Source organism: Myotis nattereri (genome assembly GCF_964212035.1).
Source record: "Myotis nattereri genome assembly, chromosome: 5".
In the NCBI taxonomy this organism is placed as follows: domain Eukaryota; kingdom Metazoa; phylum Chordata; class Mammalia; order Chiroptera; family Vespertilionidae; genus Myotis; species Myotis nattereri.
The window spans coordinates 21,637,952-21,710,040 of NC_138080.1; the positions used below are offsets into that span (position 1 = coordinate 21,637,952).

At 40.7% G+C, this 72,089-nt stretch overlaps 4 protein-coding genes across 4 annotated transcripts; 2 read left to right on the top strand and 2 right to left on the bottom strand.

Moving 5' to 3' along the window:
• Positions 1 to 3,860: 3,860 nt before the first annotated feature.
• Positions 3,861 to 4,814, bottom strand: LOC308519380 (olfactory receptor 7A17-like; the record flags this gene model as incomplete). Its single annotated transcript, XM_081091341.1, has 1 exon — positions 3,861 to 4,814. One exon carries the CDS (start codon positions 4,812 to 4,814, stop codon positions 3,861 to 3,863), a length of 954 nt encoding a protein of 317 aa, XP_080947467.1.
• An 18,795-nt stretch (positions 4,815 to 23,609) lies between these two features.
• On the top strand, positions 23,610 to 42,989 carry LOC308519381 (uncharacterized protein; the record flags this gene model as incomplete). Its single annotated transcript, XM_081091342.1, is given in 6 exon segments — positions 23,610 to 24,237; positions 24,240 to 24,557; positions 35,529 to 35,625; positions 42,012 to 42,072; positions 42,074 to 42,549; positions 42,551 to 42,989. Coding segments are annotated over 6 exon segments (2,019 nt in total).
• On the bottom strand, positions 30,524 to 31,477 carry LOC308519446 (olfactory receptor 7A5-like; the record flags this gene model as incomplete). The annotated part of the gene is made up of 1 exon (XM_081091432.1): positions 30,524 to 31,477. The coding sequence occupies one exon, from the start codon at positions 31,475 to 31,477 to the stop codon at positions 30,524 to 30,526; it is 954 nt and encodes a 317-aa protein (XP_080947558.1).
• Positions 42,990 to 53,455: 10,466 nt separating the features above from the next.
• Positions 53,456 to 54,409, top strand: LOC308519449 (olfactory receptor 7A10-like; the record flags this gene model as incomplete). Its single annotated transcript, XM_081091434.1, has 1 exon — positions 53,456 to 54,409. One exon carries the CDS (start codon positions 53,456 to 53,458, stop codon positions 54,407 to 54,409), a length of 954 nt encoding a protein of 317 aa, XP_080947560.1.
• Positions 54,410 to 72,089: the final 17,680 nt, after the last annotated feature.

Here is a 72,089-nt window from a genome sequence, read left to right on the forward strand (position 1 = left end):
ATAAGCCTCCAGCCCCAGTGTTCCAGCTGAAGCCACTAGACAAGCCTCAAGCCTACCACCAGTCAATCCAAAATCTGTGTGAGAGACTCATCCAAGGTCAGCAGAGCCACTGCCCTGACCAGAAGTGTAAGAGATACCAGATCTACCCAGTCATCCCTACTTACACGCTTTACGTTATGGAGTACTGAGGAAATTTGATACACGAAAATCACTAACAGACACAATAACTTTATTAAGTAAAATTGACAAAATTGAGGAAGCAGAAAGTTAAGAAAATTGCCAAAGGTCACACAGCAGGTAAGTGCTGAAACTGGGGCACAAACACAGGCTACTTAGCTCCAGAGTCTGCTCTCCTAATCGGTATCTATCTTTTTCTACCGCTAAAGCAGCGCAGGAACAACTGTTCTTACTAGTATTTCTAAGAAACTGTTCAACCAAGTATGCAACCACATTCAGAGGCAGATACCAACCTGGGGCAACTGATTGGCCCCTAGTATGGCCACCTTGACCAGCTATGAGACCAGCAAGATCTCAACCTGGCTGGATGTGAGGCCTTCATATGTACAAGTCAGTAGCATTTAGAAGTAGAATTCCACTGTCTTACACCTGAGAGCTGAGGAGTCATTTTTTCACAAAAATAGAACAAACCTAAAATTTGTGTGAAACCACAAAACCCATTAACCAAAGCAATTCTGAGAAAGCAAAACAAAGCTGAAGGCAATCCATTCCATGATTTCAAACTATATTATAAAGCTACAGTAATAAAAACCAACACATAGATCAATGGAAAAGAATAGAGAGCCAAGAGGTAAATACACACACACATAAAGTCATTAATTTAGAAGAAAGAACCAAGAATGCTAAATGAGGAAAGGACAGTATCTCCAATAAACTGTGCTGGGAAAACTGGACAACCACGGGCAAAAGAATGAAACTGGGTCACTATTGTAAGGGTTCAGAATGAGTCACCCCAAGACATGACCTTGGGTTATTTTTGAGCTGAAGGCACCTGAGACCCTGGGAGTCCAAAAGAAACTTTTACCTCTCCCTTAAAGAATTTAAAATTTAGGTCTTGCCAATAATAAGAGTTATCATCAGAGATAACATTTATGGCCTATATTGAGGGCAGGGCAAATTTCTAATTACTGAACATCTGCTCTTCTCATTGTCCTGTAATGTCCTCCTCCCTTCTGAAGCCTCAGGAGCTTTACCTCATCTTTAGCTCAGAATGTCATATATACATTAGCTCACTGCTCCTCCTGTCCCTGAAACTCTCACGTATGTTTCCAAGTAGACTCCACTGGAAGAGAGATACTTAATAATCTATTTTTGCCAGTAACTATGGTATCTTTTCTGGATGCTCAGCTAAATACAACATTGAAACCTTGAAATTAGGTATAAAATACAGTAGCGTGTCTGACTAAGCTTTTGTTTCAAATACCTCCATCACAAATAATCATTTTGCCAGATGCATGACACAGCTACTACATAAGCACTCATGTTGCCTTCACCCATGAAGTTCCCCTTTTATTTTAAATTTAATGATTTTGTTTTGAAATAATTAATATATGCAATTTTATTTTTAATTAGAAGCATTTTCAAAACAAGCAAAGGGAGAAACTTCACATTAGATGTGAAGGGAGCAAAGTTCATTTGGAATTACACACAGGCACAGACACAGAATTTTGTGATATTTACTGTGATATTTTGTAATATTTTGTGATAAAAAATACTGTAACATGTTATAAAATTCCCATTTCGAAAACCCTGAGTAACCTAGACAACTGACCACATTAATGACCTGCTTTTTCTTCCTCTGCCTTAATTCCTGCTCTTAGGTTTCAAATAACAAGCAAACCCAAAACATATAAAGTACTCATACAACTAGAACAAAGGAAGACAAGCAGCCCAATCAGAAAATGGACAGAAGACCTAAATAGACACTTCTCCAAAGAAGGACACACAAACAGTCAAGAGTCATATGAAAAAATCCTCAATGTCACTAATCATCAGAGAGATGCAAATTAAAACACAGTGAGGTGCCTCCTCACATCGGCCATAATGGCTACTATCAATAAATCAACTAACAACAAGTGCTTGTAAGGACGTGGAGAAAAGAGAACCCTAGGACACTGCTGGGGGGAATGCAAACTGGTACAGCCACTGTGGAAAACAGTGTGGAGTTTCCTCAAAAAAAATAAAAATGGAACTGCCATTTGGCCCAGTCATCCCACTTCTAGGAATATAACCTAAGAAGTCTGAAACACTAATCAGAAAGAATACATGTACCTCTATGTTCATAGCAGCATTATTTACAATAGCTAAGATCTGGAGACAGCCCAGGTGCCCATCCACTGAAGAATGGATAAAAAAAAAAAAGTGGTACATTTACACAATGGAATACTATGCAGTTGTGGGAAAGAATGATCTCTTACCTTTGAAATAGCATGGAGGGGCCTGGGAAGTATTATGCTAAGTGAAATAAGTCACTAAGAGAAAGACAAGTATCACACGATCTCACTTAATTGTGAAATCCATGAACAAAATAAAGTGACAAACAAAATAGATCCAGAGACATGGAAGCATGCAACAGAGTGTGAATCTTCAGAGGGAAGGGGTGGGAGGGAAAAATTAACCAAAGAACTTATATGCATATATGAATAACCCATGGACACAGATAATAGTGGGGTGAAGGCCTGGGGAGAGGACAGATGAGGGGAAGAGTGGGGTCAATGGAGAGAGAAAAGAAGAACATCTGTAATACTTTCAATAAAAAGATACATTTTAAAAAAGCAAACCCACAAAACCATAGCCATCATACCCTTGGTCCCCAATAGAGGCAGAGTCCTTCAGCCCAAGCCCATTTCTCTCTCTCTTTCACACACACATGCATACACACAGCTTTATGTGTGGCTTTAGGGGTACAGGACTGTGAGTAATAAACCTTACCTTTTCATAGTTCCATGATGGTTGTTGTTATTATAAGAAGGACCACAAGAGTCCATCCACTCAGGAAATTGTCTCTGGTCTGAGGAACAAGAAGTAGGAACCAGGCCAGTGCCCAGGCATCCCTATCCTATTGCATCGCTGTCAATAGACTGAGACTTACAGGGAACAATGACAAAATCTATAATATCAGGAAGAGCAGTTAAGGTACCAATGTACAGAGAATGAGGGACACATGGTGAAAACAGGTTACAGATTTTATGGAATGAAATTATACCATGGATTAGGTAGCCAAGTGCAGTTTTTCTACATGAGTAACTCCACGTATTACTATTCTACCTACAAAACAAGAACAAATTACTTACAATGATATATGTCATTTGAGAAGGAATTAATCGTAAGACATCAATGTTTCTAGTAAAATAAATGGAAACCTCACAATTTCTGATCAAGGATGAAAAAAACTTTGTGAAGGTTAAAAAAGGATAAAGGGAAAAATTGACCATATAACAGACAAAGCAGAAAGCTTAATAAAATGGTTGCTTAAATTGTATAGAGAACTTTAAACAAACAAAGGAAATTCAAGGGCAGAATAAAAGGACAAATTGTGGCCCGGCCAGTATTTCTCAATGGTTGAGAATTAACCTATGAACCAGGAGGTCTCCATTGGATTTCTGCTCGGGGCACATGCCCAGGTCGTGGGTTCAATCACCAGGAGTGGGTATGCAGGAGGCAGGTGATCAATACTATTCTCTCATCATTCATGTTTCTCTCTCTCCCTCTCCCTTCCTCTCTGAAATCAATAAAAATATGTTTTTAAAACAATAAAAGGAGCAAGTCTAAAAAAACACAATGTGATTAAAGAATCACTATTTCTGGTTTTAGGTTCTGTAGCCCAAAACCAAGGGCACTTTTTACCCCGGATTGATTGTCCCCTTTGTACCTGCCATCCCAAAGAATCTCTTCAGAGCCCTCTTTATGTCCTTGTTCCTGAGACTGTAGATGAAGGGGTTCAGCATGGGTGTGACCACAGTGTACATCACTGAGGCTGCTGCACTTGAGTGTGAGCTTTGGGTAGCAGTAGAGCTGAGATGCACTCCAATGCTTGTACAATAAAATAAGGAGACAACTGAGAGGTGAGACACACACATAGAAAATGCCTTATATTTCCCCTGAGCTGATGAGATTCCTCGTATGGAGGACACTATCTTAGAGTAAGAGTAAATGATACCAGCAAGGGGACCACCACCCAGTAGCACAGATACAGAATACATCACCATGTTATTAAGAAAAGTGTCAGAACAGGCAAGCTGGACTACCTCTTTAAGTTCACAGAAAAAGTGGGGGATTTCCAAGTCTGTACAGAAGGACAATCGCAACACTATTAAACTTTGTGCCAAGGAATTCAGGACACCCATAATCCAGCACATCAGAACCAGCAGTCCACAGAGACGGGGGTTCATGATGACCATATAGTGCAGGGGGTGGCAGATGGCCACATACCTGTCATAGGCCATGACGGCGAGAAGGAAGTCATCCAGTCCTCCAAAGAGTAAGAAAAAATACAACTGTGTGATGCAGCCTTCATAGGTGATGGCTTTGCTTTGTGTCCGGATGTTCCACAGCATCTTTGGGACGGTGTTGGAGGTGAAACAGATGTCTATCAAGGACAGGTTGGAGAGGAAGAAGTACATGGGCGTGTGGAGGTGGGAATCTGAGCTGACCGCCAGGATGATGAGCAGGTTTCCCAACACAGTGATCAGGTACATGAAGAGGAAAAGCCCAAATATGAGGGGCTGCAGTGCTGGTTCCTCTGAAAGTCCCAGAAGAAGAAATTCTGAAATCACAGTATCATTCTCAGGTCCCATGGGGTAGAAGTGACTAGTAGGAAAGAAAAAAATAGCATGATTACTTTTTACACAAATGGCCATTACAAGCACAGTTGAAATGCTACAATTATATTTTGTAACAAAGCAACAATATTTATTTTTTGGATGTATCATCCCCCATTACATCTCTGATTAGGAATTGCTGTCTTCCTCAACCTTTTTTTCCAAGGTGGTCATGGATTACACTGTCTTAATGAGAAATGCTTTCATGCACTTGAGGAATATTTATTGACAATTCCCATCTCCAGGGAAAGGGTACAGGATACTCAGAAACAAAATTTCTAGAATATAATGATAGTGAAAGAATATATACAACAAATATGTCATAGACCAAGTTAGATGGTGTCATGTGAAGAAAAAGAAGGTAAGTATAAAAGAGAGTGGATGGGGCGTTATTTTATACTGGGAGTTCAGGCAGCCCTTCAAACAAGGTGGCAATTGAACAGAGACCTCAAGGAAGACAGAGGGGGTAACACAGGGTTACTTGGGGAAGGAGGATTATGTAAGAGGCAGTGCCAAAGCCCTAAGATGACACTTGTTTTAGGTACTCAAGGCTCAGAAAGGACACTGAATGGTGAAATAGAGTCAAGAAGGCACAAAATAAAATATTACATTGCAACATACATAGTCAGTGTTTATGACTCTCTCTGTTCAGAGGGGGGGGTGTGTGTGTGTGTGTGTGTGTGCGCGCGCGCGCGCGCGCGGCACACATGCAAAAATTGCTGGATCACAAGGTAAAGGCATGTCTTATTTTGGGACACAGTAAAAATAATATGGAATTCAATACAATAAATGTGAGAACAGTTTAAAAGGCCAGTTTCTTTGGGTAGAAGCAGAGCAGAGATACAGGGAAAAATAGACCCATGCTACCTGTTCTTCCGTGAGCATTCTCTGAGATCTCCTTCATACTCAACCTTGTGCTGATGAGAGAAAGACCCACAGAATGTAGAGAAAGAGTTCCCCGGTCTATCGGGCACCAGCTGTAGAAGAGTAAATTAGAACTCACACCTCCCTAACCCTTAGTCATTGCTTTTCTGCTCTGCAAGGCTGCTCACGCTGTCAATGCTTCACACAGAAAAGGAAATGCTAAGGTTGAAATAAAGCAGAATCCTGAGAGCTAAGCAGAGAGAAGGGAGGGCCTGTTCCTGCTGTGGGAGGAGAGAGGCCATGAAATTGTGCTCTGAGATGGAGAGAAGAAAGGGGCTGAGAAGGAATAAGTTGCAAGAAACCACTTCAGAACAAAGGACATGAAATGTACGGGATCTTGAGTACATCCCTTTCACTATTTCATCAGCCTGACTGTTCCCCCAGAAGACACGGTTATTAAAAGCTTTACTTCTCCCCACAGCGCTCACTCTGGCACCCCCAATGGCATCACTCACTGGATTTGGTTCTACCGGTCCTTCCTTCCTTCGACAACTGATGTGGAAAGAGCAAGAAATGCAGGTCAGGTGCGGGTTTCCCAGAGCAGATGAGCATCTTAGAGAGGCACAGAGAGGATGCTCTTAGCCTGTGGCTGAGGAGCTGCAGGTGAGTCTGCAGAGGGAGGTCCACAGGCTGAATTCTCAGGGCTCCTCATTAAATGGACTGTTTTACTGTTGCTCAGTTCTCTAAGCAACTCAGCTCCCTTGAAACCAAGGGACCATAAATAAAAGGCAACTTTTCTGCCAGTGTTGGTTTCCATGGGTTCACCTTGGGGGCCAGATGAATATTCCCTTCCTACTGATGGGTTCACCTCCCCTGGAATAAACATCTCCCCAGGGTATGTAAGCGCTCATGCAGGACACATGGACAGGATAACATCATGAGCTTCTGAGCTGCTGTGAGTCACATGGAGTGTCTGACCCAGAGGTTTAGTGATGTCCCTGACCACACCCATCCCAAACAGGAACCTCCCAGAAACTTCCCATAGACCTCAGTTACGAGAACCAGGGATCAATTATGAATATGCACTTGATGGGGCGTAAACTTCAGGTACAGAGGTAGGGTGTCCTTTGTACAAGTTCCCCAGATCCAATTGTTCAATTTTTTCATCTGGGGGTAAATGCATTCACATCTTTAAACTCCCATCAGTACATCTCTTTTTCTGGCCAGCGAGGCTATTCAGAGCATTTCTTTACAGAAAGAATACTTTGAATATAAAACCAGTACCTGTTAGTGACTTAAGACAGTCACTGCCAAACATAGTTTTAAAGAACTAGATAAAGATTATTATTGGACCATCAGTGCTCTGTTGCAGCTACTTAACTCTGCCATTGTAGTGTGAAAGCACTTGTAGGCAATACCCACACAGATGGGCTTGGATGTAAGTATTTATTTTCTGTGGATTCTGAAACAACTAAGTCCAAACAGGGTGGCTTAAAACAACCAAAATTTATTGCAACAAGTTCTTTTTTTATTGTCTAAAGTTTTACATATGTCTCCTTTTTCCAATTGACCCACTCCCCCATCCATTCAAACCCTAGGCAAGCCTCCACCGCCCCAGTGTCTGTGTCCATTGGTCATGCTAATATGCATGCATACATGTCCTTTGTTTGTTCTCTAACCCCACCGTGTCCTACCAATTGTTGCCAGGGTTCTTGTTCCAGCATCAAGAAGGGTTCAGGAATCTGGAGGAGGCTGTGGGTAGATGTTAAATAGGAATCTGGGGACTAAGAAAGAGTCCGGAGAGGAGATATAATTTTGAAAGGCATTTGGGGGTCAGAGGAGCTTAGCTAAAGAAGCTAAGATCCAAGATCTTAAGTCTAAGATCTTAGGTTCTCACCTTCCCCAGGACCCCATGCTTTTTATTAACACAATTTGTCCTGAGGCGAGGCAGAGATATATATTTCAAAGGGTCAGGGTTTGGTACAGAGTCCATTGTCAGAATGGGGGAATTAGCCTACGGCTGTTCAGGTATTTGACCAGTAGGAGGCAATAACATGTAGATTAAGATGCCTTTTAGCTGTCTGGCAGCCAAGAATCAATTTAACGTATCCTATTCAGATTTGGGGAAATGCCTTCAGCCATTCCCAGAAGCAACCCTGCTGTACATGCTGGAACTGGTCTCCAGCAATTTGTCTCTAGATCAATCTATTCTTGTTCATCAAATTATTTTGAACATTACATCCCACATATTAGTGAGATCATGTGATATTTATCTTTCTCCAACTGGCTTATTTCACTTAGCATAATGCTCTCCAGTTCCATCCATGCTGTTGCAAATGGTAAAAGTTCCTTCTTTTTTATAGCGGTGTAGTATTCCATTATGTAGATGTACCACAGTTTTTTAATTTACTCATCTGCTGATGAGCAGTTAAGCTGTTTCCAAATCTTAGCTATTGTAAATTGTGCTTCAATGAACATAGGGGTGCATATATCCTTTCTGATTGTTGTTTCTGTTTTCTTGGGATATATTCCTAGAAGTGGGACTACTAGATCAAATGGGAGTTTAATTTTTAACTTTTTCAGGAAACGCCATACACTTTTCCTCAGTGGCTGCACCAGTCTGCATTCCTACCAGCAGTGCAGGAGGGTTCCAATTTCTCCACATCCTCGCCAGCACTTGTTGTTTGCTGATTTGTTGATTATAGCCATTCTTATAGGTGTGAGAGGATAGCTCATTGTTGTTTTGATTTGCATCTCTAGATGATTAGTGACTTTGAGCATGTTTTCATATGTCTCAGGGCCTTCTGTATGTCCTCTTTCAAAACGTGTCTATTTAGATCCTTTGACCATTTTTGATTGGATCATTTATCTTCCTTTTGTTAAGTTGAATGAGTTCTCTGTAAATTTTGGAGATTAAACCCTTATCAGAAATATCATTGGCAAATACATTCTTGCTCCTGTTGTTAGGGGAAATGAGTTTAGTTTTTGCCCATTGAGTATGATGTTGGCTGTGGGCCTGTCATATATGGCTTTTATTATGTTGAGGTATGATCCCTCTATTCCCACTTTGCTGAGAGTTTTTTTTATTTGTTCTTTTTTTAATTTAATTTTTATTTTATTTATTTTATTGCTTAAAGTATTACAAAGGGTATTACATATGTGTCCTTTTATTTCCCCCGTCCTTGACAATCCCCTGGCCTCCCCTACCACCCAGTGTCTTATGTCCATTGGTTATGCTTATATGCATACATACAATTCCTTCGGTTAATCTCTTACCCCCCTCCCTCCTGCCTCCCAACCCTCCCCGGCCTTCCTGCTGCAGTTTGACAATCTGTTTGAGGCAGCTCTGCCTCTGTATCTATTATTGTTCAAAAGTTTATAATGGTCTCTATTATCCATGAATGAGTGAGATCATGTGGTATTTTTCCTTCATTGACTGGCTTATTTCACTTAGCATAATGCTCTCCAGTTCCATACATGCCATTGCAAATGGTAAGAGTTCCTTCTTTTTTACAGCAGCATAGTATTCCATCCTGTAGATGTACCACCGTTTTCTAATCCATTCATCTGCTGATGGGCACTTAGACTGTTTCCAGATCTTAGCTATGGTGAATTGTACTGCTATGAACATAGGGGTGCATATATCCTTTCTGATTGGTGTTTCTGGTTTCTTGGGATATAGTCCTAGAAGTGGGATCACTGGGACAAATGGGAGTTCCATTTCTAGTTTTTTGAGGAAACTCCATACTGTCTTCCATAGTGGCTGCACCAGTCTGCATTCCCACCAGCAGTGCACGAGTGTTCCTTTTTCTCCACGTGCTCTCCAGCACTTGTCGTTTGTTGATTTGTTGATGTTAGCCATTCTGAAAGGTGTGAGATGGTACCTCATTGTTGTTTTGATTTGCATCTCTCGGATGATTAGTGACTTTGAGCATGTTTTCATATGTCTCTTGTCTTTCTGAATGTCCTCTTTTAAAAGGTGACTATTTAGGTCCTTTGCCCATTTTTTGATTGGATTGTTTATCTTCCTTTTGTTGAGTTGTATGAGTTCCCTATAAATGTTGGAGGTTACACCCTTATCAGTGATAGCATTGGCAAATATGTTCTCCCATGTAGTGGGCTTTCTTGTTGTTTTGTTGATGGTTTCTTTTGCTGTGCAGAAACTTTTTATTTTGATGTAGTCCCACTTGTTTATTTTCTCTTTAGTTTCCAATGCCCTAGGATCTGTATCGGTGAAGAAATTGCTTCGGCATATGTCTGAGATTTTGTTGCCTTTGGATTCTTCTAGTATTTTTATGGTTTCCCATCGTACATTTAAGTCCTTTATCCATTTTGAGTTTATTTTTGTGTATGGTGTAAGTTGATGGTCTAGTTTCATTTTCTTGCATATATCTGTTCAATTTTCCCAACACCATTTATTGAAGAGACTATCTTGATTCCATTGAATGTTCTTGACTCCTTTGTCAAATATTAATTGAGCATATTGGTTGGGGCTGATTTCTGGGCTCTCTATTCTATTCCATTGATTTATATGTCTGTTCTTGTGCCAGTGCCAGGCAGTTTTTAGAACAATGGCTTTGAAATACAACTTGATATCTGGTACTGAGATCCCACCTACTTTGTTCTTTCTCAGGATTGCTGCAGCTATTTGGGGTCTTTTTTTATTCCAGATGAATATTTGAAGAGTTCGTTCTAGATCTGTGAAGTATGCCATTGGGATTTTAATGGGAAGTGCATTGAATTTATAGATTGCTTTGGGTAGTATGGACATTTTAATGATGTTGATTCTACCAATCCATGAACACGGTATGTTCTTCCATCTATTTATGTCTTCCTCTATCTCTTTATTCAATGTCCTGTAGCTTTCTGAGTAGAGGTCTTTTACCTCTTTAGTTAAGTTTATTCATAGGTAGCTCAATTTTTTTGGTGTGATGGTAAATGGGATTGTCTTTTTAGTCTCTCTTTCTGAAAGTTCACTATTGGTGTATAGAAATGCCTCAGATTTCCTTGGGTTAAATTTGTATCCTGCTACATTGCCAAATTCATGTATTAAGTCTAGTAGTTTTTTGATGGAGTCTCTAGGGTTTTCTATGTATAATATCATGTCGTCTGCAAATAAGGAGATTTTTACTTCCTCTTTTCCAATTTGGATGCCTTTTATTTCTTCTTGTTGTCTAATTGCAATGGCTAATACTTCCAGTACTATGTTGAACAGGAGTGGTGAGAGTGGGCATCCCTGTCTTGTTCCTGTCCTTAGGGGAAATGGTGTTAGTTTTTGTCCATTGAGTATGATGTTGGCTGTGGGCCTGTCATATATGGCTTTTATTATGTTGAGTTATGATCCTTCTACTCCCACCTAGCTGAGAGTTTTTATCAAAAATGGGTGTTGGATTTTTGTCAAATGCTTTTTCTGCATCAATTGACATGACCATGTGTGTTTTTTCTTTCAATTTGTTTATGTGATATATCATGTTTATTGATTTGAGGATATTGTGCCATCCTTGCATCCCTGGGATAAATCCTACTTGGTCATGGTGTATGATCTTTCTGATGTACTGCTGGATCCGATTTGCTAAGATTTTGTTGAGGATTTTGGCATCTATGTTCATGAGGGATATTGGCCTGTAATTCTCTTTCATTGTGCTGTCTTTACCTGGTTTTCGTATTAGGGTGATGCTGGCCTCATAGAATGAGCTTGGAAGTGCTCCTTCCTCTTGAATTTTTTGTAGTAGTCTGAGTAGGATAGGTTGTAGCTCTTCCTTGAATGTTTGGTAAAACTCCCCTGTGAAGCCATCTGGTCCTGGGCTTTTGTTTGCTGGAAGCTTTTTGATGACTGCTTCAATTTCTTCCATAGTTATTGGCCTATTGAGATTTTTAGATTCTTCCTGATTGAGTGTTGTAATGTTGTATTTTTCTAGGAATTTGTCCATTTCCTCCAGGTTGTCTAGTTTGTTGGAGTAGAGCTGTCCATAGTATTTTTTAACAATCATTTGTATTTCTGTGGGGTCTGTTGTTATTTCGCCTCTATCGTTTCTGATTTTGTTTATTTGGGTCCTCTCTCTTTGCTTCTTGGTGAGCCTGGCTAGAAGTTTGTCAATCTTGTTTATCCTTTCAAAGAACCAGCTCTTGGTTTCATTGATTTTCTGTATTGTGTTTTTGGTCTCTATGTCATTTATTTCTGCTCTAATCTTTATTATCTCCTTCCTTCTGCTCACTCTGGGGTTTTCTTGTTGCTCTCTTTCTAATTCTTTGAGTTGTAGAGTTAGATGACTTACTACCATTTTTTTCTTGTTTTTTGAGATAGGCCTGTAGAGCTATAAACTTCCCTCTCAGGACTGCTTTCATTGCGTCCCATAGGTTTTGGATTGTTGTGTTTTCATTGTCATTAGTTTCCAGGATGCTTTTAATTTCTTCTTTGATCTCTTTGGTAACCCAATCAATATTTAATAACATGCTATTCAGCTTCCAAGTGTTTGAGTATTTTGGGTTGTTTTTATTGTAGTTTATTTCTAATATTATGCTATCGTGGTCTGAGATGATGCTTGGTATGATTTCAATCTTCTTGAATTTGGAGAGACTTTGTTTGTGACCCAATATGTGGTCTATTTTTGAATGTGTCTTATGAGCACTTGAGTAGAATGTATATTCCGTGGCTTTCGGGTGAAGCGTTCTGAAGATGTCAATTAAGTTTATCTGATCTAGTGAGTCATTTAGAATTGCTGTTTCTTTGCTGATTGTTTGTCTAGAGGATTTATCCAGTGATGTCTGTGGTGTATTAAAGTCTCCTACTATGATTGTATTGTTGTCGATCTCTCCTTTGGTATCATCCAGGAGTATTTTTATGTATTTGGGTGCTCCTGCATTGGGTGCATTTATGTTTTCCAGGGTTATATCTTCTTGTTGTACTGATCCCTTTAGTATTATGAAGTGGCCTTCCTTATCTCTTGTTATGGCCTTCACTTTGAGGTCTATTTTGTCTGATATAAGTATTGCTACCCCAGCTTTCTTTTCCTTTCCATTTGTCTGAAAAATATTTTTCCATCCCTTCACTTTCAGTCTGTGTGAGTCCCTTCTTCTGAGGTGGGTCTCTTGTAGACAGCAAATGTATGGGTCATGTTTAATTATCCATTCAGCCACTCGATGTCTTTTGGTTGGAGCATTTAGTACTTTTATGTTTAAAGTTATTATTGAAAGTTACTTGTTTGTAGCCATTTCTTTTGTGTGTGTGTGGCTGTTTTCTTTCTGAGCTTTTTATTTCTTCTTTTTACACCAGTCCCTTTAGCATTTCTTGCATTGGTGGCTTGGTGGTGATAAACTCCCTTAGCCTTTTTTTGTCTGTAAAGCTTCTTATTTCCCCTTCAATTTTGAATGATAGCCTTGCTGGATAGAGTATTCTTGGATTCAGTCCTTTGCTTTGCATCACATTGTCAATTTACATCCATTCTTTTCTGGCCTGATGTGTTTCTGTTGAGAAATCATTTGATAATCTAATGGGAGATCCCTTGTATGTAACTTTCCGTCTGTCTCTTGCAGCCTGTAAGATTCTCTCTTTGTCCTGAACATTTGCCATGGCAATTATGATGTGTCTTGGTGTGGGTCTTTTCGGGTTCACCTTGTTTGGGACTCTCTGTGCTTGTGTGACTTTTTTCTTCCCCACCTCAGGGAAGTTTTCTGATATTATTTCTTCGAATTGGTTTTCTAATCCTTGTTCCTCTTTCTGTTGTCCTGGCACCCCTATTATTTGTATGTTGTTTCGTTTCATGTTGTCCCAAAGCTCCCTTAGTCTCTCCTCCTGTCTTTTAATTTTTTTCTCCAATTGCAGTACAGTTTGGGTGTGTTTTGCTTCCTTGTCTTCTAATTCACTAATTCGGTCCTCCGCTTCTCCTAGTCTACTGTTGATACCTTCAATGGTGTTTTTATTGCAGCTATATCGCTCTTCATTTCTTCTTTGGTCTTACTTAAGTTGTTGATTTTTTCATCTGTTTCTTCTTGCTTCTTGCATAAGTAGTTGATTTTTTCATCTGTTTCTTCTTGCTCCTTATATATGTTGTTGATTATTTCCTCCATCCGGTTTATGCACTCTAGGACCCTTATTCTGAATTCTTTTTTCTGTCATGCTGAATGTCTCTGTATCACTTAACTGCTTTTCTGGTGATTCCTCCTTTTCTTTCCTTTGGGGATTTCTTTGTCTACCCATGTTTGATCTCACTGACATATCTAGATGTTGAGTCACTCAGTGGCTGCTCCCTGGGTGGCAGTGGCTCCTTGGGCTGTGGTTGCTCCTCGGGTGGTTACAGTAGCAGCTGCTCCTCAGTTGGCAGCAGCTCCTCCGGTGGGTGCTGTTCACAGCTTTGGTGGCTCTTCTGGCTGGTGGAAGGAGGCTTCACGTAGAGCTGCTGTTCCTCAGAGGGTGTGGTGATCAGGAGGCTGCTGTTGCTTGGATCTGCATTCCAGGGGAGCTCTGCCCTTCCCAGCTGCAAACCGTCTTACCAGCTGAGTAATTTCGCCAATTCGAGGTGGGTGTTATTAGTTTCAGCTGCTTACTCCATCTGCTCTGGGACACGACCGGGGACGCGTCTGCCTATATCGCCACCATCTTGTCGAGCTTCTATTTGTTCTTTATCTATCTTCTCTAGGCAGAGATCTTGCTTTCCAGCACACTGCTGTATTTTAATACCTAGACTCAGAGGAGGCGCAGTGCGGAAGTAAAATACTAAGGTGTGGAGGTGCATGTGGAGCAGGCTGGCGGCTGAAGGCGCAGTTGTCGTTTTCAATCGGGAGGGAGTCTCAGGCTCTGAGCTCCAGTTCCCAGCAAGTCTCTAGCGACCCAGACTCATACGGGAGAAGAGGGACTGTCTGACAGCGGTTGGAACTCGAGGGCACCTTTCTCTCGGAGGGGCTTGCAGCAATTACCGGGACATTGAGAAGCAAAGCCTCTGCGGGCAGGACTCTGCTGAGAGTTTGTATCAAGAAAGGGTGTTGGATACTGTCAAATGCTTTTTCTGCATCGATTGATATGATTATGTGATAATTTGTCTCTCAGTTTGTTTATGTGATGTATCACATTTATTGATTTGAGGATATTGTTTCATCTTTAGATCCCTGGAATAAATCCCACTTGGTCATGGTGTATGATCTTTTTAATGTATTGCTGAATCCAATTTCCTAGAATTTTGTTGAGAATTTTAGCAACTATGTTCATCAAGGATATTGGCCTATAGTCCTCTTTTTTTTGTGGTGTCTTTATCCAGTTTTGGGATTAGGGTGATGCTGGCTTCATAGAAAGAGCTTGGAAGTGTGCCTTTCTCTTGAATTTTTTGGAATAGTCTGAGGAGGATAGGTTTTAGTTCTTCTTTGAATGCTTTGTATAACTCCCCTGTAAAACCGTCTGGACCAGGGGTTTTGCATGCCAGAAGATGTTTGATCACTGCTTCAATTTCTTCAGTAGTTCTTGCCTATTCAGGTTTTTTGATTCTTCTTGATTGAGTTTTGGGAGCTTGTATTTTTCTAAGAATATGTCCATTTCATCTAGGTTGTCCATTTTGTTGGAATAGAGTTGTTCATACTATTTTTTCATAATCATTTGTATTTCTGTGGGATCGGTTGTTACTTCACCTCTTTCATTTCTGATTTTGTTTATTTGGGTCCTCTCTCTTTGCTTCTTGGTGAGCCTGGCTAGAGGTTCATCAATCTTGTTTATCCTTTCAAAGAACCAGCTCTTGGTTTTGTTGATCTTTTCTATTGTTTTTGTTTGTTTGTTTGTTTGTTTGGTCTCTATGTTGTTTATCTCTGCTCTGATCTTTATTATTTCCTTCCTTCTGCTTATGCTGGGCTTTTCTTGTTGCTCTCTTTCTAACTCTTTGAGTTGTAGGGTTAGATAATTCATTACCATTGTTTCTCGTTTTTTGAGGTAGGCCTGCAAAGCTATGAACTTCCCTCTCAAGACTGCTTTCACTATGTCCCATAGATTTTGGATTGCTGTGTTTTCATTGTCATTTGTTGCCCTGATGCTTTTTATTTCTTCTTTTATTTCTTTGGTGACCCAATCATTGTTTAATAGCATGCTATTCAGACTCCAGGTGTTTGATTTTTTTATTGTTTTTATTGTAGTTGATCTCTAGTTTTATGCCATTGTGATCTGAGAAGATGCTTGATATGATTTCTATTTTCTTGAATTTGAAGAAACTTTGCCTGTGTCCCAGTATGTGATCTATATTTTAGAATGACCCATGTGCACTTGAGAAGAATGTATATTCTGTGGCTATGGGGTGAAATGTTCTGAAGATGTCAATTAATTCCATCTGATCAAGTGTGTCATGTAGGATTGCTGTTTCTTTGCTGATTTTTTTAATATTTTTATTGATTAAGTTATTACATATGGTATCATTTCACACCTGTCAGAATGGCTATCATCAACAAATCAACAAATGACAAGTGCTGGAGAGGATATGGAGAAAAAAGAACCCTGGTGCACTGATGGTGTGAATGAAGACTGGTGAAGCCACTGTGGAGAACAGTATGGAGTTTCCTCAAAAAACTAAAAATGGAACTCCCATTTGACCCAGTGATCCCACTTCTAGGAATATATCCCAAGAAACTAGAAACATCAATTAGAAAGGATATATGCACCCCTATGTTCATAGCAGCACAATTCACCATAGCTAAGATTTGGAAACAGCCCAAGTGCACATCAGTAGATGAGTGGATTAAAAAAACTGTGGTACATCTATATAATGGAATATTACGTTGCAGTAAAAAAAGAAGGAGTTCTTACCATTTGCAGCAGCATGGAGATGGAACTGGAAAGCATTATGCTAAGGGAAATAAGCCAGTCAGAGAAAGATAAATATCACATGATCTCATTCATTTATGGAATATAATGAACAACATAAACTGATGAACAAAAACAGATCCAGACTCAGAGAAGCATCGATCAGACTGTCAAACCTCAGAGGGAAGGTAGGGGAAGGTGGGGGTAAGGGGGAGAGATCAACAAAAGGACTTATATGCAAGCATATAGGCCTAACAAATGAACACAGATAACAGGGGGTGAAGGCATGAATGGGGAGTTGGGGGGTAATGTGGGGATAAGGACACATATGTAATAACTTAATCTTTGCTGATTTTTTGTTTAGAGGATTTGTCCAGTGGTGTTAGTGGGGTATTAAAGTCCTCTACTAATACTGTATATCCCTTAATATCTTCCAGAAGTTTTTTTATGTATTTAGGTGCTTCTGTATTGGGTGCATATGTGTTTACCAGAGTTATATCTTCTTGTTGAATTGCTCCCTTTAGTATTATTAAGTGGACTTCCTATCTCTTGTTATGGCCTTCACTTTAAGGTCTAATTTGTCAGATATAAGTATTGCTACTCCAGCTTTTTTTTCCTTTCCGGTGGCCTAAAATCCCTTTTTCCATCCCTTCACCATCAGTCTGTGTAAGGACTTTGTTCTGAGGTGGGTTTCCTGTAGACAGCAGATATATGTGTCATGTTTTCTTATCCAATCAGCTACCTTATGTCTTTTGATTGGGACATTTAATCCATTTACAGTTAAAGTTATTATTGATAGGTACTTATTTGTCACCATTTTTGTTCTTTACACCTGTGTTTCTTCTTTGCTTACTATTTCTTCTTTTTACAGCACACCCTTTAGCATTTCTTGCATTGCTGGTTTGGTGGTAATAAACTCCCTTAGTCCTTTTTTTCTGTGAAGCTCCTGATTTCACCCTCAATTTTGATTGATAGCCTTGCTGGGTACAGTATTCTTGGATTCAGACCCTTCCTTTGCATGACTTTATATATTTCATTTCATTCCCTTCTGGCCTGATGTGTTTCTGTTTAGAAATCAGTTCCTAGTCTGATCGGAGATCCTCTGTAGGTAACTTTCTGTCTCTCTCTGGCAGCCTTTAAGATTCTTACTTTGTCATTGGTGTTTGCCAATTTAATTATAATATGTCTTGGTATCAGTCTATTAGGTTCATCTTGGTTGGAACTCTGTGAACTTCTCGGACTTGTGTGAGCTTTTTCTTCCTGGTATCAGGGAAGTTTTCTGTCATTATTTCTTCAAACAGGTTTTCTGTTCTTTGCTCAGTTTCCTCTCCTTCTGGCATCCCTATTATGCAGATGTTGTTTTGTTTCATATTGTCCAAAGTTCCCTTAGACTCTTCTCCTGTTTTTTAATTTTTTTTCTAGATGGTGTTCTGCTTGGGTATTTTTTCCTACCTTGTCTTCTAGCTCACTGATGCAGTCCTCTGTTTCTTCTGGTCTACTGTTAATGCTTTCTATTGAGTTCTTTATTGCAGTAATGTCATTTTTTATCTCTTCTTGTTTCTTCTTCATTTCCTCTTGGTTCTTACACATACTGTTGAATTTTTCTTCCAACCTTTTCAGCAACCTTAGCACCATTTCTCTGAATCCTTTCTCTGACATTTTGCTTTCCTCCATTTGATTTACTTCCTTTTCTGGTAATGCCTCCTTTTCTTTTGTATACGAGCTGTTTCTTTGTCTCTCCATGATTGCTCCTCTCTGGATGTCTGGTTATGTAGCCCTCTCTCTCCTGCATTGACTTAAAGGCACAAAATACAACACAACAAGACACAGTGCACAGGGCACCAAACACAAATGTATTGACAATACTAATAACCCCAAATAAAAGTGATCACCAGAGAAAAGAGAGTTTGGGGATAGAAAAGAGTGCAAAAAAATGATATTGAAAAAAGGAAAAATTTTAAGAGAGAAAACAAAGAGAAGAAAAAAGAAGAGGGGAAAATATATGTATATGGGGAGAAAACTCCAATAAAACAACTAATAATCCAAAAAATGCAACAACAAACACCCAGAGATGAATGCAGACTACACACAACAACGAATCCAAAATATGTAAACTACAAACCCTCAAACAACAAATACCCAGATGAATCTGAGGAAGCAGAATTTATTTCCAGAAGGTAAGGTAAAGGAATTGAATGAATGGGGAAATAGCCACAATTCAGTATAGAGGAGGTAGGAAGAGAATGAATGTATAATAAGAAAAGTTAAAAAAAAAAACTAAATACAAAATATATATATATATATATATATATATATATATATATATACATATATATATATATTATTAAGGTATATCTATACAAAAGAAAAAACAAATATATGTATATATATATATATGTATATATATATATATATATAAAACTTCTCCTTCTTTAATCTATCTATCTATGTTTTCATTTATTATTGGAAAAGGAGAATACAGAGTAGCTAGGCCTGAGTCTGTGATTGGAATTGGTTAAGCTATTAGTGGAAGAAGAGAACAAGCAAGGAAAGGAATAACAGAAGCAAAAACAACAACAAAAATAAACAAACAACAACAAAAAAACAAGCAATAAAAACCAAACTAATCAACAATCAAACATTAACAAGACAGAAAGAAAGAAAAAGGGAAGTAATGAAAACAAAACAAAAAAGGGAAGTAAAAGAAAGCATGGACAGTGAAGAAAGGGAAGAGAGAAGTGTGTATGGACTTGGAACAGGGGAGGAGAAATTAGGTATATGAGTAAGATCAACTTTTAACAGGGAGTAAAAAGAAAAGATAGAGAAAAACTAAAGCAGGAACAGGGTAAGAGAAACAGGGCAAAGGGGAAAGTGAGAAAGAGATTGTTGGCATAAAGGAAAAATTGAGATAGAACAAAATAATGCTACAGGGAAAATAAAAATAGAATGTAGAACACTAATCCCAAAATAAAATAAAATCAAGAAAAATAAAATTAAACCTTAAGTAAAGGTAAAATAATAGTAGTAATAATAGTAATTAAAAACTAAAATATAATTTTAAAAAGGTGAAATCAGGTAAGAAAAAAAATTTAGTTTCTCAAGTAAAAGATAAAAAATAAAAATGTGAAGTAGTGGAGGTCATTCACTTCCTCCACTGTTCTGTTTGACAGGTCTGTTTCCTGTCAGGTAGACAGCCCAGTATTGAAGTCCCCTGCGCTCCACAGCTCCTCTGCATCATAAGCCATAATGCCTTTTTCAGGAGCTCTTTGACTCTCAGCCTGCCTTTAGCTATTTTCACAAGAGTCAATCTCTGATACAACCCCTGGGTGGCAGTGTTTCGTATTGATATCCGAGGCTAAAAGGCCTCTCCCCTACCCAGTGTTTAATGGCTTTCCCTGCTGCACTTAATGCTGCTTAGAGGGATGGACTGCCCTAGAGCTGGTTTTCTGTTTGTTTCTCTGCACTCTGTTCTCCAGGTTCCACAAAAACAGCTTTACTCTGCAGTCTCCTCGAGTGTTTTTTAATGGGAAGATCCTATGCACTGGGCTTAGTAATCAGTAGCAAGGATAGAAAAGAAAAGAAAGAAAAGTAAAAAGAAGAGAAGAGAAGAGAAGAGAAGAGAAGAGAAGAGAAGAGAAGAGAAGAGAAGAGAAGAGAAGAGAAGGGAAAGGAAAAGAAAAGAAAAGAGAAGAAAAGAAAAGAAAAGAAAAGAAAAGAAAAGAAAAGGGAAGGGAAGAAAAGAGAAGAGAAGAGAAGAGAAGAAAAGAAAAGAAAAGAAAGAAAAGAAAAGAAAAGAAAAGAAGAGAAAAGGGAAGGGAAGAAAAGAGAAGAGAAGAGAAGAGAAGAGAAGAGAAGAGAAGAAAAGAAAAGAAAAGAAAAGAAAAGAAAAGAAAGAAAAGAAAAGAAAAGAAAAGAAAAGAAAAGAAAAGAAAAGAAAAGAAAAGAAAAGAAAAGAAAAGAAGAGAAAAGAAAAGAAAAAAGAAAAGCCACAGGATCCGCCCAGACTCCCATCTTTTTCCCCTGGCACTCTGCAGCCAGCACACTGGTAGAGCTCCAGGCTGCCCTCCTGTGCCCAGCCCTGCCGTGGGTTAATTTCTATAATCTCCTTCTTCCAGCAGCCCTGTGGGTCCCCTTCCACATTCGAGGACTACACTGACCTCAACAGCACATTTTTTGTGGGGCGCGAGCTTCATTTGAGACTCTGAACTGCTGCAACCGTTTCGCACACATTTCGCGCATTTCTCCCTCCAGTCTGGACCCCAGATCTCACCTCTTCCTAGGCCTAGGCAATAGCTGACCTTTCCGGCCACAGATTTCCTCACCGTCCATGGATTTCTCACCAGCTCTGTTTAATTTGTCAATTCAGGGTGGATATTAATCAATTCAGCTGTTCCTCCTCTCTGCTCTGTGAGAGTCACAGAGCTCGTCGAGGTACTCGCGCCACTTTGTCTCCTCCTGGACAGACTTTCTAGGCACCCGCAGTCGGAAAGGCTGGAGGCTTGGTGTTCCTGGGTTCCAAGCTGAGGAAGCTGGACCCTGGGGGTTGTGGTTGTAGGGACCCTGCAGGAATCCGAGGGTCTCCCCGATTGAAGTTAAGGCTGGGCTTCAGATCACTGCCTCTGTCCCCTTCAAGATGTGCAGTCTCTGTGGCAGAGCCAGCCCCTCCAGTAGAGATTTCAGCAGCAGTAGAGGCTGCCCAGCCAGGGAAGCCTGGTCCGGCAGTCCCCAACAATTCCTTGGAATATAGCTATCCCTCACTCACAAATACATACACTCTCTGCACATCCACGCACTCTCCTTTTGTTCTCTCACTCACACACTATCTTGCAGCCTGCCGTCCTGTCAGCAGCCATCTTGGATCTGCTCATCAAGTTCTTGATGCCAGAACGACTTTTCTCGGGACATCAGAAAGGCTGCACTCCCTGTAGGGCTCTAAGGGAGGCTGTGCTCCTTGCCACCTTCTCCTTTACCTGACTCCAAGCATCCCTGGGCTTTGTGGCTGCGTCACTCCTATCCTGGGAGACATATGGTCTTCTTTTCTCTGTGCCTCTCCACTGTATATCTTATAAGGACCCTGGTCCTTGGTTTTAGGGTCCAACTGGATAATCCAGGACGATTTCATCTTGAGATCCTTAATTATATCTATAAAGAGCCATTTTTCAAATAAGGTCACATTTACAGGTACTGGGGGTAAGAATGTAGATATATCTTTTACAGGGCAACCATAACCCTACTGATAAAGACTCTTTACAAAAACAGGCTGTGGGTGGGATTTGTTCTTTGGGGAGTCCTTTGCTGACCCCTGATTTAAGTGTGTAGATTCAGACATGGGCAGTAAGTAAATCAGATACAAAATTGTAAAATTAAAAGAGTTAAATCTGGCTTCTTTTCTGCTAGTGGGAAGGTCCAGGAAATCTATAGCACACAGGCACTTCTCAGTGTCCCCAGACCCTGGCTGATGTACTGTCAGACTCACTCACCATTCACCATCCTGACTTGCTTCCCAATATAACTCTCCCTGTGCCAGTGTCCATTAAAGTCAACCTGAAGTACCTCAAAACGTAGCTCTAGGACAGTGATGGTGAACCTATGACACGCGTGTCAGAGGTGACAAGCGAACTCATTGTTTTGGTTGATTTTTCTTTGTTAAATGGCATTTAAATATATAAAATCAATATCAAAAATATAAGTCGATGCTTTACTATGGTTGCAAATATCAAAAAATTTCTATAGGTGACACAGCACCAGAGTTGAATTAGAGTTTTTCAATATGCTGGCACGCCGAGCTCAAAAGGTTCGCCACTACTGCTCTAGGAGAACTTAGCTGAATGGAGGCCCATTCATGAGCTGTCCTTGGTTTCTGCTGATGGTTCCAGTAACCTGGCAAGCAATTCTCTTTCTACGGCACTCTTCGAATCTATAGAATAGTGTATGGAGTGCAGACTACCTGGTTTAAATTATGAGCAGAAGCAGTCCACCATGAAAGCAATGAGCCTCTAACACTGAGAATTTATTAAGTCTATTATCTTAGAATAAACTAATAGAAAAAATCATCTAAATATACAGGAATCAACTCATGATATGCAAATGATACTGTATAAAAGCACTTCTATGAAACGGTACATAAGGTAATGCCTAACTATCATAAAATAGTTTCCTTGATCATATGCTAATAACAGACCTGACAAGAAAATATTTGAGGAATCTGCTTGAAGGTCATACAGAGGACAAATATGCCTGCTACTGTCATGTATGCCATCACTGTTCTGAAATTTCAAACCAATGCAACCAAAGAGTAAAAGCAATAGTAGGTTCATGTCTTGGGTAAAAGTAAACTAATCACAATTTCAGATGATAATATTGGCTACCTAAAATGCATTAGAAGGCAATTGAAACTAAGAAGTCATTTTGATCAGTCTAGATTAAAAAAACAAGTAGGTATTGTCCGGCTGAAGGCTCAATGCTTAAGCAATAACCCATGAACCAGGAGGTCGTGGTTGCATCCCTGGTCAAGGCACTAGCTGGGTTGCAGGCTTGAATATCTGAAACAAACACTACCCTCTGGGTCTTTGCACTGACTCTTCCCACAGCAGGGCACACACTTCCCCCAGATAACTTCATGATTCCCACTCTGTCTTTCTCTATGATTCTGTTCAAATATCACTTTGCGGGTCTTTCTGAACTCTCAGTAAAATACAATACCTCCAGTCACTCTATTTTATGCCTGCTATTCTTTTTCATAGCATCTGTCACTATCTGACAGAGCAGTGTTTTTTCTCCTTGGTAATTCATATTCTTTCTCCATCATTGGATTGTAGAAAACTTTATTTCTCAGCATTCTATACTCTTACCCTAGAAGATAGTCAGTACTCAACATAAATTCCTCAAATGCATAAAAGAATTTTCCATTAAGATGGTATATTACATGACCTCTTTGCGGAAAGCTTACTATAGGACAAGAATTCCTAATCACAAGTGTCACAGCAGACCCTTAAAGGCTATATAATCAATATAACATACAATATAATATACAATTCCATGACTGAAAAACATAAATTCTAGCATTTCACTATGTTAATACCCATATATATAAAATTAATCATATTATTTTTCTTCCTAGTTTTGACCACTACCACATGGTACAAGGCAATGATACACAAATTTCAGAATTTATTCTTCTGGGACTTTCAGAGGAACTAGCACTGCAGCCCCTCATATTTGGGCTTTTCTTCTCCATGTACCTGATCACTGTGTTGGGAAACCTGATCATCATCCTGGCCATCAGTTCAGACTCCCACCTCCACACTCCCATGTACTTCTTCCTCTCCAACCTGTCCTTGGTAGACATCTGTGTCACCTCCACCACCGTCCCAAAGATGCTGGTGAATATCCAGACACAGAGAAAAGCCATCACCTATGCAGGCTGCATCACACAGATGTATTTTCTCACACTCTTTAAAGGCTGGGACAACTTCCTTCGAACTGTGATAGCCTATAACAGATATGTGGCCATCTGCCACCCACTGCAATACACAGTCATCATGAACTCCCGTCTCTGTGGACTGCTGGTTTTGGTGTCCAGGATCGTCAGTGTTTTGGATTCCTTGATATACAGCTTAATGATAGCGAGACTGTCCTTCTCTGCAGACTTGGAAATCCCCCACTTTTTCTGTGAAGTTATACAGGTGGTCCAACTTACCTGTTCCGACACCTTTCTTTGTAACATGGTGATGTATTTTATAACTGTGCTACTGGGTGCTGGTCCCTCGCTGGTATCATTTACTCTTACTCTAAGATAGTGTCCTCCATACGTTCAACACCATCAGCTCAGGGAAAGTATAAGGCATTTTCTACCTGTGTGTCTCACCTCTCAGTTGTCTCCTTATTTTATGGAACAAGCCTAGGAGTGTACCTAGGCTCTGCTGCTGCCCAAAGCTCACATTCAAGTGCCGCAGCCTCAGTGTTGTACACTGTGATCACACCCATGCTGAACCCCTTCATCTACACTCTCAGGAACAAAGACATAAAAGGGGCCCTGAAAAGATTCTTTGGGATGGCAGCCATAAAAAAAACAGCTGTGCTGAGTCTGAAAAAATTCACTTAATTTCTATGTTTCAAGAATGAAAACCAGAAATTAGGATCCTTTAATCAGATTGTGTTTGTACAACTTGCTTCTTTTATTTATTTCCTGGAATTTCCTTTTGTTTGAGTTCAACTTCTCTATACAATTTAAGTAACCATTTTATTACACTTTATGCTACGTCTATTATACAGAGAGTCTTTCCCTTTCTCCTTTGTTCTAAACTCACATAGTTATTTCCAACCTTGATCAGAAATGTAAATTCCAGTTTATTTCATAGACAATATGGATTTCTGAAGATTAATTTATTCTCAAATTGCCGGGAGCCAGTCCATGCTTGCTGTTTCAAGGGACCTGGCATATATGGCATACTGTTCTTAATATGTTTGCTCACCTTCTTGGCACTATGTGTTTTAACCAAGGTCTCTGAGAAAGGTTGTTTCCCCAGGTAGGGATTTTCCCCTGAAGTTAGGGAGGAAATAAAACCTCTTAACTAAGTGCCAGGCAGGTAATTAATCACTTTAACTATGAACAATCATGCTTAAGCTACATAATCTTTACTCCCTGGAATGGAGATAAGAAACGCCCTAACCTTTGGAATAGAGATTGATAGGATTGGAATCAACTGGTATAAATACAGATGTAACAACACAGAACTTAGAAGACAGAACCAAGAGAGACAGAACCTAGGCACAGAACCTACACAGAACGTTCTCTAGAGACAGAAGAACTTCGCTGGAGAGAACATGACAAAAGATCCTGGACAGAAACTGGCCTCAGAACCTAGAGACAGAACCTAGCGAGAGAACATGGCAAAAGATCCTGGACTGAACCTGACTACAGAAATTGGCAAGAGAACCTGACTAGAACCTGGTGACTGAACCTGGCTGGAGAACCTGGACAGAACCTGGCTGGAGAACCTAGCGAGGGAACATGGCCACAGAACCTGGCTGGAGAACCTGGAGAACCTGGCTGGAGAACCTAGCAAGACAACATGGACACAGAACCTGGCTGTAGATCCAGACCAGAACTTGGCTGGAGATCCTGGCTAGAGATCCTGGCTAGGCTGCTGATCAACTGAACGCTGTCTTCATGTCATTCCTTCTTTGCCGACTCCGTCCACACCTTTGGGGACCCCTGGACCTGCTGGGGTTGGACCCCAGCATCAAATGACATACATCATTGTAAGGAAGTATTCCTATTTTATAGGTAGAATAGCATAACTTTTATTACTCACTGGGAAAACTTTGCTTGGTTACTCACACTATTTATATAACTTCATTCCAGGAAAATCTGACACCTCAATTTTAACTTTTATGTTTCTCATTCTTTATACACCAGTACTTTCACTGCTCTTCCTGATAATGTTGATTCTATCATTATTCCTTATAAGTCTCAGCCTATTGATGGTAATGCTATAGGCTGAAAATGCCTGGGCACTGGCCTTGGGCCCTGCTACTATTTCCTCAGACCACAGTCAATGTTGTGGCTGGATGGGCTCTTGTGGTCCTTATTAAAATTGCAACAATCATGAGGCGCCTATGAAATCACAAGGTTTATTACCCACAGGTCCTGGAGGATACACAGCCTCCTAAGGGCCACATCAGAAGGTCTCAGAATGGGGAAGGGAGGAAAACGAGAGAGAGAGAAAGAGAGAGAGGGAGAGAGAGGAGAATAGGTTGTGTGGGGAGGGGAGAACTGACCACTTCTCTAGTAGCCATGTCATAAAACTGGCAATAGGATTATTTGAGATAGATGTCTTTGAAACACAGGCCACATACACCAAAAGTTTAATGTCAGGTATTTACACTAGTATCATGCTACTAGGATTTATAACTAATCTCCTAGTTTTATTATCTTATTCAATTCTGTGTCCAGAATTCCTACAATAATACCTGGGAACCTTGATTATCAAGTACGTATGTCCCAGTGGCTTCTATATGGATATGAGGCAGGAGAGAAAGAAACCAAAGCCCCCACTTCCGGGCATGATCAAACAGAAAACAGTTGATGGCAGGAAACTCCCTGCAGTGGTTAGAGGTCACAACAACAAGGACTGACTAGAGATCGCATTGAATCTATAGATTGCTTTGGGTATTTTTTTAATTCAATCTAGTAAATTTGAAGATCTAATTGGCTTTATTAAGTGATTCATGAATCAGACAGCATCCCATCTAACAACTAAGAGAAATTTCTGAAAGGTTGTACAAAAGTAGAAGGTTTTTGCAGAAAAAAAAAAAAAGAGTAGCATAAGGCAGCTATTAATAATGGAAAAGAAAGAATTTGGGGGGGGGGGTTGGGGGGGGCTTGACATCTTTTGTTTGGGAGATGAGAAAAAGGGGGTTTTATCATGGAGATTCCTTCTTCTTTCTACAGGGATGGAGAGGGCCCATGTGACAGATTACCTTACTGGTGCTTGACCAAAAGATATCAACCTGGATGATTAAAATTGTATTTCTGGCCCTAACCAGTTTGGCTCAGTGGATAGAGCATAGGCCTGCGGACTGGTTCAATTCTGGTCAAGGGCATGTACCTTGGTTGTGGGCACATGCCCAGTAGGGGGTGTTCAGGAGGTAGCTGATCAATGTTTCTCTCTCACTGATGTTGCTAACTCTCTATCCCTCTCCCTTCCTCTCTGTAAAAAATCAATAAAATATATATTTAAAATTGTTTTTCTGGAAGATGTAGAAACTTTCATTAGGTCCAGTATTAAATCTGGGTTTGGCATCCTGGATTTTAGCATGAGTGATGCCATTTTGAGCCTATGGTATGACATAACAATATTAATTTTTCCAATTAGTAAGCAGAGTATACCTTTTTCTGTCTTCAGTTAATGATGGTGGTGAAGGTGGTATTTTCAGGAGTTACTTAGCTTTCCTAGTTTGCTCCCACATATATAGGAAGCATACATGTTATTAAACCTTTGTTTGTTTTTCTCCTGTCAATCTGTCTTTTATTACAAAGACTAGAGGCCCAGTGCACAGATTCATGCACTTGGGAGGGGGAGGAGGCAGGTGGGCCTCCAAGCCTCAGGTCCCTCACTGTCTCCTGCTGTCTCTGAACCTCTCATGTATATTTCCAAGTAGATTCCTCTGGCAGATAGATATTTGATAAACAAGTTTGACCATTAACTATGGTAGCTTTTCTGGATGCTCAGCTAATTACATCATTGAAACCTGGAAATTAGGTATAAAATACAGTAGTGTGTTTGAATAAGCTTTATTTCAAATACATCCATCACAAATAACTATTTTGCTAGGTGCATGACAAAACTACTGCATAAGCACTCATGTTTCCTTCACCCATGAACTTCCTGTTTTATTTTAAACTAGAGGCCTGGTGCACGAAATTTGTGCATGGCAGCGGGGGTTGGGGGCGGAGAGGAGGTCCCTCAGCCTGGTTTGGACCCTCTCACAATCTGGGACCATGGTCTCCTAACCGCTCATCTACCTGCCTGCCTGATCACCCTAATCACTCTGCCTGCCTTACTCATCGCCCCTAACCACTCTGTCTGCCTGATCGCCCATAACCACTCTGTCTGCTTGCCTGATTGCCCCTAACTGCCACTGCCTTGGCCCCCTCCACCACAGCTTCGTCCAGAAGGATGTCCAGAATGATGTCCAGAAAGACGTTCAGATGTCTGATTTAATTACCATATTATGCTTTTATTATTATAGATTTCATTGTTTTGTTTTGGAACAATTAATATATACAATTTTATTCTTAATTAGAAGCATTTTCAAAACAAGCAAAGGGAGAAAGTTCACATTAGACAATGGATACCTATAGGGAGCAACGGTCATTTGGAATTACACACAGGGAGAGACACAGAATTTCTGTGATATTGACACAAGAATTAATGTGTTATAAAATTCCCTTTTTGAAAACCCTGAGTAAACTAGACAACTGACCACATTAATGACTCTACTTTTCTTACCTCTGCCTCAATTCCTGCTCTTAGGCTTCAAATAAAAAGCAAACCCAAAATATATAAAGTACTCATACAACTCAACAAAAGAAGACAAACAGCCCAATCAGAAAATGGGCAGAAGACCTAAATAGACACTTCTTCAAAGATGGACACACAAATGGCCAAAAGTCATATGAATAAATCCTCAACGTCACTTATCATCAGAGAGATGCAAATTAAAACACAATGAGGTGCCTCCTCACACCTGCCATAATGGCTGCTATCAATAAATCAACTAATAACAAGTGCTGGTAAGGATGTGGAGAAAAGGGAACCCTAGTACCCTGCCGGTGGGAATGCAGACTGGTACAGCCACTATGGAAAACAGTGTGGAGTTTCCTCAAAAAAATTAAAAAATGGAACTGCCATTTAACCCAGTGATTCCACTTCTAGGAATATAATCTAAGAATTCTGAAACACTAATCAGAGAGACTATATGTATCTCTATGTTCATAGCAGCATTAGCTAAGATTTGGAGACAGCCCAGGTGCCCATCCATTGAAGAATGGATAAAAAATGGTGGTACATTTACACAATGGAATACTATGCAGTTGTGGGAAAGAATGATCTCTTACCCTTTGAAATAGCACGGAGGGGCCTGGGAAGTATTATGCTAAGTGAAATAAGTCACTAAGAGAAAGACAAGTATCACATGATCTCACTTAATTGTTAAATCCATGAACAAAATAAAGTGACAAACAAAATAGATCCAGAGACATGGAAGCATGCAACAGACTGTGGATCTTCAGGGGGAAAGGGGGTTAATTAACCAAAGAACCTATATGCATATATGAATAACTCATGGGCACAGATAATAGTGCGGTGAAGGCCTGAGGAGGGAACGGGAGAGAGGAGTGGGGTCAATGGGGGGGTGGGGAGGGGAAGGGGGACATCTGTAATACTTTCAATAATAAAGATACATTTTAAAAAAGCAAACCCACAAAACCATAGCCATCATACCCTTGGTCCCCAATATAGGCAGAGTCCTTCAGCCCAAGCCCATTTCTCTCTCTCTTTCACACACACATGCATACACACAGCTTTATGTGTGGCTTTAGGGGTACAGGACTGTGAGTAATAAACCTTACCTTTTCATAGTTCCATGATGGTTGTTGTAATTATAAGAAGGACCACAAGAGTCCATCCACTCAGGAAATTGTCTCTGGTCTGAGGAACAAGAAGTAGGAACCAGGCCAGTGCCCAGGCATCCCTATCCTATTGCATCACTATCAATAGAGGGAGACTTATAGGGAACAACGATAAACTATAATATCAGGAAGAGCAGTTAAGGTACCGATGTACAGAGAATGAGGGACACATGGTGAAAACTGAGGTTTCAGATTTTATGGAATGAAATTATACAATGGATTAGGCAGCCAAGTGCGGTTTACCTACATGAGTAATACTGCTTATTACAATTCTACTTACAAGACAAGAACAAATTTTTTACACTGATATATGTCATTTGAGAAGAAATTATTCTTAAGAAATCAATGTTTCTAGTGAAGTAAATGAAAACGTCTCACTATTTCTGACCAAGGTTGGAAAAAACTTTCTGAAGGTTAAAAAAGGACAAAGGGAAAAATTGTCTATATAACAGACAAAGCAGAAAGCTTAATAAAATAATTACTTAGATTGTATAGAGAAGTTAAAATAAACAAAGGAAATTGAAGGACAGTATAAAAGGAACAAGTCTGGCCCTGCCTGTGTTCTCAGTGGTTGAGCGTCGACCTATGAACCAGGAGCGCTCCATTGGATTTCCCGTCTGGGCATATGCCCGGGTAGTGCGTTTGATCACCAGGAGGGGGTATGCAGGAGGCAGCCGATCAATACTATGCTCTCCTCATTGATCTTTCTCTCTCTGCCTCTCCCTTCCTCTCTGAAATCAATAAAAATATGTTTTAAAAAAAACAAAAGGAGCAAGTCTAAAAAACACAAAGTGACAAAAGAATCATAATTTCTGGTTTTTAGTTCTGTAGCTCAAAACTTAAGGGCACTTTTTACCCCAGATTGATTGTCCCCTTTGTACCTACCATCCCTAAGAATATTTTCAGGGCCCTCTTTATGTCCCTGTTCCTGAGACTGTAGATGAAGGGGTTCAGCATGGGTGTGACCACTGTGTACATCACTGAGGCTGCTATACTTGAGTGTGAGCTGTGGGTAGCAGCAGAGCTGAGATACACTCCTAGGATCGTACCATAAAATAAGGAGACAACCGAGAGGTGAGACGCACACGTAGAAAATGCCTTATACTTCCCCTGAGCTGATGGGATTGCATGTATGGAAGACACTATCTTAGAGTAAGAGTAAAGGATCCCAGCAAGGGGACCACCAGCTAGTAGCACAGTTATAAAATACATCAGAATGTTGTTAAGAAAGGTGTCAGAACAGGCAAGTTGGACCACTTCTTTGAGTTCACAAAAAAAGTGGGGAATTTCCAAGTCTGTACAGAAAGACAATCGCAACACTATTAAACTTTGTAACAAGGAATTCAGGGCACCCATGATCCAGGACACCAGAACCAGCAGTCCACAGAGATGGGGGTTCATGATGACCATATAGTGCAGGGGGTGGCAGATGGCCACATACCTGTCATAGGCCATGACGGCGAGAAGGAAGTCATCCAGTCCTGCAAAGAATATGAAAAAATACAACTGTGTGATGCATCCTGCATAGGTGATGGCTTTCCTATGTGTCTGGATGTTCACCAGCATCTTTGGGACGGTGGTGGAGGTGAAACAGATGTCTACCAAGGACAGGTTGCAGAGGAAGAAGTACATGGGTGTGTGGAGGTGGGAGTCTGAGCTGATGGCCAGGATGATGAGCAGGTTTCCAACCACAGTGATCAGGTACATGGAGAGGAAAAGCCCAAATATGAGGGGCTGCAGTGCTGGTTCCTCTGAAAATCCCAGAAGAAGAAATTCTGAAATCAGAGTATCATTCCCAGGTCCCATGGGGTGGAAGTGACTAGTTGGAAAGAAAAATTAGCATGATTAGGTTTTACACAAATCGCCATTACAAGCATATTTGAAATGCTACTATTACATTTTGGAATAAAACAACAATATTTATTTTTTGTATGTATCATCCCCCATGACATCTCTGATTAGAAATTCCTGTCTTCCTCAAACTTTGTGTCCAAGGTGGTTGTGGATTACACTGTTTTTATGAGAAATGCTTTCATGCACTTAAGGAATATTTATTAATATTTCCCACCTCTAGGGAAAGTGTACAGGATGCTCAGAAACAAAATTCCTAGAATATAATGATAGTGAAAGAATATATACAACAAATATGTCATATACCAAGTTAGATGGTGTCATGTGAAGATATAAAAAGTACGTATAAAAGAGTGTGGATGGGTGTTTATTTTATACTGGGAGTTCAAGAAGCCCTGCCAACAAGGTGACAATTGAACAGAGACCTCAAAGAAGACAGAGGGGGTAACATGGGGTTATTTGGGGAAGGAGGATTATGTAGGAAAAGAGGCAGTGCCAAAGCCCTGAGATGACACTGGTTTTAGGTATTAAAGACTCAAAAAGGATCCAGAATGGTGAAATAGAAAAAAATCAAGAAGGCCCAAAAGGAAATATGAGAGTGCATCTTACATGGTGAGGGTATAGGGTTCCCTTTGTTCAGCTGTTGTGTGTGTGTGTGTGTGTGTGTGTGTGTGTGTGTGTGTGTCTGTGTCGGTGTCGGTGTCTGTGTCTGTGTTTCTGTGTTTGTGTGCAAAAATTCAATAATTGCTGGATCACAATGTAAAAGGCCTGTCTTATTTTGGGACACAGTAAAAATAATCTGAAATTTAAAGCAATAAATGCAAGAACAGTTTAAAAGGCCATTTCCTGCTAATGAGGAAAAAATAATAAGAGTGAGGAGCCCAGCAGGGAGCCAGGTGCACTGGTCCTGGGCACTTGGCTCCTGGCACCTGTTCTTCCGTGAGCATTCTCTGAGATCCCCTTCTACTCACTCTTGTGCTGATGAGAGAAAGACCACAGGATGTACGAAGAGTTCCCTGGTCCATCAGGCACCAGCTGTAGAAGAGTGAATTAGAACTCACACCTCCCTGACATTAACTCAGTGTTTTTCTGCGCTACAAGGCTGCTCACTCTGTCAATGCTTCACAGAGAAGAGGAAATGCTAAGGTTGAAATAAAGCAGAATCCTGAGAGCTGAGCAGACAGAAGGGACAGTATGTTCCCGCTGTGGGAGGAGAGAGGCTGTGGAATTGTGCTCTGAGATGGAGAGAAGGGGCTGAGAAGGAATATGTTGGAAGAAAGCCCTTCAGACCTAAGGACACCAAATGTGTGAGATCTTGAGTCCATCCCTTTCACTATTTCATCAGCCTGACTGTTCCCCCAGAAGACACGGTTATTAAAAGCTTTACTTCTCCCCACGATGCTTTCCCACAGCGCTCACTCTGGCACCTCCAGTGGCATCACTCACTGGATTTGGCTCTACTGGCCCTTCCTTCCTTGGACAATTGATGTGGAAAGAGCAAGAAATGCAGGTCAGGTGCGGGTTTCCCAGAGCAGATGAGCATCTTAGAGAGGCACAGAGAGGATGCTCTTAGCCTGTGGCTGAGGAGCTGCAGGTGAGTCTGCAGGGGGAGGTCCAGAGGCTGAATTCTCAGGGCTCCTCGTTAAATGGACTGTTTTACTGTTGCTCAGTTCTCTAAGCAGTTCAGCTCCCTTGAAAGCAAGGGACCATAAATAAAAGGCAACTTTTCTGCCAGTTTGGTCTTCATGGGTTCACCTTGGGGGCCAGATGCATATTCCCTTCCTATTGATGTGTCCACCTCCCCTGGAATAAACATCTCCCCAGGGTATGTAAGCGCTCATGCAGGACACATGGACAGGATAACATCATGAGCTTCTGAGCTACTGTGAGTCACATGAAGTGTCTGACCCAGAGATTAGTGATGCCCCTGACCACACCCATCCCAAACAGGAACCTCCCAGAAACTTCCCCTTGACCTCAACTTTGAAATCCAGAGATTGATTCTGAAGATGCACTTGATGGAGAGTAAATTATTTTGGCTGCAGAGATAGAGTTTCCTTTGTACAAGTTACCCAGATCCGATTCTTCATTTTTTTTCATCTGGGGTAAATGCATTCACACCTTTAAAGTCACATAGGTACATATTTTTTTTCTGACCAGCGAGGCTATTCAGAGCATTTCTTTACAATGGGAAAGAGCACTTTGAATATAAAACCAGTACCTGATAGTGACTTAGAGCCGTCACTGCCAAACATATGTGTAAAGAACTAGATAAAGATTATTATTGGACCATCAGTGCTCTGTTGCAGCTACTTAACTCTGCCATTGTAGTGTGAAAGCACTTGTAGGGAATACCCACACAGATGGGCTTGGCTATACTTATTTTCTGTGGATCCTATAACAACTAAGTCCAAATGGGTGCCTTAAAACAACAGAAATTTACTTCATCAGGTTCTTGATGCCAGAAGTCTTTTCTCAGGATGTCAGAGAGGCTGCACTCCCCAGAGGCTCTAAGGGAGGCTGTGCTCCTTGCCTCACCCTGCTTTTCGTGACTCCAAATATCCCTGGGCTTTGTGGCTGCATCACTCCAATCTTGGGAGACATATGGTCTTCTTTTCTCTGTGCCTCTCCACTGTATCTCTTATAAGGACCCTGATCATTGGTTTTAGGGTCCAACTGGATAATCCAGGATGATTTCATCTTGAGATCATTATATCTATAAAGAGCCATTTTTCAAATAAGGTCACGTTTACAGGTAATGAGGGTTAGAATGTAGACATATCTTTCATGGGGCTACCATAACCCTACTGATAAAGCCTCTTTACAAAAACAGGCTGTGGAAAACTAAAGAACAGGTGCTAGCGTGATAAAAGTGAAAAGGGGAGTGGCTCCTGAGGTCAGTCATGTATGTTATCCAGGGCTTTCTATAAAGAGAACTTCATGGGCCAGTTGGCCTGGGTGCTTATCTCATAGCTGTGTCACAGAGGTGGCCATATGTTTATTCAACATGGCTATCTTTCAGATGAATGAGTTGGAAATTAAAAGTTCAGTGTCAGGCAATTACACCACAAACATGCTACTCTGCTTTATAACTGGTCTCCTGGCTTTATGATGCTCTTCAGCTCAGTGTCCCCAATTCCTACTATAAACACTGACAAAAACTGACTATCAAATGTATATCTACTAGTGAAGTCTACATAGAAAGGCAAGTTTTCATCAGTTAATCTAATATGGGTTTAATGTCAGAGATGACCTGAAATATGAAGAGGCAAAATTGTTAAACGCTAAGTTTGTTACTGTGCAAAGTATTGCATTTTTGTTTTTATTTTAGACACCCGAAGCAAGACATTTGTGCACTGGGCCAGGGTGGGGGGGGGGGGAATTCTCTCAGCCTGGCCCGTGCCCTTTTGCAGTCCAGGAGCCCTTGGGAGATGTCTGACTGATGGCTTAGCCCCGCTACTCCCAGAGAGTGGTCCTAAGCTGGCAGTCAGACATCCTTAGCCCTGCCACAGAGGCGGGAGAGGCTCCCACCACCACCGCTGCATTTGCCAGCTGTCAGCCCAGATTCTGGCTGAGCGGTGCTTCCCCTGTGGGAGCACACTGACCACCAGGGAGCAGCTTCTGCATTGAGCGTCTGCCCCCTGGTGATCAGTGCACCTCATAGAGACTGGTTGTTCTGCCATTTGGTCGATTTGCATATTACCCTTTATTATCTAGGATTTTTTTACAACAAAAAAATGATATAAAAACAACATTGATAAATACAATGACTGATAAGTTGATTAAAATTATTCTAATATCTCCTTGTCTACCACATTAAAAGTAAAAACACTTTCAGAGTGCTTGACTAATTTCCCTTGTGATGAAGTATTTACAACTTTAACTTTAATGTCACATGCTCTTCGAACTCAAGAGAAAGCAACATATAACTGACCATGTCCAGAAACGGGTTCAGGTAGGAATATTCCTAGTCTATCTAGAGTTTGTCCATGTGATTTATTAATAGTCATCCCAAATGCTGGCGTCATGGAAAACTGTCTTCGAATTACTTTAAATGGGAGCCCAGTGTCAGGCAGAGACACAGACTTCTTTGGGCTTCAGAGGTGCGTTGTGCCAATAGTTGGTCTTCAGACATATCCTGCCGATGCACCACTTTCTTTCAGCTTCAGAATGTCAACAAAAACAACCAAATTCACAATCGACAGTGACAGATCAAAACACATGCTTGCGATTGGCAACAAGAGCTTTATATGTATGGTGCATGCGTGAGTCAACGTTTATTTTTTTTTTCCAGCTTTTTTTATTTCAAGGAAAACTATTTTAAATATGATAATGTTACATGCAATAAACACCAATTATTCAAGAAAAATGACCTCACATATAATAATATTACATGCAATTAACATTAATATGTAAAGAATAAAAAGACTTTAAGTATAATCATATTGCCAAAACTGTACTAACATAGTATGATATCACAAACGTTGTAGGAAATATTAAAAATCTGCCAATAACAGGATTACTTCTATTATATTCTAGTATATATATTTTCCCCCTCTGGCTCTATTTTTATCAGTTTATGTTTTTCATTATATTCCACAAATGAGTGAGATCATATGATCTTTATCTTTCTCCCACTGACTTATTACACTTAGCATGATGCTTTTAAAGTCTATTTTGTTGGGTATGAGTATTATTACTCCAGCTTTTTCTCTTTTTTTTCCATTTGAATGGAAAATTTTTTTCCATCCTTTCACCTTCATCCTGTGTGTGTCTTTTGTTTTGAGGTGGGGCTCTCATAGACAGCATATAGTTGGGTCATGTTTTTGTATCCATTCAGCTACCCTACACCTTTTGATTGGACCATTTAATCCATTTACATTTAGGGTTATTATTGAGAGGTACTTATTTATAGCCATTTTAATTCAGTATGGCTAGGTTTCTCTCTCTGTTTCCTTTATCAGCAATCCCTTACAGCAATACCTTTAGCATTTCTTGTAATGCTGGCTTGGTGGTGATGAACTCCTTTAGCCTTTTTTTGTCTGGGAAGCTCTTTATTTGACCATCTGTTTTGAATGACAGCCTTGCTGGATATAGTAATCTTGGTCTCAGATCCTTGCTTTCCATTACCTTCATGGCATTCCCTTCTAGCCTGTGGAGTTTCTGATGAGAAATCAGGTGTCAGCCTTATGTGAACTTCTTTGTAGGTAATAGCTTTCTTTTCCCTTGCTGCCTTTAAGATTCTCTCTTTGTCTTTAATTTTTGGCATTTTAATTATGATGTGTTTGGGTGTGGGTCTGTTTGGGTTCTTCTCATTTGGGGTTCTCTGTGTCTCCTGAACTTTTGTGACTTTTTCCTTTATCAGGTTAGGGAAGTTTGCTACCAGTATTTCTTCATACACCTTCTCTATTCTTTTCTCCCTTTCTGCCTCTTCTGGCACACCTACTATTCTAATATTGTTAGGTTTCATATTGTCCCACAGCTCCCTTAAGCTTTCTTCCCGTCTTTTAATTGTTTTTCTCTTTTTGGTTCTCTAATTGAGTGACATTTTCAACTCTGTGTTCTAACTCACTGATTCGATCCTCAGCTTCCCTTAATCTGCTGTGTATTTCTTCCAATGTGTTCTTTTTTGTGTTATGTCATTCTTTATCTCAGACTGTTCTTTTTTCATAGTTACTATATCTTCTTTCATACTATTGAGCATTTTTAATATCATTACTCTGAACTGTTTCAGATAAATTTCTTATCTCTGCTTCATTTATCTCTTCTTCTGGAGAATTCACTAGTTCTTTCATTTGGGGGTTGTTTCTTTGTTTCCTTATTTTGGTTCTCTGGGTTTGTGACTATGTTTTAAATAGATACTCTATACCTCTCAATCTCTAATGCAGAACAGTGTTAAAGGCTGTTTTTGACTAATTAGATCAGGCAAAGACTCAAAGCCTCCAAAGATCACCTCTGTCTGCAGACTAACAGGATTCTGACTTGAATTGCCCCCCAAGCAATGGTCCTCGGGTGTGGTGAGAGTTTTTTCAACAGGGTGGGGCAGTTGCTTCTGCCTTGAGGCTAATTTTTACATCTAATCTCTTAAGTGGCCTCAGGGCAAGGTGTTTTCCAATAGGGTGTGTCAACTGTCTTCCCCCCTGGTAAGACAATGTCTACTAGTATGTGGGAAGGATGTCCTCCACTGTGTGAGGTAATGACTCACCCAGGAAACTTGGGGTGTCTGCTTCCTGAGCTCTATCCCCCGTGTCCTTAGTCCTGGGTTCTGCTAACTTTCAGCTGCCACTCCCTAGCAGACACCCCACTGCTCTTCACAGCTAGATGTTATATGGGTACCCTCCTCAGTTTTCTGCTCTCTTCTGGGGAGTCCAGCTTCAGGATTAGATCCCAGGGTTCTCAGTGACACACTCCCCCCCTCCCCCTACAGCTGATATCTCTCTCCAGGAATTCAGTTGCCATCTGTGGGTGCCCAGCCAGCACTTTCATGCCTCCACCTCTCCTACCAGTCTCTATGCAGTCTCCATCTTCTGTCCTTGGGTATCAGGGTTCTCTTCTGTGAGTTTTCCATTGATTATTCAGGAAGCCTTTCCGTATTTCAGTTATAATTCCAGCTTGTTCCTGGAAGCATGTCCGTGCAGCATCCTCCTATTCTGCTGCCATTTTTAATCTTCCAAAGTATTGCTTTTTATGCTGTAGTCATCAAAGTATGGAAGATTGATGTCCATATATAAGGGGCTTTTTTTGCATTTGGGTCAGTGATTCCTTAGTGTATTTTTTAATGAATTATATTTCCCTTTCTGCTTAAAAATTCCAGTGCTGTCTACAATTGTGACTCCTCCATAGCTCTAAGCAAAATATTTATCCTTTTCTAATTTTTGTCATGTAGACAAAAAAAGTGCCACATACTAAAACTGAAAAGCTCAGGGCAGAGGTGGGGTCCTGCATAGTAGCCTTAAAAAATCAGAAACCTAATGCATCCACATAAGATGGCCTGAAATTAAAACTTTCTAACTAAAAGCAGGTTATAGTAGGCAGTCATCTCCTAGGCTAGAATCTTCCATGAAACAGTCAATCATTGCCTTAAATGAAGATATCTTTTTATTGTTCACAGTGTTCCAAATGTCCCCCTTTCTCCTCTGTGCCCTCACCCGAGCCTTTCCCACATTATTGTTGATGTCCATGGGTTATACAAATGTACATATATTTGGTTAATTCCTTCTTGTCCCCCAACTCCATCTCCTCTGCCATGTGTCAGTCTGTGCTATATATCCATGTCTCTGGACCTATTTGGTTAATCAGTTTATTTTGTTCATCATATTCCATATAAACTGAGGTTATATAATATTTTTCTTACTCTGACTGGCTTATTTCACCTAGCATCATAATTTCCAGGTCCATCCATGCTATCACACAGGATAAGAGATAGTTCTTTTTCACAGCTACTTAGTATTCCATTGTGTAAATGTACTACAGCTTTTTCATTCACTCATCTACTCATGGGCACTTGGATTGTTTCCAGACCTTAGCTATTGTAAATAAATATGAACATAGGGGTGCATATATTCTTCCTGATTTGGTGTTTGGGGATTCCTAGGCTATATTCTCAGAAGTGGGATCTCTGGGTCAAACGGCAGTTTGATTTTTATTTTTTTTGAGGCAATTTCATACTATCTTCCAAAATTGCTGCAACAGTGTGCATTCTAACCTGCAGTGTTCTAGTATTCCTTTTTTTTCCACATCCAATAATATACCTGGTAGATGTCAGGTGGCAACTAAGTGACACCTAAAAACAACAAGTGATGACAAGTATGTGGGGAAAAGGGAATCCTGGTACACTACTACTGGTAATGCAGACTGGTACAGCCACTATGGAAAACAGCATGGAATTTCCCCAAAAAACTAAAAATCGAACTGCTGTTTGACCTCATGGTCCCATGTCTAGGAATATATCCTAAGGATCCTGAAATACCAATCAGAAAGAATATATGCACCCCTATGTTCATAGCAGGACTATTTACAATAGTTAAGATCTGGAAACAGCCCATGTGCCCATTAGTAGATGAATGGATAAAAAAGCTGTGGAATACTATGCAGCTTTAAAAAAAGAAGGATCTATTACCCTTTCAGACACCATGAAGGGACCTGGAGAGTATTATGCTAAGTGAAATAAGCCATTCAGAGAAAAACAAGCATCACATGATCCCACTTATTTGTGGAATCTAATGAACATAACAAACCAACCAAAACAATAGAACTAGAGGCATGGACACATGGCACAGACTGATGGATCCCACAGGGAAGGGGGCAGGCAGAGAATAACCAAAGAACTTGTATGCTTATATGCATATATGCATAATCCATGGACATAGACAATAGTGTGGTGGAGGACTGGGGCGGGGTGGGAACTGGATGGGGGAGGGAGGGAGTGGAGGAATTGATGGACATCTGTAATATTTTCAACAATAAAGATAAAAAATAAAATAGTAATTTTTTTAAAGATGTCTGTAGGGACGTGTTACTTCTGGAGTCTCCAGGGGAGAATCCGTTTCCTCTCCTACTCCAGTTTCTCATGCCACATGGCCCTTTCTCCATCTTTAAAGCCAGCTGTGTAGCATCTTTAGTCTCCCTCTGATTCTAACAATTCTTCCTTCCTCTTCCAAATGTTAGAACCAGGATGATTTCATTAGTCCCACCTACAGTATTATGGCCAATCTTATCTTAAAGTCAGCTGATTAGCCAACTATTCAATCAGCTACTCTAATCCTATCTTGCAATGGAAAGTAACATACTACAAGTTTCTGGGAAATATTATGTGGATATATTTGGAAGCTCTGCCTACTATGAAAATTTATTCAATGATGTATTCCATGGTGTCACACAAGGGCCCTTATATTTAAAAAAAATTAACAAGGTATTTTTCAGAAGTATATCGTATTATGTTACTTATAAAACCTTATAAAAATAATTTAACAATGAATTTATAACAGCTTCTAGAATGAGTGAATACACTTATGCATTCAAAATTGCATGCAAAATGATTTCTGGTTTTAAAGACCTAGAACTACCTACACCTGACATAACACAGTCACACCCTTCTACTCAAAGTGTGGTCCACAGACCAGCACCTGCAGCAATAATATCACCTGAGAACTTGTTTGATTCTCTCTCATCACTGATGTTTCTAGCTCTCTCTCCCTCTCCCTTCCTCTCTGAAATCAATTAAAACAACATTTTTTAAAAATAAAATAAATACAGTCAGCCAATTAACAATCCTGTTTCATCTGCTACCCTAATTTTCCCTTGCTATAAAAAAATAACATATATAAAACTATTGGGGAATACGATGTGAACATCTTTTAGAGGTTCTTATGCTACCTGCTACAAATCATTTTTCAGTATTATTTTGTGTCACTCAAGGGCCCTTATAAAAAGGAAACAAATATTTAATCATAGCCTCTAGAATGAGTGAGTAACTATTCCTTTAAAACTCCATGCAAAGTCAATACTTGGATCATAAGACCTAAAACTACCAGCAGCTAACTCTGACACAGAACCACAGCCTTTCTACTCTGAGAGTGGTCCTCAGGCCAGGACCTGCAGCATCACACCACCAGGGAGCTCATTGGAATTGCAGAGTCTCTGAGGCCTCCAGACCTGCTGCATCAAATTTTGCATTTGAGCCAGAATCCTGGGGACTTCATGGGAACATTGAAATTGGAGAAGTGCTGATCTAAGCTAGTTGTTCTCACCTTTTACGATTGACATTTGTGGAGAGATAATTATTGAGGGGGGTGCTTTTTTGTGAATTGTATTTGTTTAGTGGTATCCCCTCAGACATTGCCAGACACCCTCAGGACAAAATCATTTCTGGTTGAGATCCATTGACTAAAATTATACTCAAGGCCCATCACATACTCTGATATTAACTTTGAGCAGATCACTAAACCCTATCAGCTCCTCCTTAGGGCCTTGATCTCCCTCCCTCTCTTGAGTTCTGTTCAAATGTCATTTTGTTTGAAGATCTTGCCTAAATACCATAAAAAAACAGAATGCCCCGTCACGTTCTCCTCTAGACCTGCTCTCATTTTCTTCGTACGTTCTCTCACCATCTGTAATCTTATTTTATATATTTCTATTATTTGCTTTTATAGTCGTTCCCCCAGATTGAGTTGCAGAGACTTTAGTTCTTCAGCACCCTCTACTCAGCACCGACACTGCTGAAAACAGGGTCAGCACTCAGTTCATATTCCTGAAATGCATGAAAAATATATCATTAAACTATAGTATACATGAAATCTTAAGAAAAAGGAGATTGGGAGAGAAATTCCTACTCTAAAATGACACAGGAAAGTCCTAGTTGGAATCAAATCCAGACCAAAATACTGAAACTAATTTCTTGACTGTGGAAGATGCACTGTAGTATTAGATCCCTGTGAGTAATACTAGATTGTATGAAAAGTCCTCATGCTCTTTTCTTCTTTCTTGGAAGTCACCCCCACCTCATGGAACCAGGGAATCTTAAAAGAGTGTCACAATTTATTCTTCTGGGATTTTTCAGAGGAACCAGAACTACAGCCCCTCATATTTGGGCTTTTCCTCTCCATGTACCTGGTCACTGTGTTGGGAAACCTGCTCATCATCCTGGCCGTCAGCTCAGACTCCCACCTCCACACGCCCATGTACTTCTTCCTCTCCAACCTGTCCTTGGTAGGCATCTGTTTCACCTCCACCACCGTCCCAAAGATGCTGGTGAACATCCAGACACAGAGTAAATGTATAACCTATGGAGGCTGCATCAGCCAGATTTATTTTTTCTCACTCTTTGCAGTGTTGGATGACTTACACTTGACTGTGATGGCTTATGATCGCTTCGTGGCCATCTGCCACCCCCTGCACTACACAGTCATCATGAACCCCCGGCTCTGTGGACTGCTGGTTCTGGTGTCCTGGATGACAAGTGCCCTGCATTCCTTGTTAGAAAGTTTACTGTTGTTGCGACTAACCTTCTGTACTGACTTGAAAATCCCCCTTTTTCTGTGAACTCAATCAGATGGTTCAACTTGCCTGTTCTGACAACTTTCTTAATAACATGGTAATGCAATTGGCAGCTGTGCTACTGGGTGGCGGTCCGCTCTCTGGTATCATTTACTCTTACTCTAAAATAGTGTCCTCCATTCATGCAATCCCATCAGCTCAGGGGAAGTATAAGGCATTTTCCACATGTGCGTCTCACCTCTCAGTTGTCTCCTTATTTTATGGAACAAGCATAGGAGTGTATCTAGACTCTGCTGCTGCCCACAGCTCACATTCAAGTGCAGCAGCCTCAGTGTTGTACACAGTGGTCACACCCATGCTGAACCCCTTCATCTACAGTCTCAGGAACAAAGACATAAAAGGGGTCCTGAAACGATTCTTTGGGATGACAGCCATAAAAAAAAAAAAAAAAAAAAAAAAACAGCTGTGCTGAGTCTGAAAACCTGCACTTGATTTCCAGGCTTCAAGACTGAAAACCAGAAGTTAGGATCCTTTAATCAGATTGTGTTTGTACAACTTGCTTCTTTTATTTATTTCCTGGAATTTCCTTTTGTTTGTTCAACTTCTCTATACAATTTAAGTAACCATTTTATTACACTTTATGCTATGTCTATTATACAGAGAGTCTTTCCCTTTCTCCTTTGTTCTAAACTCACATAGTTATTTCCAACCTTGATCAGAAATGCAAATTCCAGTTTATTTCATAGACGATATGGATTTCTGAAGATTAATTTATTCTCAAATGGCATACATCATTGTAAGGAAGTGTTCCCATTTTATAGATAGAATAGCATAACTTTTATTACACGCTGGGAAAAACTTTGCTTGGTTACTCACACTATTTATATAATTTTATTCAAGGAAAATCTGACATCTCAATTTTAGCTTTTATGTTTCTCATTCTTTATACATCAGTACTTTAACTGCCCTTCCTGATAATGTTAACTTTATCATTGTTCCTTATAAGTCTCGGCCTATTGATGGTAATGCTATAGGCTGAAAATGCCTGTGCACTGGCCTTGGGCCCTGCTACTGGTTCCTCAGACCACAGTCAATGTTGTGGCTAGATGGGCTCTTGTGGTCCTTATTAAAATTGCAACAATCATGAGGCATCTGTGAAATCACAAGGTTTATTACCCACTGGTCCTGGAGGATACACAGCATCCTAAGGGCCACATCAGAAGGTCTCAGAATGGGGGAGGGAGGAAAACAAGAGAGAGAGAGAGAGAGAGAGAGAGAGAGAGAGAGAGAGAGAGAGAGAATAGGTTGAGTTGGGAGGGGAGACCTGAGCACTTCTCTAGTAGCCTTGTCATGAAGCTGGCAATAGGATTCTTTGAGATAGATGTCTTTGAAACACATGCCACACACATCAAATTTTAATGTCATGTATTTACACTAGTATCTTGCTACTAGGATTTATAACTAATCTCCTCGTTTTATGCCGGAAGCCAGTCCATCCTTGCTGCTTGACACAGTCGCTGCAGGAAAGAAACATCTGCATAGCATATATTTCAAGGTACCTGGCGTATATAGCATACTGTTCTTAATCTGTTTGCTCTCCTTAACGCTTTGTGTTTTAACCAAGGTCACCTCTCCGAGAAAGGTTGTTTCCCCAGGTAGGGATTTTTCCCTGAAGTTAGGGAGGGGATAAAACCCCTTAACTAAGTGCCAGGCGAGTAGTTAATCACTTTAACTACAAACAATCACACTTAAGCTACCTAATCTTTACTCCCTGGAATGGAGATAAGAAACGCCCTAACCTTTGCAATAGAAATTGACAGGATTAAAATCAGCTGGTATAAATACAGATGTAACAAGACAACAAAAACCGGAAACTGGCTGGAGAACCTGGACAGAACCTGGCGACAGAACTTGGCTGGAGATCTTGGCTAGGCTGCTGATCAACTGAACGCTGTCTCCATGTCATTCTTTTTCGCCGACTCCATCCACATCTTTGGGGACCCCTGGACCTGCTGGGGTTGGACCCCAGCAGTTTTATCATCTTATTCAAACAGTGTCCAGAATACCTACAATAATACCTGGGAACCTTGATTATCAAGTATATATGCCCCAGTGGCTTCTATATGGATATGAGGCAGGAGAGAAAGAAACCAAAGCCCCCACTTCCTGGCATGATCAAAGAGAAAACAGTTTATGACAGGAAACCCCCTGCAGTGGTTAGAGGTCACAACAACAAGGACTGACTAGAGATCGCATTGAATCTATACATTGCTTTGGGTATTTTTTTAATTCAATCTAGTAAATGTGAAGATCTAATTGGCTTTATTAAGTGATTCAGGAGGCAGACAGCATCCCATCTAACAACTAAGCGAAATTTCTGAAGGGTTGTACAAAAGTAGAAGGTTTTACAGAAGAAGAAAAAAAGAGTAGTGTAAGGGGGCTATTAATAACAGAAAGGAAAGGATTTGGCGGGGGGCTTGACATCTTTACTTTGGGAGATGAGAACAGGAGGGTTTTCTCATGCAGATTCCTTCTTCTTTCTACAGGGATGGAGAGGGCCCATGTGACAGATTACCTTACTGGTGCTTGACCAAAAGATTCCAACCTGGTTGATTAAAATTGTATTTCTGGGAGATGTAGAAACTTCCATTAGGTCCAGTATTAAATCTGGGTTTGGCATCCTAGACTTTTAGAATGAGTGATGCCATTTTGAGCCTGTGGTATGGTGTAACAATATTAATTTTTCCAATTAGTGAGAAGAGTATACCTTTCCATTCTTATGTCTTTATTCATATTTTTTAAACATATTTTTATTGATTTCAGAGAGGAAGGGAGAGGGAAAGGGAGATAGAAACATCAATGATGAGAGAGAATCATCAATTGGCTGCCTCCTGCACACCCTCTACTAGGGATCAAGCCCACAACTCAGGCATGTGGCCTTGCTGGAATCGAACGTGGGACCCTTTAGTCCACAGGCCAATTCTCTATCCACTAAACCAAATGAACTAGGGCTGTTTTCATATTTCTTTATTGATTTCAGAGAGGACAAGAGAGGGAGGGAGATAGAAACATTAATGAATGATGAGAGAGAATCATCAATTGGCTTCCTCCTGCACATCCCCTACAGGGGATCAAGCCCACAACCCAGGCATGTGCCCTTGACCAGAATTGGACTCAGGCCCCTTCCCTCTGCAGCCAACGCTCTAGCCCTTGAGCCAAATTGGCTAGGGCCTTTTTTTGTGTCTTCTTCAATAACATCAAGCAATATGTTATAGTTTTCAATGTACAGGTCTTTCACTTCCTAAGTTATGTTTACTCCTAGTATTTTATTCTTTTTAATGCAGTTGTAAATGGGATTATTTTCTTAATTTCTCTCTCCAAAAGTTTGTTATGAGACACCACAGATTTCTGTAAATTCATTTTGTATCCCACAATGTTGCTGAATTCATTTATTGGTTCTAATTGTTTTTATTTTAAATAACTTATTGGAGTGAATGAATGAAATAAACTGAATGTATTTAAAATGCAAACTTTTCTGAATTAAAGGAGCCATACAGAAATTAAGAGTACATGAAATCAACCAGATCCTCTGCTTCCTTATTTCTGGTGGTGATGTGAGGTGATAAACCTAATTCAGTCAATTTCATTAATAAATAAAATATTTGGTGAGTCTAAGAACTCTTTCACAGGTATGGAGTCTATGTATGCATACATCTGTGTACACCTTATATGATTTTCTTTCTAATAAACACATAGACATATATGTCCAACACAGACTCATTAGTATTTTCACCTTGAAAGTTTAAAGAAAATTTGAAAACATTGGAGAGAATAGAAGTTAAAAGAACAAATTATTAAACTCACATGAAACTAAAAGAAAGTAAAAATTTAGACACGAAGATTTAAAGTAGAATTGCTGAAGAAGATGGTGGCAGAGCTGGTGGAAGTTGCTCTCTCTTCCTCCCAGCCCTGAACTGGAATCACAACTAAATTATACAAAAATCAACCTAAGTAACCAACTGAAAACAGCTGAACAGAAGTCTTACAACCAAATATTTGCAGAAGAAGCTACATCGAGACCAGTGCCATCTTTCCTGGGGCAAACACTCCCCTCCAATCTGCATCAGCCTAAAGGACTGCACAAGCCCCACACTCCTGCCCCCCTGCCATCCTGTCTGAGCTCACACCCCACAAAGGAGTGTGCTGTCTGAGCCTGTACTAGGAATGGGGAGGCAGTGATCTTATTTCTAGAAACTCATATCAACGCAAAAGATAATTACTTGAACTTGCATAGCAACCTTACGTTGTTTACTATGTTTTCCCTGGTAACCTCCCCCCATATCTGACTCCCTTCCCTCAACACCTTTTTCTGTCTTCAGTTAATGATGGTGGTTAAGGTGGTATTTTCAGGAGTTACTTAGTTTTTCTAGTTCTCTCCCACATATATAGGAGGCATACATGTTATTAAACCTTTGTTTTTCTCCTGTCAATCTGTCTTTTATTACAAAGACTGGAGGCCCAGTGCACAAGATTCATGCACTCGGGAGTGGGAGGGGGCGGGTGGTCTCTCGGGCCAGCCTGCGCCCTCTTGCAGTCCGGAAGCCCTGGCTGGGGGTGTGTGAGGGGGATGTCTCGCAGTGGACATCCTTAGCTCTGCCATGGAAGCGGGAGAGGCTCCTTCAACCGCTGCTATGCTAGCCAGCCATGAGCCCGACTGCTGGCTGAGCAGCACTCCCCGTGTGGGAGCTCACTGACCACCAGGGGGCAGCTCCTGTTTTGCGTGTCCGGCCCCTGGTGGTCAGTGTGCACCACAGATATCGGTCTATTTGCATTACCCTTTTATTATGTAGAATGTGTAAGCCAAGAACCCAGAAAGGTATAGGTTAAATTATTTCTCTGCCCCTACAGAACAACAAGCTATCCAGCTGTGGGCAAACTACGGCCCGCGGGCCGGATCCGGCCCGTTTGAAATGAATAAAATTAAAAAAAAAAAAAAGACCGTACCCTTTTATGCAATGATGTTTACTTTGAATTTATATTAGTTCACACAAACACTCCATCCATGCTTTTGTTCTGGCCCTCCGGTCCAGTTTAAGAACCCACTGTGGCCCTCGAGTCAAAAAGTTTGCCCACCCCTGGATACCATATAGCTTAGGGAAGCAGAAGGCTATACCATCTAGGTTTGCATATGTGCACTTTCTGATTCACACTCAATGACAAAATCGCCTGTGGATGCATTTCTCTGAATCTGTCCCTGTTTGCTAAGCAGTGCATGACTGCACATCTTTCATTCAAAATCTTAAGCAAACACAATTTTTGGTGAAGATGGCCTACAACTACCTACCCCTTACTCCACAACAGGACCAAAACTTGCTACTCAAAGAGTGGTCCTCAGACCAGGACTGCAAAATCAACACTTTCCTGGGACTTATGAGAAATGCAGATACCCTGGGGCCACCAGCATCTCCTGAATCAGTATTTGAACTTGAACTAGAATCTTGGGTGATTCATATTGATAAAGACTAACAGCAATCTAAGCAAACATAACCAGTCATGAGGGTCTATGGGAGGGGATAGCACTAATGGAATGTCTCACACTGTATGTAGTTGTGAGAGCCCTACAAGAGGAACTCTATGTTTATAAAACCCCATGGTCCTAACTGCCCCTTCCTTCTTCCTTCCCCCTCTATAAGTACCCCTCCATCTTGGCACACAGGCTAGAGTGTGCATGTGGCTTGTCATATCTACATGCATGGTGGTCTATGTTTTTTTTTGGAGGTAAGTCATATTTGTTTAATATAAGGATGGAAAGTCACAGCAGTGCTTGGAGGGTCAGCGCTGAATGCCAGTTGGTGTGTTCTCAGGCAGTGGAAGTGGTGGAAGTGGCCATTTCAGGTTCCCCATTGGCCAGGCCCACATGCCTCTCCTGGGTCACCACCTCCCCGCCACTCGGTCATCACTGGTGGTCGAGCCATGCCAGTCTGCTGGTTTCAAATCTCCATGCATTTTCCTCATCTTTCTCTGCCTTGATGCTCTTACTCATTCTTCTCCTCCACGGAGCCTTCGCAGATCTCCTCTCCAAGCTAAGGACCTCAGACTTGTTTTTAAATGTTTTTATTGATTTTTAAAGACAGAGGCATGGGGAGGTTACAATACTTTCTTTTTTCCTGAATAAATCCCCTTGGTGATGAAACACCTAGGCAATAATATTTTTTAGTCAATAATATGCACTGTGAAGTTGGAGAAGGTCTCATCTAGACTAGGAATTTTTACCTTCTAAATATAACATAATTATTTGTGCTGGGTATTGCATTTATTTGCCATTCTACCTTCAGATATTCCCTCTTTGGGAACCACTGCACAGTTTGAGAACTGAAAGCATCATGACAGATTCTAATCAAAACCTATTCCTTACTCTGATGATAATTTTGGGTTGGTCACTAAACTTCTTCAAGCCCCACTTCTGCAATGGAGCATGAAGGTCAAAATTGTATCACTTCAGGGAGAGAACCTTTATAAAATTTAAATCAAACAATGCTTAAAAGGTACTAAACTCAGATTGGATAGCATGAAATTATATAATTATGTCTCGTAATTAACAAAGGTCTTATAATGTGGGACTAAGTAGCAGCTCTTATCTTTTGATATAAGTATGAAATTTCTCATTGATTTGGCAAATGTGTCATGAAGGCAAGGAGGGCGGTGCCCAAGCTTTACATCAAAGTCACACAGTCCTCTGCCTTGTTGAAGAGAGAAATAGCAATTTTCTGGAGGTATCATGGGTTGTGCCCCACGACAGGTCAGTACTTTGAAAATCCAAGTTCCTAGTCAAGCCAGCTTCCTCAGTCTTGGACTTTAGAGAAAATGTAATTCAGAGTTGGGAAAGGTGCTGGGAGATGAGACCTCAAGAGGGTCATGGAGAAGGAGTAACAAAAACAGGATTCACTTAACTTCTAACCTGGTCCCTTGGGAACAAAGAATGGGCAGGAAATTTTTCCATTCTGTTCAGACCAGTGTGTCCACAGGGAAACTGGGTGCTCAGAGGTGGGAGCAACAATGCCAACAGCATCTAATGAGCAGTAAAAGGAGGAGTAATATCTCCTCTGCAGCAGACTCCCAACATGTGCAACGTTAGGCTGGTAAAGAACGTATTTGTTTCTTTTGGAGTCTTAAGTCTGACTCTGGAACTAGTGCTTGACTCCTTCCTGCTCTTTTGTCTGAGAACAGAGCTTCAGTCTCCAACATTAACCATCCAGGGAGCAATTCAGACTTCTACAAGGAGCCCTTCCTTTCAGAGACTCCCATCCAGGTGAGTCTGAGAGTGCAGCAGAAGCTGTGGGAAGATTCAAGGAGTGCATCCCAGAATTTCTCCATGAAGTAACCTGAGAGCCTAACCAGGCCAGCTCAGAGCTGAGAGACGACCACATCTGTGTGCTAGGTAGGCGAGTATACAGTTAATACATTTAGTGTGCTAAATTAGTTTTCTCTTAAAAACATTGCTGTTTGGCATAGAATTAGTTTATATATGTATAGATGGATTTAGGGGAATGGATGAAAATGTATTAATTTTGTGAGGTCAATTCTATCAGTCTGTCACATTGTGTCTTCACCAATTACTTTTAAACATAAACAGTTCTACATTTTTCACCTTGGCAAACACATTCTTCCACATTCAATTAATGATTTTTTCTATCTATTTTCTAAGCATAATCTATTTATGTTTACATAGGCAGAAATTATAACTGTAGATACTGCTTAATTCACTGCCTTTTAAAAGTATATTTTTGTGTGCTTTTTTCCACATCCTGCACATATATATAGAACTGGAGCGCCATATTGATGTAATTAAAATGTGTTGGGGTTTTTTTTTTGGGGGGGGGGGGGGCTCATTGCTTTTTTTTGAAATTAGTTTTATAATTTTATTCAATTTTATTAATGCCATTATTTGAATACACAATATTTAACTATGTTTATTTTCCCTGCCATTTTTATATTGTGAATATTCCATACCTTAACTTTTTTTCCATATGAAAACACACATTAATAAAACTACATAAATAAACAAAATCAGTGAGCTCCCTGCTCATTTGACCTCACATTATACAAAGAAGGCCCAGTATAATGAAATAAGTGTGCTATGATATCATATTCTCAGGGATAAATATGTGAAGAAAGGCGATCAATTGTTGTGGCATAAGCAGGATTTTTTTAAAAAATGTTTGGGGATGATTCATAAGTTGACAAGAAACAGAACCAGGACTAGTGCCCACCCATCAGTTGTGTCACAAAAGAGATCAAAATTCAAAGCCAAAAATAGCAAAGTAAAGATGCTACTGAGCCATATAAACACCAGAGTGACCTAATATACATGGAAGAGGTGCAGGAATCACAATTAGATCAGAGGCTGGGAGGGCGCTGTGATGAGGTCAGTGGCGCAATGAAGGTCCAGTCTGTGTGTTGTTCCTTGAGTCTGAGGTAACTTCAGCATCCACGCTGGCTCCCTCTTCCCGCTGCACCTGGTTCTCTGCCGAGGTCTTCACTCTTATTACTTTTCATTCATTAGTAGTAAATGGCCTTTTAAGCAGGTCTTGCATTGCTTGTGTTGAATTCCAGGTCTGTTTTACTGTGTCTCAAAATAAGACATGCCCTTTACATTGTGATCCAGCATTTTTGCGCGTACACACACACACACACACACACACACACACACACGAGAAAAAAAAGGGAACCATGAAATGATTATGTATGGACCCTCACTGTGTATGACACACTCTAATGCTTTCTTTTGTGCCTCCTTGATTCCATTCTATTTCATTCTTACAACTGTAATCTGCAAAGGGCTCCTGATCTCAGAACATTGAGAGCACTCCTCAAGCCTGTCCTCCACACCTAACTTCATAGAATCCTGTCATAGAATACATGTTTATTCAGCCACACTAAACTAAATCTAAAGGGGGAGAGAAGGTGTTTGTATAACATGCTATATGCCTCAGGTACTCACAGTCTAGCAAGGAACAAAGACATGGGATTAAACAAAAATGTCATCATGGGTGCCCTAACACTTAGATTAAGAGCATGAGAAAGTGACCTATTCCTGTGCTAATCTTAGAAAAAGAAAAGGTTCATGAAGGAGATGATTCAGTCTCTCTAAAAGAGGAGTTTGAGTTTGGAGGATGGAGAGGGGTGAAAAATTCCAAAAGACCAGTGGGGAGACCGCAAGCAGATTAAAGCAAGCCCATAAAGGCTCTGAGCCCTGAAGCTGTGGTGTCAGGTGAAGTGGACTCAGTTCAACGTTTAGGAGACCAGTGTGAGGGAGGCCAGGGCTCTGTGAGGGTGGAGCTGTCTGAAAGTTCACAGACACTCATGTTTGAAGCTATAGAATTTTGGCTTCTATCTCCAGTGAGGTATCACTAGAGAAGGAATTTAAATCAGAGAGTTCGATGATCATCTTTAAAGTTCTCTCTGAGTCAATGTGAATATTTGGCTAACGGGGTGCCTGCCTGTTAGATGGGAGAGATGACAGGGAACTGAAATATGCCTGTGGAATTGGAGACCGAGATGTTAGGAAGCAATGAAGACATTTGAGAGGAGGAAGAAAATAATCAGCCTCATCCCATCAGAGTGGTAACCATTCATTTACCAACAAGAAGGAAGTACACCGAGTTCTTTACATACAGTATATTGATTATCTGTCCACCATCATAGGCTGTTGGATACTATAATCCTCATCATCAGGTGAGGTTATTAACAATTATCAAGCTGTAGCCCTAACCACTTTGGCTCTGTGGATAGAGCATGGATCCAGGACTGAAGGGTCAAGGACACATTTCTGGGGTGAGGGCTTGATCCCCAGTAAGGGGTGTGAAGAAGACAGCCGATCAATGATCCTCTCTGATCATTAATGTTCCTATCTCTATCTCCTTCTCCCTTCCTCTCTGAAATCAATAAAAATACATATTTGAGAAAAAGACAAGGGGAAAATCTTAAAAGCAGCAAGAGAAAAACAGTTAGTTACCTACAAGAGAGCATCCATATGACTCACAGCTGATTTTTCAGCAGAAAACATGCAGGCCAAAAGGGAGTGGTAAGAAATATTCAGTGATGAATATCAAGGACCTATGACCAAGAATACTCTACCCAGCCAAGCCACCATTTAGAATTGAAGGTCAAATAAAGAGCTTCACATACAAGAAAAAGTTAAAGGAGTTCATCACCACCAAAACAGTATTATAGGAAATGTTGAAGGGTATTCTAAAGAAGAAGAAAAAGAGAAGGAAGGAAAAGAATAATGAGGAGGAGGGTGAGCAGGAAGAAGAAGAAGATGGGAGGAAAAAAAGGAGAAGAAAAAGATAGCAAATATGAAGAAGAGAATGGCAATAAAAATATATCTATTAATAATTGAAACTAAAATCAAGGTAAATGAACAAGGAGTCTAATGAACAAAATAAACTGATGAGTAAAATAGAACAAGAGGAATAGAAATATGGAACAGACTGACAAATCTCAGAGGGAAGGGGGAAGAGTAGGGAAGAGATTAACCAAAGAACTTATATGCATATATGCATTACCTATGGACACAGACAATAAGATGGTGAAGGCCTCCAGTGGGATAGGAACTGGGTAAAGGGGGTAATGGAGTTGAAAAAGGAGGACATCTGTAATACTCTCAATAATAAAGATTTTTTTAAAAACGAACAACAACAAAAAAACCTGTGTAGTCCATGGCCACCTTGGGGAAAAGGTCTGAGGAGGACAGAAATTCCTAATCAGAAGTCTTGGGTTGGGTTTTTGTCGTAAAGGGGATGATATGTTCAAAAAAAATAGATATTGATTACTTTATTGCAAAGTATAATTGTAGCATTTCAATTATGTTAGTAATATTCAATGATTTAAGAATGATCATGCTACTTTTTCTTTTCTACTAGTCACCTACACCACATGGGACAAAACAATGATACCCCAATTTCAGAATTTCTTCTCCTGGGATTTTCAGAGGAACCAGCACTGCAGCCCCTCATATTTGGGCTTTTCCTCTCCATGTACCTGGTCACTGTGTTGGGAAACCTGCTCATCATCCTGGCCGTCGGCTCAGACTCCCACCTCCACACGCCCATGTACTTCTTCCTCTGCAACCTGTCCTTGGTAGACATCTGTGTCACCTCCACCACCATCCCAAAGATGCTGGTGAACATCCAGACACAGAGCAGAGTCATCACCTATGCAGGCTGCATCACACAGTTGTATTTTTTCATACTCTTTGCAGCACTGGATGACTTTCTTTTAGCCGTGATGGCCTATGACAGGTATGTGGCCATCTGCCACCCCCTGCACTATATGGTCATCATGAACCCCCAGCTCTGTGGACTGCTGGTTCTGATGTCCTGGATCATGGGATCTCTGAATTCCTTGTTACAAAGTGTAATAGTGTTGCGATTGTCCTTCTGTATGGACTTCAAAATTCCCCACTTTTTCTGTGAACTCAAACAGGTCATCCAACTTGCCTGTTCTGACACCTTTCTTAATAACATGGTGATGTATTTTGTATCAGTGCTTCTGGGTTGTGGTCCCCTTGCTGGTATCCTTTACTCTTACTCTAAGATAGTGTCCTCTATACGTGCAATCCCATCAGCTCAGGGGAAGTATAAGGCATTTTCTACCTGTGCATCTCACCTCTCAGCTGTCTTCCTATTTTATGGTACAGTCCTAGGAGTGTATCTCAGCTCTGCTGCTACCCACAGCTCACACTCAAGTGCAGCAGCCTCAGTGCTGTATGCTGTGGTCACACCCATGCTGAACCCCTTCATCTACAGTCTGAGAAACAAAGACATAAAGAGGGCTCTGAAAAGATTCTTTGGGATGGCAGGTAGAAAAGGGACAACCATCCTGAGGTAGAAAAAGTCCTCCAAGACTCAAAACCAGAAATTGAGATTCTTCCATCAGATTTTAGTTTTCAAACTTATTCCTTGTATTCTGTCCTTGAATTTCCTTTGTTTGTTTCAATTCTTCTATACAATTTAAGTAACCATTTTATTAAGCTTTATGCTTTGTCTGTTATATAGACAGTTGTTCCCTTTGTCATTTTTTGTACCTTCACAAAGTTTTTTCCAACCCAGATCAGAAATGTTTGGAAGGTGTCATTTAATTCATTGGCAACATTGATGTCTTAACAATAATTTCTTCTCAAATGACTTATATCATTGTAAGTAATTTGTTCTTTGTTCATCATGTGTCCTTCATTCTTTGTACATCGGTACCTTAACTGATCTTCCTGATACTGTAGATTTTATGGTTGTTCCCTATAAGTCTCAGTCTATTGATTGTGATGCAATAGGATAGGAATGCCTGGGCAGTGGCCTGGGTCCTACAACTTGTTCCTCAGACCAGAGTAAATGTTGTGACTAGATGGATCCTTATGGTCCTTATGATTTCAACAGCCATCATGGAACTATGAATATGTAAGTTTTATTACTCACAGGTCCAGCATGCCCAAATACCACACACGAGAGTTGGAATTAGAGCAGGAGGAGGAAAAGCAGGATCACCCCTGTGGTCAGTTATCCAGGTTACTCAGGGTTTTCTACAAGGGGAATTTTATAATATGTCAATCTTGTGTAAAAATCACAAAAGTTTTGTGTTTAATTCCAAATAAACCTTGCTTCCTAGATATATACATTTTTTAATGTGAACTTCCTTCCTTTGTTTATATTAAAATTGCTTCTAATTAAAAATAAGATTGCATATATTTCAAGTTCCAAATCAAATCCTATATAATAAAAGGTAATATGCAAATTTACCCTAACAGCAGAACCACTGAGAATGACTGGTCACTATGACACACACTGACCACCAGGAGGCTGATGCTCAATGCAGGAGCTGCCCCCTGGTGGTCAGTGTGCTTCCACAGGGGGAGCTCTGCTGAGCCACAAGCCAGTCTGATGGCTGCAAGCACAGCGGTGATGGCGAGAGCCTCTCCCGCCTCCTCAGCAGCACTAAGGATGTCCGACTACAACTTAGGCCTGCTCCCTGCTGGCAAGTGGACATTCCCTGAGGGCTCCTGGGCTGCCAGAGGGATGTCTGACTGCCAGCTTAGGCCTGATCTCCCGGGAAGCAAGCCTAGGCCAGCAGGTGGACATCCCCTGAGGGGTCCAAGACTGCTAGAGGGCACAGACCAGGCTAAGGGACCCCTCTAAGTACACAAATTTTTGTGCACCAGGCCTCTAGTTAAAAATAAAAGGGGAACTTCGTGGGTGGTGGCATCATGAGTGCTTATGTAGTAGCAGTGTCATACATCTGGCAATATGATTATCTGAGATGAATGTCTGTGAAAAAAAGCTTAGTCAGGTACTAGTGCTATAAAAATGCTACTGTATTTCATACATAATTTTCAAGTTTTACTTTCTTATTTAGCTGAGGGTCCACTTGTGGCAATTATAATAAGGACCAGAAGGGTCCATCTAGTCACATAGGGATTGGTCTCAGGAAAAAGTAGTAAGACCTAAGCCAGTGCCCAGGCATTCCTAACCTATTGCATCATTATCAATAGACTGAGATTTATAGGGAACAATCATAACTACCATAGTTACTGGCAAAACTTGATTACCAAATATCTCTCTCCCAGTGAAGTCTACATGGAAGCATACATGAGAGGTTCAGAGACAAAAAGGGACAGCAAGGTACCCTTTATATGACATTCTGAGCTAAAGATGAGGTGAAGCACCTGGAGCTACAGAAGGGAGGAAGTACATTGCAGGACAATAAGAAGAAAAGATGCTCAGTAATTAGAAATTTGCCCTGCCCTCCATATAGGTCACAAAATGTTATCTCTGATGATAACTTATTATTGGCAAGACTCCAAATTTAAATTCTTTAAGGGAGAGGTAAAAGTTCCTACCTGGCAACTAAAGGGGAGCTCAGAGGGGTGTACAAAATAGAAGGTTTTATAGGAAAGAGGGAGGGACAAAGGAGCCATTAAAAACAGAGGGAAAAAAGGATTATTTGGGAGCCATGACATCTTTTCTTTGGGGGAAGAGGAGAGGAAGGATTTCTATCAGACAGATTCCCTCTTCTTTCTATGAGGCATGGGGAGGGCCCACGTGACAGATTACCTTACTGGTGCCTCACCAGAAATTCAAGGCTGGTTGATTAAAATTAAGCTCCTGGAAGAGGTTGAAACTTTCATTAAATCCAGTATGGAATCTAGATTAAGCATCATGGGTTTTTAACTGGGGTGATGCCATTTTGGGCCTGTGGTTTTCTCTTTAACAATAGTATGGACATTCACAATATTAAACACAGAATATCGATAAACTTGTCCACCAGGCACCATGAGATTTGTAGTGGAGAGATTAAATTCACTTTATTGGTAGCACTGTGCAAAGAGAATGGGAAAGCTAGTGCTCAGAATATCTTCCCATTTATTTGTGCCTTTTTCAATGTTTTTAGCAATGTTTTATAGTTTATTTCTAGGTATTTAATTCTTTTTGATGCAATTAGAAATGAAATTGTTCTCCAATTTCTCTTCTGACTGTTCATATAGATGCAAACAATTATTATGTGTTGATTTTGTATCATTATTGAGCCTGTTTATTGGTTCTAAGAAAATTTTAAAATAATTTATTGGAGGATAATAACATAAAATAAAGTGAACATAGTTAACAGCAATATTTCTAAATTAAATGAGTTATACAAAAATTAAGAGTACGTACTGCACAGGTTCATATACATAACTCAAAAAACACAAAAGCTTTAATATCTTTGTTATATTATTGTAAAAAATGTAATTAGCCTGATCCGCTGTTTCCTTATTTCTGCTGCTGATGTGGAATCATAAACCTAATTCCAGTAGATACTGGTAGAAATAAATAAAATGTTTTTTAAACATAGAGTATGTCTAGTAACACTTCCATAGGTAGGAAGTATATATATATATATACAAGTATGTACATTTGTACATGATTTTCTTTCAAATAAAAACACACAAAGACATAACACAGACACACTAATATTCTCACCTTTAATGTTGAAAGAAAATTTTAAAGAAATTTGGTGACAATATAAATTAAAGGATGAATGATTAAATTAATATAAAACTAAAATATTAGAAATTTAGATGCAATGGTGTAAGGTTGACCTTAATTTTAGTAATAAATTACATTTCCTATATTAATGCACGAAGACCTCAAAGTCAGAACCACATTTACCTTTGTAACTGAAGAGTTTGTCCACCAGGCACCAAGTGAGTCACACTGAACATGAGATTTGTAGTGGAGAGATTAGATTCACTTTATTGCTAGCACTGGGCAAGGAGAATGGGAAAGTTAGTGCTCAAAACTTGAACTCCTGGTTCCTTTACTGGCAATTGGTTTTAAAGGGTGAAATTGGGGGTAGGGGTTTTCAATGGGTGATCAGCTCATGTGTATATTCTGATTGGTTGGAGCTGGTGTTACAATGAGATATTTTAGGAGTTGTGATCATCAATCATCCAATGTCAGCTAGCCTAGGATCTATGTGACTGTAGTCCATGAGAGTCAGTGGTTTTCTATCTGGTAGAAAAATTTAGTTCTTTTAAAACCAACTCAAGGTATGTGTCACTAGGTTATCACAGATTCCAGAGGGGGGACTAGTGCCACAAGAACCTGATTTATGTCTGAAAATGTTACTTTGGTGAATATAAGGAAAAGATACTCAGGTCTTTTTCCTTGCAAATGAGACATTGGGGGATAGAGGGTTTGGTTGAGAAGGGATTCTGGCTTGGTTTCAATTTTATGAAATTAGGAATTCACTAGATCAGTTAATGGAGCAGAATCACCAAATTGACTTTGGATTTTTTTTTCTTCTACTTAATGTAAAATTTCAACACAAATTCCTTTACCAAAGAAAGCTAATAGAATAGATTAACAATGATGGGGACTGATTGCATCAATGACCCCTATCAATGGACTCCTTGTATTCTCTCACTTTCCAATATAACTTTCACCCCTATAACAGATTGAGTCTGTTTGCCCACTACTTGAATCTTATGGGTTTCTTTGACCAGAATAATGTGGTAGAAGTGATGTTGGGCTAATTCTGAGCCTTGCACACATCTGTCTCTTGGAACTCTGCCATGGCTGTGTAAACAAGCCCAGACCATCTGGAATAAGCGTCCAGCCCCAGTGTTCCAGCTGAAGCCACTAGACAAGCCTACCACCAGTCAATCCAAAACTTGTGTGAGAGACTCACCCAAGGTCAGCCGAACCACTGCCCTGACCAGACGCATAAGAGATACCAGATCTACCCAGTTAACCCTATTTACACACTTTAAGTTATGGAGTACTCAGGCAATTTTTTACACGAAAATCACTAACTGACACAATAACTTTATTAAGTAAAATTGAGAAAATTGAGGAACTAGAAGGTTAAGCAAATTGCCCAAGGTCACACAGCTAGTAAGTGCTGAAACTAGGGCACAAACACAGGCTACTTATCTCCAGAGTCTGCTCTCCTAATCAGTATTCTATCTCCTTCTGCTGCTAAAGCAGCGCAGGAAAAAGTGTTCTTATTTCTAAGCTATTGTTCGACCAAGTATGCAACCACATTCAGAGGCAGATTCCAACCTGGGGCGACTGATTGGCCCCTACTATGGCCACCTTGGCCAGCTATGAGAGCAGCAAGATCTCAACCTGGCTGGATGTGAGGCACTTTATATTTGCAAGTCAGTAGCATTTAGAAATAGAATTCCACTGTCTTACATCTGAGGGCTGAAGAGTCATTTTTCACACACAAAAAAAAACAAACATAAAATTGGTGTGGAACTGCATAAGACCCTGATTAACCAAAGCAATTCTGAGAAAGCAAAACAAAGCTGGACTCAACCTATTCCCTGATTTCCAGCTATATTATACAGCTATAGTAATGAAAGCAGCATAGTACTGGCACAAAAACAAACACATAGATCAATGGAAAAGAATAAAGAGCCAAGAAGTAAACACACACATAAGGTCCTTAATTTAGGAGAAAGGGACCAAGAATGCTAAATGAGGAAAGGACGGTGTCTCCAATAAACTGTGCTGGGAAAACTGGACAACCACAGGGAAAAGAATGAAACGGGGTCACTATTGTAAGGGTTCAGAATGAGTCACCCCAAGACATGTACTAGGATTGTTTTTGAGCTGAAGGCACCTGAGACCCTGGGAGTTCAAGAGAAACTTTTACCTCTCCCTTAAAGAATTTAAATTTTGGGTCTTGCCAATAATAAGAGTTATCATCAGAGTTACTAGTCACATTTTATGACCTGTCTAGAGGGCAGGGCCAATTTCTAATTACTGAACATCTGCTCTTCTCATTGTCCTGCAATGTCCTTCCTCCCTTCTGAAGCCTCAGGAGCTTTACCTCATCTTTAGCTCAGAATGTCATATGAATGGTAACTCACTGTCTCTTTCTGTCTCTGAACCTATCATGTATATTTCCAAGTAGATTCCTCTGGCAGATAGATATTTGGTAATCAAATTTTTCAAGTAACTATGATAGTTTTTCTAGATGCTCAGCTAAATACAACACTGAAATCTGGAAATTAGGTATAAAGTACAGTAATGTGTTTGAATAAGCTTTTATTTCAAATACATCCATCACAAATAACTATTTTGCCAGATGCATAACAAAGCTACTACATAAGCACGCATGTTGCCTTCACCCATGAAGTTTCCCTTTTATTTTAAACTAGGGGCTTGGTGCACGAAATTCATGCATAGCAGCGGGGGCGGGGGAGGGGGGGCGGAGGTCACTCAGCCCGGTTCGCACCCTCTCACAATCTGGGACCCCTCAGGGGATGTTCAAATACCGGTTTAGGCCCTGCAGGATCGGACATAAACCGGCACTCAGACATCCCTCTCACAATACAGGACCACAGTCTCCTAACTGCTCATCTGCCTACCTGCCTCATTACCCCTAACCACTCGGCCTGCCTGCCTGATTGCCCCTAACTGCCACTGCCTTGGCCCCCTCCACCACAGCTTAGTCCAAAAGGATGTCCAGAATGATGTCCAGAAAAACGTTCAGATGTCTGATTTAATTACCATATTATGCTTTTATTATTATAGATTTCATTGTTTTGTCTTGGAATAATTAATATATGCAATTTTATTTTTAATTAGAAGCATTTTTAAAACAAGCAAAGGGAGAAACTTTACATACAATGGATACATCTAGGGAGCAAAGTTCATTTGGAATTACACACAGGAACAGACCCAGAATTTTTGTGATATTTACACAAGAATTAACATGTTATAAAATTCCCCTTTTGAAAACCCTGAGTAACCTAAACAACTGACCACACGAATGACCCTGCTTTTCCTTCCTCTGCCTCAATTCCTGCTCTTAGGTTTTAAATAAAAAACAAACCCAAAATATATAAAGTACTCATGCAACTAGACCAAAGGAAGACAAGCAGCCCACTCAGAAAATGGGCAGAAGACCTAAATAGACACTTCTCCAAAGAAGGACACACAAATGGCCAAAAGTCATATGAATAAATCCTCAACATCACTAATCATCAGAGAGATGCAAATTAAAACACAGTGAGGTGCCTCCTCACACCTGCCATAATGGCTGCTATCAATAAATCAACTAACAACAAGTGCTGGTAAGGATGTGGAGAAAAGGGAACCCTAGGACACTGCTGGTGGGAATGCAGACTGGTACAGCCACTGTGGAAAACAGTGTGGAGGTTCTTCAAAAAAATTAAAAATGGAACTGCCATTTGACCCAGTCATCCCACTTCTAGGAATATAACCTAAGAAGTCTGAAACACTAATCAGAAAGAATATATGTACCTCTATGCTCATAGCAGCATTATTTACAATAGCTAAGATCTGGAGACAGCCCAGGTGCCCATCCATTGAAGAATGGATAAAAAAAATGGTGGTACATTTACATTATGGAATACTATGCAGTTGTGGAAAAGAAGGATCTCTTACCTTTGAAATAGCATGGAGGGGCCTGGGAAGTATTATGCTAAGTGAAATAAGTCACTAAGAGAAAGACAAGTATCACATGATCTCACTTAATTGTGAAATCCATGAACAAAATAAAGTGACAAAATAGATCCAGAGACATGGAAGCATGCAACAGAGTGTGAATCTTCAGAGGGAAGGAGTGGGAGGGAAAAATTAACCAAAGAACTCATATGCATATATGAATAACCCATGGGCACAGATAATAGTGGGGTGAAGGACTGGGGAGGGGATGGGTGAGGGGAAAAGTGGGATCAATGGGGGGGCGGGGAGGGGAGGAGGACATCTGTAATACTTGACAAAGTATTACATTTTAAAAAGATACATTTTAAAAAAAACAAGCCCACAAAACCATAGCCATCATACCCTTGGTCCCCAATAGAGGCAGAGTCCTTCAGCCCAAGTCCATTTCTCTCTCTCTTTCACACACATGCATACACACAGCTTCCTGTGTGGCTTTTGGGCATACAGGACTGTGAGTAATAAACCTTACATTTTCATAGTTCCATGATGGTTGTTGTAATTATAAGAAGGACCACAAGAGTCTATCCACCCAGGACGTTGACTCTGATCTCGATCCCCAGGGCGGGTATGCAGAAGGAACAAGTAGTAGGAACCAGGCCAGTGGCCAGGCATCCCTATCCTATTGCATCACTATCAATAGAGGGAGACTTATAGGGAACAATGATAAAATCTATAATATCGGGAAGAGCAGTTAAGGTACCAACGTACAGGGAATGAGGGACACATGGTGAACACTGAGGTTTCAGATTTTATGGAATGAAATTATACAATGGATTAGGCAGCCAAGTGCAGATTTTCTACATGAGTAATACTACTAATTACAATTCTACTTACAAAACAAGAACAAATTTTTTACACTGATATATGTCATTTGAGAAGAAATTATTCTTAAGACATCAGTGTTTCTAGTGAAGTAAATGAAAACTTCTCACTATTTCTGACCAAGGTTGGAAAGACTTTATGAAGGTTAAAAAAGGACAAAGGGGAAAACTGTCTATATAACAGACAAAGCAGGAAGCTTAATAAAATGGTTACTTAAATTGTATAGAGAAGTTAAAATAAACCAAAAAAAATTCAAGGACAGAACAAAAGGAAAAAGTCTCGCCCAGTCTGTGTTTCTCAGTGATTGAGCATCAACCTATGAACCAGGAGGGCTCTGTTGAATTTCTAGTCAGGGCATATGCCCGGGTAGTGGGTTTGATCACCAGAAGAGGGTATACAGGAGGCAACTGATCAATACTGTACTCTTATCATTGATGTTTCTCTCTCTCCATCTCCCTTCTGCTCTGCAATCAATAAAAAGATGTTTTAGCCGAAACCGGTTTGGCTCAGTGGATAGAGCGTCGGCCTGAGGACTGAAAGGTCCCAGGTTCGATTCCGGGCATGTACCTGGGTTGCGGGCATATCCCCAGTAGGAGACGTGCAGGAGGCAGCTGATCGATGTTTCTCTCTCATCGATGTTTCTAACTCTCTATCTCTCTCCCTTCCTCTCCGTAAAAAATCAATAAAATATATTTTTTTAAAAAAGAAGATAAATAAACCCCAGATACCTGCTTTCAGCTAGCCGTGGCGATGGAGCTGGAACAAGCAGGAGGCTTGGGTTTCCCCTGGCGATGGAGGAAGCCAAGCTACCCGCCTGCCCTGGCCGGCTCTGAGCTCCACTCAAGGCTACAAAGTTTCAATTATAGAAGGTAAATAAATCCCAGAATAAAAAAAAAAAAAAGAAAAAAAGGAGAGGTTGGGAGCTTCCATTGCCAGGGGGTTTGGCCAGCCTGAAAACACCCATCAGCCCCTCACCCAGGCTGGCCAGACACCCCAGTGGGGACCCCCACCCTGAAGAGGGTGTGACCAGCTGCAAACACCCATCAGCCCCTCACCCAGGCTGGCCAGGCACCTCAGCGGGACCCCCACCCTGATCCGGGACGTCCTTCAGGGCAAACCAGCCAGCCCCACCCATGCACCAGGCCTCTATCCTATATAATAAAAGGGTACTATACAAATTGACCCTAACAGCTAAGCGACTTGGAATGACTGGTCACTATGACACATACTGACCACCAGGGGGCAGATGCTCAATGCAGGAGCTGTTGTCCCCTGGTGGTCAGTGTGCTCCCAGAGGGGGAGCTCTGCTCAGCCACAAGCCAGGCTGATGGCTGCCAGCACATTGGTGGTGGCGGGAGCCTTTCCCACCTCCTCAGCAGCACTAAGGATGTCCGACTGCAGCTTAGGTCTGCTCCCTGCTGGTAAGTGAACATCCCCCGAAGGCTGCCGCTCTGCCAGAGGGATGTCTGACTGCCAGCTTGGGCCTGACCGCGAGGGAGCGGGCCTAAGCCAGCAGGTAAACATCCTCCGAGGGGTCCCAGACTGCAAGAGGACATAGGCCAGGCTGAGGGACCCACCTGAGTGCACAAATTTTTGTACACCTGGCCTCTAGTATCTTATAAGGAGCCTGGTCATTGGTTTTAGGGTCCAACTGGATAATCCAGGATGATTTCATCTTGAGACCCTTAATTATAACTATAAAGAAACTTTTCTTTTTCAAATAAGGTCACATTTATAGGTACTGGGGGTTAGAATGTAGACATACCTTTTATGGGGTTACCATCACCCTACTGATAAAGCCTCTTTACAAAAACAGGCTGTGGGTGGCATTTGTTCTTTGGGGAGTCCTTTGCTGACCCCTGATTTAAGTGTGTAGATTCAGACACGGGGAGTTAGTAAATCAGATACAAAATGGTGAAATTATAAGAAGAGTTAAATCTGGCTTCCTTTTTGCTAGTGGGAAGGTCCAGGAAATCTATAGCACACAGGCTCTACTCAGTCTCCCCAGACCCTGGCTGATGTACTGTCAGACCTGTCCACCATCCTGGCTTTCTTCCCAATATAACTCTCCCTGTGCCAGTGTCCATTAAAGTCAACCAGATGTACCTCAAAGCTTAGCTCTAGGAGAATTTAGCTGAATGGAGGCACAACCAGGAGCTGTCCTTGGTTTCTGCTGATGGTTCTGGTAACCGGCAAGCAATTCTCTTACTAAGGCGCCCTTTGAATCTATAGGATAGTGTATGGAGTGCAGACTACCTGATTTAAATTATGAACAGAAGCAGTGCACCATGAAAACCACAAGACTCTAATATTGAGAATTTATTTATTATTTTAGAATAAATTAGTAGAAAAATCATCTAAATATAATAGCATCATCAGAAAATATGCAATGATACTGTATAAAAACAGTTCTGAAAAAATGTTAGTAAGATTATTTCCTATTATAAAATAGTTTCCTTGATCATCAGCTAATATATGACCTGAAAAGACAATAGTTGAGGAATTTGCTTGAAGGTCAAACACAGGACAAATATGCCTGCTACTGTCATGTATGTCATCACTGTTCTGAAATTTCAAATCAATGCAACCAAAGAAGAAAAAACAATCATAGGTTCATGTCTTGGGTAAAAGTAAATTTAATCACATTTTCAGATAATAAAATTGGCTACCTAAAAGGAATTGGAAGGCTATTACAACTAAAAGGTAATTTTAGTCAGGCTAGATTTAAAAACAACAACAAAAATTGTGTATTGCCCGGCCAGTGTTGCTTAGTGGTTGAGTATCAACCCATGAACCAGGAAGTCATGGTTACATTCCTGGTCAAGGCACATGCCCGAGTTGCAGGCTCCATCCCCAGTAGGGAGCATCCAGGAGGCAGCTGACCAATGATTCTCTCTCCTCATTGGTGTTTCTATCTTTCTCTTCCTATCCCTTCCTCTCTCTGAAATCAATAAAAAATATTAAAGATAAACAAACACATATCATTTGCTTTTCTGGTTCCACAATAAACTAATACATAATAGGGGGGAAATTCTTTTCCAATTTGTATAAAAATATAGCATACACAGAAAAGGGTCTGGCATGAAGGCCTCAGGAAATGATATAAATAGTAACTAATTTTAGCGCTTACCAAGTGCAGGAACTGTGCTTATGTCTTCTCCTGAATGGACTTATTTAGTCTCCCTAGAAACAAGGTGGGATGAGAGGCTATCATGCATGCCCATTGCAGAGACACCTAAAGGTGGCTGTGAACGCTTGTAAAATGTGTGAGTAAATGAGGAGTGAGGTCCCTCTGCTGTGCAAGTGCTAGTGAAGTGAGCAGAAGGAGACTGGGCAGTGGTTAAGATGTAAGGGGAAGCCCAAGGTCACCAGGACAGAACTAGAAGAGACAGTTCATGATGAGGAAGGAGAGGGCTGTGCAGATGATGTTCGAACAAGCCGAGAGCAAAGGAGATACCGAGAGAAAAGAGGCAGTGTTTTAACCTGAGGCTTCCTTCTTGGTTAGGCTCTTAAACTTTACAGAACCATTTTGAATCTGTAGATGTTCCCAATGTTCTTACTCCTGGCTAGAAATGTCTCATTCCTAACATTGAGAGAATAAGCATAAAGTAGGTTTCCTTGGAATTACTGATAATTTCTCTTTAACTTGACTATTTGAATTACTGTGAACCCTCTATCCATCCATCATACCATCCACAAAAATTTACTTGAACTGAATCTAGATGTAAATGAAAGATGTGGTCTTCTTCTGATTAAATACCTTCAATGGTTTTTCATCATGTTTAATGAAATGTCTACACACTAATTGATCCTATAATCCCTTTTGCTTGCCTCCCTAATTGGACCTCTCTGTCTTTACAAACGGCCCTCTAATATTATTCAAAAATGGCTATCACTTGCTCATACCACATCAATATGTTCATTCCACCCTAACGTGCTCATAGCAAACCAACAAGCTCTGGGATGGTAGGCTCCCAACAACCCAGGGGAGGAACCACAATATCTGTTTCTATATCACATGATATTGGTGACCCATCCATATCACTTGGATTCCTATCATTTCTGAGATTTTTCATACCAATTGCCAACTGCCAGCTCCTGGATCTCTTTGCCTAGAAACTTCATCTGACCAACAGAACCCTCTCTGCCCGCCTGCCAGGTTATCTGAGAGTTGCAGTGAGATGATACCCATACCCCCAGCAGAGGAATTTTGTTCTCACTGTAGCTGGTTCACACTTGGCCTTTAGAAATTAATTAAGATTTTACCTGAAATATTGTACACATGTATGTTGGCCCTGGATTCTTCTCATGTTCTTTCCCAGGCAAGCGCTTCCTCCTATCCCTGTCTCTTGTTAGAGTCATCTCATTTTCCTTAGATTGCAGGCTATTTGGCTGCTCTGTGACCTCAGCGTTTCTACCTTCTAAGACGAAACTGGAATTTGCAACTTTCTATCAGTGGTTTAGAAGGAAAGAGAGAAAGAGAGTGGGAGAGGGGGAAGGGAGAGAGAGAGTATGAGGATTTTCTTCATGTCTAATAGAAGGTATAGTACAAGTAAGTCCTCACATCCAAAACTACTTGATTCGCAAATTTTGGAAAGTGAGAGCTGTTTGAGTCCAGAAAACAAAGTATACATATAAATATTTGGAGTATTATTCTTATGGTTTTGTATTCAAATCAGTGGGAACTAAAATGGAATTGTCATAGTTACAGTAAAAAATATCTTTAAAGCCTTAAGCTCTGTTTTTACTCTGGAGTTTTAAACTTCCATACACAAGTCATCTGAAGATACAAACTTGAATAAACCTGTATCCTGCAGTGTCCATCCAGCTGTAGTTTAAAAATAAGTTATTATTAAGAATCACACAAAGGAGTGTATTAGTCATTTGGTAACAAGCAACTCTCAACATCACAGTGGCTTCAAATGACAATATGTTACTCCTCATCATAGTATGGGTAGACTGCAGAGTACTTGTAAGTCTTCATTCTGGGACCCAGGCTGATGGAACTCCTGTGTGAGAGGTGTTCGTTCACATGACATGAATAGGGGAAAGGGTGGAATGTCATATTGCCTCTTCCAGCTTCCTCTTAGGCATTGTCGCTTTACATTCTCTCCACCAAAGCTTGTCACATGTGCAAATCAAAGCCAAACAGCAGGGACACACAGGCCTCCCTCTTGAGGCTCATTCAAGGCTCAAAACAGTGGGTGGGGATGTACAGTCCTCCTGAGTGAATGAGGCGGTAAATCTATAATTTTGAAAAATGAAACAAATTCTACTTAGGGCAGAAACAGACACACAGGCATTTTGTACTTCAGAGGACACCAAAAGTTTACTAGATACACGCTATAGACTTGCAAGAAGGAAGATAAGAAGAGATGGAATAATTTGATTCACCAAGAAATAGCAACTTTGCAGATATTCCCAAGAGTGGAACAGCTTGAAGAGTCTACAAATTCTTACTGTGGCCATTTGATGTCAGCATGTATGAGTACATCAGAGCATGGATCATTGACCTCTCAAACACTCTGCTCCTTGTGTGGGTCCCCTGAGGAAGTCTACCTTCGAGATCACAACTCTCTCTCTCCCAGGAGCAGGGAGATGCTGGACTCACTTCTGTCACTACAGATTCTCTGGTGTCACAGTGAGCTTAGTAATTGCAGAACTCGGACAGTGTCATAATCGCTGCTATAGATTGAGCATCTGCTCTGTCCAATAATTTCCCATCAGCTCTAAAATATTACTAAATTCTCATACCAACTCCATAGCATATGTGGAAATTCCCCATCTATACTAATAAAAGGGCAATATGCTAATTAGACCGGGTCAACCAGACATCTTCCGGATGTCTGACTTCCTTCCAGACAAAGCTACGGTAGCAGGGGCCGAGGCAGAGGCAGTTAGGGGTGATCAGGCCAGCAGAGGAGAGCAGTTGGGGACAACCAGGCCAGCAGGGGAGAGCAGTTGTGGGAGACCAGGCTGGCAGGGGAGGGCAGTTGGGGACGATCAGGCAAGCAAGGGAGTGGTTAGGCGGTGATCAGGCCAGCAGGCAGAGGCAATTACGGGGGCAATCAAGCAGGCAGGCAGAGGTGGTTAGAGGTGATCAGGCAGGCAGGCAGAGGTGTTTAGGGGAGATCAGGCAGGCAGGGAGGTGAGTGGTTAGGAGACAGCGGTCCCAGATTGCGAGAGGGATGTCTGACTGATGGTTTAGGCCCAAAAGGGATCGGGCCTAAACCGTCAGTTGGACATCCCCCAAGGGGTCCTGGATTGGAGAGGGTGCATGCTGGGCTGAGGGACACCTCCCATGCATGAATTTCATGCACCAGGCCTCTAGTCCTATATAATAAAAGCCTAATATGCTAAGTGTGCAGTTGACAGGCCGGCCATTCAACCAATCAAAGCATAATATGCTAATGAATGCTAAGGCCGCTCAACTGCTCACTATGACATGCACTGACCACCAGGGGGCAGACAGTTGACCAGTCGACCAGTGCTATGATGTGCACTGACCACCAGGGGGGCAGATGCTCCAACTGGTAGGTTAGCTTGCTGCTGGCATCTGGTTGATCAGGACTGAGTGAGAAGGGCCAGACATGCCCTGGAGCATCTTTTCGGCCCCTCCCCAGCTGGCCAACCTCCCACATCTTCCCCGGCTTCAATCATGTACTGGTGGGGTCCCTCAGCCTGGCCTGTATCCTTTCTCAATCACTCTCTAAGACCCATTTCTGCAGAAGTAAAATGGATTTCATAACAGTACTGACTACATACAATAGACTTTTGTAAAAATGAAATAAGACAATCCATATTAGATTCTAAGCTCAGTCCACAGTGTGTAGAAAAAATCTAAATATATCTTATAAATGAACTTTTTTTAATCTCACCTGAGGACATATTTAGAGAGAGGGAGAAATAGAGAAGCATCAATGTAAGACAGAAACATCAATAGGTTGCCTTCCACATGCATCCCAACCAGGGATCCAACCCACACCCAGGCATGTGCCTTGACCAGGAACCAAACTGGCAACCTTTCAGTGTACAGGACAACATTCAACCAACTAAGCCACTCTGTTTTGGCTATAATTAAACATTTTTAAGAGAAGGAATAAATGAGCACTCTAAAATTGTTTTGTCAAAAGTCATATCATGGTCATTACTAAGGCTTTTAGAATGCAATTTCTCATTTGCCCTGAACATGACTACAAAACATTTTCCCAATAGGTTTTCTTTCTGCTATATTGGTAGCATTGCTATGTTTAGCCTTTTGGGAATACTTTTTTGAGTCGTGTCAATCAAGGATTATAGCACCATTTGTTTTGTGGCAAAGGAACACAACTCTCTCTCTCTCTTGTTGAAGAGGGGTTACCAATTTCCTGAAGATATCAGGAATTGTTCCCCACCACAAGTCAATAAAGTGGAAGTCTGTGTCAAGACAGGTTCCTCAGTTGTAGATATGGTGAAAATATTATCTCAACGTTAGGATAAAATGCATGGAGGTTAGTCCTCTGGAAGGCAGGTGAGTTCATGGAGAAGGAATAATAAAAACTAGATTCACCTGACAACTAATATGCTCACCTGGGAACAACGAATCAGTAGGAAATTTTCTTTTCCTTCCAGACCATTGTCCCATGGGAAACAATGTGCTCAGAGGTGGGAGTAACAGTGAAAACAGTGCCTAATGAGCCAATAAAGGGAGCTGAAAATATATCCTCTGTTACAGACCATTCGGGTGTGTGCACCTTCAACTGGACAGAACATGGTGGAGTCCTAAGCCTGATTGGGGACCAATGCTTCACTCCTTCCTGCTGTCTTGTCTGGGAACAGAGCTTCAGTCTCCATCATCAGTGATCTGGGGAGGATTTCAGGCTTTCACATGAAGACTTTCCACTCAGAGACCCCATCTAGGTGAGTTTGAGAGCCCAGTAGCTGCTTCAGGAAAGATTCAGAGAGATTGGACCCTGAGAACTTCTACTTGAAGTACCTGAGAGCCAAACCAACCTAACCCGTAGCTGAGAGACTGCCATGTTTGTGTGCTACGTTGCTAATTAATTTTTAAATAATTTATTTAATGTTACAATGAGAGATTTCTGTTGGATTCAGCAATATAGGGGTAATTGTTGACAATTAAGTGATAAGAATGGAAGTCCAATTGGATGAGACAGAGGAAGGAATTGGAGGCATTAAGTGTTTTAATAAAATTAGAACATATTAGAGGAGTGTTGCAGTTAAGGGGAGTAGGCAAATAGAGTAAAAGAGGGCATTTTTTTCAACTATTTAAGATAGGATGTATTTACCCTGTTTTGTATTTCTTTAAAAGGTCCAGAAACATGGGAGTAGATATACCTTGCAATAGCAATCCTTGAGGCATACATTTCACTGTACCATCACACACATTGGGCAGTCACATGAAAATTTGTATTTAAGATGCTAATGAGCATTGTGGTGCAATACTTTATTACCAAGAGGTGGGGAAGCAATGGAGACATTTGTGAAGTAGGAGGAAAAATCAGCCAAATCTTGCCACTAGTGATAACTAGTCATTTATCACTTTACACAGCAAGGAACTATGCTAAGCTTTTGAGGGAGAATATTAATTTAGAATGATTAACTTAGAATGAATCTGTTGTCTCTCCAAGTTCAAGCAGGCTAACATATTGCAGATTGAGATTCAAAACCGAGATTCAGTTTTCTGATTCAAAGAGATTTGCATCTAAAAGCATTTAGAAAAGTCTTACCATTTTTCTTTTCAAAAATCCTCATCTCTTGTTGTACATCGTATATTTGCTGCTATAATTTGTGTGTTTGTTCCCTTTGCCTAGTTTTTTAGTGGATGTTCAACCAGTAATACATCTTGACATCAAAAAGATAGCACTCCTTTCTCTTCTGCATAAATTCCTTTCTCTTTTGCATAAATTGGTTTTTGCTGTTTTATTAGTTATTCTGGGCATCAGGAGATAGAACTGGGGTTGGAATTCTGCCAGAAACAAGAAGCTTTGTCCTCAGCACAGTGTCTCGGGGGCCCCCTGAGCATGTCAGATCTTGTTATTTTCCACGTCTATTTCTTTCCTCTCTCACTCTTTTCCAAATGGATTTTAATTTGTTTAATACAGGACACAAAATGATCTTAATATAATGGAGTCCCGTGTTCATGGGAGGCTTACCAACTTGAATTTGGGAATTATTTATACATTCTTTACGGTAAAGATAATTTTATGTTAACAACCTGCCCTATGTCATTCCTAATTATTGTGGCTGTGAGACGAGCAGGGAGTAACATGGCCCCAGGAGGACATAGTGTGCTGTGTGTGTGTGTGTGTGTGTGTGTGTGTGTGTGTGTCTGCACATGTGTATTTTGTGAGGGATGCGCAGTTCTCTGGGCGGTGGTACCTAAGCTCATATACTCCAAATGTGACCCTTTAAAAACAGACACTACAGCACTGGCCAGTGTGGCTCCGTTGGTTGGAGTGTCATCCTGTGCACCACCGAAAGGTGGCAGTTTCGATTCCTAGTCAGGGCACATACCTAGTTTGCAGGCTCAATCCTTAGTCAGGACACAGTCAGGAGGCAACCAATTGGGAGGCAACCAATGTTTCTCGCTCACATGGATGTTTCTCTCTCTCTCCCTTCCTCTCTCTCTAAAAAAAAAAAAAAAAAAAAAAAAAAAAAAAAAATCAATAAAGAGCACATCCTTGGGTGAGGATTTAAAAATAAATAAATAAAATATTTTAAAAATAAAGACACTA